General features: G+C 36.8%; 8 protein-coding genes, 1 long non-coding RNA gene and 1 pseudogene across 11 annotated transcripts in view; 7 read left to right on the top strand and 3 right to left on the bottom strand.

Moving 5' to 3' along the window:
* LOC139198211 (uncharacterized) overlaps positions 1–7,667 on the top strand; it is an 8,984-nt gene extending 1,317 nt beyond the window's left edge. Inside the window, exons 4-6 of one of the 2 annotated variants that reach the window (XR_011583493.1) lie at positions 1–51; positions 6,479–6,537; positions 7,478–7,667. The exon at positions 1–51 is cut by the window's left edge and continues 8 nt beyond it. This is a non-coding gene — a long non-coding RNA (uncharacterized lncRNA). Of the gene's footprint in view, positions 52–989; positions 2,532–6,478; positions 6,538–7,477 lie in introns of those variants that run through there. The other variant, XR_011583492.1, reaches the window with a different exon arrangement.
* A 5,967-nt stretch (positions 7,668–13,634) lies between these two features.
* Positions 13,635–14,862, top strand: LOC139198117 (uncharacterized). Its single transcript, XM_070826381.1, has 2 exons — positions 13,635–13,734; positions 14,429–14,862. The coding sequence occupies exons 1-2, from the start codon at positions 13,635–13,637 to the stop codon at positions 14,860–14,862; spliced, it is 534 nt and encodes a 177-aa protein (XP_070682482.1).
* A 3,914-nt stretch (positions 14,863–18,776) lies between these two features.
* On the top strand, positions 18,777–21,649 carry LOC103441652 (uncharacterized). Its single transcript, XM_070826499.1, has 5 exons — positions 18,777–19,087; positions 19,188–19,265; positions 19,388–19,463; positions 21,014–21,087; positions 21,193–21,649. Exons 1-5 carry the CDS (start codon positions 18,965–18,967, stop codon positions 21,262–21,264), a joined length of 423 nt encoding a protein of 140 aa, XP_070682600.1. The 5' UTR covers positions 18,777–18,964; the 3' UTR covers positions 21,265–21,649.
* An 840-nt stretch (positions 21,650–22,489) lies between these two features.
* LOC139198210 (malate dehydrogenase, chloroplastic-like) lies at positions 22,490–26,806 on the top strand. The gene is made up of 2 exons (XM_070826498.1): positions 22,490–22,613; positions 25,769–26,806. The coding sequence occupies exon 2, from the start codon at positions 25,769–25,771 to the stop codon at positions 26,612–26,614; it is 846 nt and encodes a 281-aa protein (XP_070682599.1). The 5' UTR covers positions 22,490–22,613; the 3' UTR covers positions 26,615–26,806.
* A 163-nt stretch (positions 26,807–26,969) lies between these two features.
* LOC103441651 (phosphoribosylformylglycinamidine cyclo-ligase, chloroplastic/mitochondrial-like) lies at positions 26,970–29,439 on the bottom strand. Its single transcript, XM_008380338.4, has 7 exons — positions 28,821–29,439; positions 28,615–28,712; positions 28,411–28,512; positions 28,248–28,313; positions 27,898–28,070; positions 27,594–27,699; positions 26,970–27,428 (listed from the first exon to the last, which is right to left on the bottom strand). The coding sequence occupies exons 1-7, from the start codon at positions 29,146–29,148 to the stop codon at positions 27,090–27,092; spliced, it is 1,212 nt and encodes a 403-aa protein (XP_008378560.1). The 5' UTR covers positions 29,149–29,439; the 3' UTR covers positions 26,970–27,089.
* Positions 29,440–30,642: 1,203 nt separating this feature from the next.
* LOC103441650 (pentatricopeptide repeat-containing protein At5g18475) lies at positions 30,643–34,109 on the bottom strand. 2 transcript variants are annotated; one of them, XM_008380336.4, is made up of 2 exons: positions 33,863–34,109; positions 30,643–32,735 (listed from the first exon to the last, which is right to left on the bottom strand). In XM_008380336.4, exon 2 carries the CDS (start codon positions 32,699–32,701, stop codon positions 31,148–31,150), a length of 1,554 nt encoding a protein of 517 aa, XP_008378558.1. In that variant the 5' UTR covers positions 32,702–32,735; positions 33,863–34,109; the 3' UTR covers positions 30,643–31,147. The 2 variants fall into 2 exon arrangements, with proteins under 2 accessions (XP_008378558.1, XP_008378559.1); XM_008380337.4 differs by having other exon boundaries at positions 30,643–32,728.
* A 3,154-nt stretch (positions 34,110–37,263) lies between these two features.
* Positions 37,264–39,916, top strand: LOC103410939 (14-3-3-like protein B). The gene is made up of 4 exons (XM_029107196.2): positions 37,264–37,954; positions 38,196–38,318; positions 39,454–39,570; positions 39,656–39,916. The coding sequence occupies exons 1-4, from the start codon at positions 37,457–37,459 to the stop codon at positions 39,674–39,676; spliced, it is 759 nt and encodes a 252-aa protein (XP_028963029.2). The 5' UTR covers positions 37,264–37,456; the 3' UTR covers positions 39,677–39,916.
* Positions 39,917–40,332: 416 nt separating this feature from the next.
* Positions 40,333–43,371, bottom strand: LOC103421302 (protein CutA, chloroplastic-like). The gene is made up of 6 exons (XM_008359330.4): positions 43,127–43,371; positions 42,918–43,030; positions 42,110–42,172; positions 41,154–41,185; positions 40,896–40,990; positions 40,333–40,640 (listed from the first exon to the last, which is right to left on the bottom strand). The coding sequence occupies exons 1-6, from the start codon at positions 43,318–43,320 to the stop codon at positions 40,559–40,561; spliced, it is 579 nt and encodes a 192-aa protein (XP_008357552.3). The 5' UTR covers positions 43,321–43,371; the 3' UTR covers positions 40,333–40,558.
* A 794-nt stretch (positions 43,372–44,165) lies between these two features.
* On the top strand, positions 44,166–47,463 carry LOC103408970 (FBD-associated F-box protein At4g10400-like; annotated as a pseudogene).
* A 15,334-nt stretch (positions 47,464–62,797) lies between these two features.
* Positions 62,798–65,966, top strand: LOC103441649 (cyclin-D2-1-like). Its single transcript, XM_008380335.4, has 6 exons — positions 62,798–63,668; positions 64,123–64,209; positions 64,328–64,426; positions 64,577–64,778; positions 64,872–65,002; positions 65,338–65,966. The coding sequence occupies exons 1-6, from the start codon at positions 63,369–63,371 to the stop codon at positions 65,575–65,577; spliced, it is 1,059 nt and encodes a 352-aa protein (XP_008378557.1). The 5' UTR covers positions 62,798–63,368; the 3' UTR covers positions 65,578–65,966.
* The last annotated feature ends 4,210 nt before the right edge of the window (positions 65,967–70,176 follow it).

The raw sequence follows: 70,176 nt of genomic DNA, 5'->3' as shown, positions 1-70,176 counted from the left end.
CGTCATGACGCCTTGGCGTATTGTGCTAGGGAGTTGTAGGGCGAACTCCAGGTGAGTGGGCAGTTTTGTTTTCCGTATATATATATATATACTTAACGTTTTCCCAGAATTGAAAATGCATGAAATTATGTTTAAAATGAAATGCATATGAGTTATGTGGAAAAACGGGAAGTGAAATACCATGCATAGAATTGATATGAAAAGTATATAGAAATGTGAGTTGAAATGCCATGCATGAATTAATATATGATGCATATGTATGAATTGGTGCGGTGGACGCACAGGTAAGAATTGATTTATGATGCATATGTATGAAATGGTGCGGTGGACGCACAGATGAGTATTTAATTACTGTTATGATGATGATGATATATATTGAGCTCAAATCCTGCACCATGGTTTAGTGCTTATAGTATTCACCGCATCGCACGCTCGCCTTGGATCCAAGTAGATGCTAGTCGTACAGTCCACGCGGAGTGGGTACGACAGACCAGTCGCGAGAGTGTTAGTGAGATTCCGACTGGTGGGTGATCTTAGATTATGTGCACAGATGATTTATGAGAAGCACTAGAGCGTAACTTGCGTGCAGAAGGCCGGACGGGTCACAGAGGTGACTCCGGTAGAGTGATAATGATAGATTTTGAGCTCTAGGTTCAACCGTACAGGGCTATTAGAGGGCCTACGGTTGATTACTTTCTTGCACCTGATATGATTATGTTGATGCATTCATACCTTATTAATGTTGAGATGATGTGGCATGGCATAATTAATATGAGAAATGTTGAGATGATGTGGCATGGCATAACTGATATGAAAAATGTTGAAAAAGTGAAATGAAGTATTGAGAATATATATGTATATTTATATTTTACATTTCTGGGAAAGTATACAGGTTTTACGGAGAGGGGTTACAACGTTTTGAGAAATGTTTGGATTTGGAAAAGAATTGTTTTACTGACCCACTCAATTTTGGTTTTGCGCCCCTCCAGGTTCAGGAATCACAAAGGTGTGGTGACTACGAGGAATACAGCGGGGTTCTGACAGATTGGACAAAATTAGGACTCACCTTCGGGTGTATCAACTTATAAATTGTATAATTAAAGCTTCCGTACTGTGCAAATGGTTACGTCACTCTCACGTGACGGCCAGCATGCCCTCCTTCGGGACGGGGTGTGTCAGTTGGTATCAGAGCATGGTTGCAATCTTGGACATTTTGAGAAGTTCTAGTGAATTCTGTCAGAACTACACCGCCTCGTAGCAAGCCACTTAGTTAGAGGAATTTAGTCTCCCTAATATAACGGTTTAGGGGAAACTATTATTAGGGTGATTCAGTCTATTATAAAAAGGGACATTTTAAGATGGGTTATGAGTTGAATTTGAATCACTTAAGAGAAATGATGAACCTGAGGGAGCGAAGTAACGGTTTAACCATTTGGAAAAGATGTTTCGGATTATGCAAGTCAAAGGAATCTTCCTTCTGACAAGGGGTCGAGATGACTACCTGGTTTGAGTTATGAACGTGTATCCTGATGGAAGCAGGAGTATTAATTGTTGTCACCGGAGGAACAGCCGATTTAAAATTGTTTAAGGACTTGTTTAAGGAAAAGTTTATCCCTCCGGCATTTATCGATGGTAGTAAACAAGAGTTTACAAATATGAGACAAGGAAGGTGATGATCGAGGGATATTATAGAAAGTTTTCAGACTTGCCTTGTTCCATCCAGATATTGTTGTTATTGGTGGAGGTGTTATGTTGTTTTAAGCTGGGTGGCAAAAAGGGAAGTGGTATTTTGGGTGACCACTATCCATTATACTTCTTACCAGGAATATACGAGATGCTGTTGAGTCTTGAGGACTCTGAGAACATGATCAACGAGAATAAAGAAGAATAAGAAATGAATGGGAATTAAAAGAAGACGATAAAGTTAATGATTCGTCATATCAAGGAGATAGAAAGATTCAGAGCTTCGAAAGAAGTGAAGCTAGAGTTAATTCTTCCAGCTGAGGTTTTAATGTCGCTGGTCAGAGTAAAAGTGATGGATATACTGGTAATCCCAGATATTTGAGACAAGGTGTCTCGAGTAAAGGAAATGTACTTTGTGCAGCAGGTACAAAATTAACACTTTGGGAAGTGTGAAATTAATGAATGTGTTTATGTGAACAGAGGGGACACAGAATTGTGAATCGTCCCTAGAATCAGTTGTACCCAACAGTTTTCTATGACATCATAGTGTTGATTCAGCAGAGTTATGGATTTAGTAGTTTGGTCGGATTGACCGTGAGTACAGAGAGATTTGATGAGTTATATGTTCAGCCGTACAGACCATGAGAAGTGGATTCGATTGACACATGAGAAATTGGTGAGTTATAGGCTCGGCCGTACCGACCACGCGGAGTGGATCCGGCCGACGTATTATTGAGATAAGAGTTGAATCAGCCGTATTGGTCATTCTAGTTGACTTCGGCTGATATATTTCTTATTATGTATGTTATTACCTAGAGAGTAGTAAATAAATGTAGTTGAGACGAGTGTATGTATTTTGCATTGAGTAACAAAATAGTAATGTTATATCTTTGAGAGTGGTTGCCTACTTATCGAGACAACGATGATTTATCAGTATTGCGGGCTGCAGACCGTAATATTAATAACTCATTCGTGGATTCGTTAAGCAAGCAACCCGGTAGATTATTTTATGTTAGTATTGTACTTATTTGGAATGCTTAATAATAATAAAATATATATTGTATCAGTTAATTCTGTTCCATTAGATTGGTTGGTTATAATTGTGACAAGACGAAATGTTATGGGAAACCAGTACTTTCCATCGATCTGGATGACCAGAGATTACTTTTGTAAGTATGCAAAGTGGATTGAGTCAGGCCGTTATTTATGCTGTGAGAGCAAAGAGATTGTTTTCGAAAGGCTGTCAAAAATATTAGCTCGTGTGGTGCTAAATGATGTTGTTTGGAGTAGTGTGAATAATGTCAAAAAGGGGTTAGACTTTTCTTGATGTCTTCCTTGAAAGTATACCTGGATTGCCTTCAGGCAGAGATATGAGGTTCATTATTGATTTGTTGCCAGGTATAAATTTATATTGGAGATTGGTTCAGGATGAGTTAAGGGAATTGGAAATTCAGTTGAAAGAATTGGTTGATAAAAGTTTCATTCAACCTAGTACAACACTTTTGAGGAGCCCCAGTTTGTTGGTGAGGAAGAAAATGGATCTTGAGACTGTTCATTGATTATAGACAATGGAGTCGGGTAACGATTGAGAACCGTTATCCATGGTGATGTACTGATGTTTATTTAACCAGCTCAGAAGTAAGTGCGAAGATTCAAAGATTGAATTGAGGTCTGGTTATTACCAATTAAAGATTATGAGCGACGTTGTTCTTAAGATTGTTTTATGAACTATGGTGATGCTATATGGATACTCATGCTGTTTTATGAGTTATTGGATGAAGTATTCCAATAATGCCTTGATAAATAGATATCATTTTCATTGAAGATATTCTGGCATATTCTGAGCCAGAGCAGAGCATGTAAACGTATTAAGTCGGTGGAATAAAGATTGGAAGAATGTCGGTTGTATGCTAAGTAGCAAATGCTAAAGTTAGATGAATCAGGTGGCATTCCGAGATTTGTTATATATTCTTAAGGTATTCAAGTGAATCCTTAAAAGATAGCAGAAATTGAGGAATTGGAACAACCACGAACTGTAATTGAGATTCGGAATTTCTTAGCTTACCAGGCTATCTTGGATGGTTGTGAAAGATTTTTCAGTCATTGCTTTGTCATTGACGAGACTGTTGAGAAAGAGGTTATGTATGAGTGGGAAGGAAATTGTGAGCAAAGGATTCAACAACTGAAGTATTTCCTCACTCATGCACGTATTTTGGTATTCCCAGAGAATAGTGGTAATCATAAATTTTTAGTGATGTTTCTTGAATGGTATTGGAGGCATGTTGATGCAAATGTTAGGGTGATTGTATATGTTTCACGACAAATGGAACCTCATGAGATGAATTACCCTACTGGTGATTTGGAAGTCACGATTATCATCCTTGCTGTGAAGTTATGGAGACATTATATGTTGATAAGAATGCAAGATTTTTTTTTACGAATCCAAAAAGTCTTCAATATCCATTACTTGGAAGGATTTTGATATGAGGCAACAAGGGTGGATTGAATTACTTAGTGATTATGATTGTACGATCAGGGCGATCGTGAATTGTTGTAACTGAAGCACTTGATAAGAAGACTGCAGTAAGAATTAATATCTGGTACGCTTGCCATGGTTATCTTCTTGTGGATTGGAAACCAACTAAAGTAAAGTTAAGAATGAGTACATGATTCGTGAATCAAATGGTATGTGGATACAAGAAAACAAAAAGTATGTGCCTAATGCTGAGGATTTGAAGCAAGCAAATATTGGACGAAGTTCACTGTTCAACTTCTGCAATATTCCAAAAGTAATAAGATTTATCATACCATTCGACAGTTTTATTTGGTCAGCAGATTGAGGCAGAAAGAGATAAACCTTTGGATTGAGATAACTATTTTCTGTTTCGCAATGGAAATGGAAAGATATTACTTTGGATTATGTGTACAAGTTTCCTTGTACATAGGATGGTTATGATCGAATTTGAAGTGATAGTTGATCAATGTACCAAGTTAGTACAATTACTCCAGTGCTGAGTAATAACTTTTTCCCAGACAGGGTAACGGTACTTAATGTATTTTGTGTTCGATGCGTTGTCACTAAGTGACAGAGTCGTCTCATGGAATTATGGTGCAACTATTGAGAATTAAATTGGATTCGACTTGATAAGGAACCAAGGACGACTTTGGATTGGAAAAAGAAGGTCCTGAGAATTAAGACAGAGTAAGTAGTAAAAGCTTTGTGAAGGAAATCATTCAGTCGAAAAGTATGTGGGAGAAAGAGAATCGGATGAGAAAGATTTACCCGAAGCTATTGTTGGAGTATGGTTGATTTAGTTGGTTGCTGGAATTTCGGGGACGAAATTCTATAAGGAGGGAAGATTGTGACAGCCCGTCCCGGAATTTTAATTCCGAGGACATGAAAAGATGAAAATGCCCTTAAACGGGACTAAGGGGCGAAAATTTAACAATTTGGATTGAGTTGGACACGTGGGATCCCCACATCCCTCAAAACCTTCCCCAATTCCCGTACCTTGTCTCTCTATCTCTCTTCCCTCACGACTCTCTCTCACTCCCAGTTCTCTCTCTTCCTCTCCGACGCTCAACCTCACCCAAAACCACCTAAAACATAAACAAACGTCCAAGATAAGACCACATTTGGACTCCTGGAACTTCCACGATCACGTAGACATCAATTTCAGGTAAGTTTTGCTTCGAAAAACCCTAGTTTCAAAGTTCCCGTGAAATGGTATTGTTCATGATCTTCTAAATGACTACGTTTTAGGCTAAAACAAGATCACAGCGGGCTTAGTGAGGTCCCAAGGAAGCTCGGAGTGCTTCGTTGGAAGTTTTTGGACGTAAGAACACGGAGATTGACAAGTTCAAAGTTTGGCCGGAGCTTTCGAGGAATTTTCCGGCGAATCCCCGGCGAGTTAGGAGTCGAGGTAGGTATCAATCTCTTCGTCTCGTCAAGTACTACAACTTTCCTTTTTGTTTCACTCAATTTCGTTGAGTATTGAAGAAGTTATACTCATTTGAAAAATACCCAGTTTCCGGCGACCTCCGAGGCTTTCGAGGCAGTTTCCGGCCAAACCACGGCTAACTAGGTGTTGTGCAAGGTACCATTCTCTTTGTCTCTTCAAGGGCTACAACTTTCGTTTTTGAATCACTTGATTTCGTTGAGAAATGACAAAGTTATGGCAATTTGAAAAACTGCCCAGAAAACGGCCGCCGGAAAAACCAGTCCGGCGACCCAAGGAAGAAGAAGGTGCTACAGTAAAAATAAAAAATAAAAAAAAAATTATTTTAAAAATATGTCGACGTCCATGACGTCGAGTAGATCACTGTGGTATATTCATATACCTAAATTGAACACCGTATGAGAAAGTTATTGAAGATTGTTGGTTAGGTGTTCAAATAACGTTTTATAGTTTTCACATTTAGGTGAAAATGTGAATTGATGATCCGACCGTTGGATCGTCACCAAACTTTGATACGTTGTAATACGTAATATTTGAGGATTATTGGAACTTACGGATTGGGAATCCGAGTTACGGATCTTCCGGAATTGGAATTGTAAGTCCATAATATAAAATGTTAACCGTCACTTAGTTTTGGAAATTGACGGAGATCCGACCGTTGGATGGTAATGAAATTTTAGGTTGTTGTCCTAGAGGTATAATGTGGACCTCTGGAAGTTATGGATTTAAAATCTGAGGGGTGGATCTTCCGGATCAATCTACGTAGTGACGTATTTTATATAAGTTATATATTCTATCGATATGAATTCTGAGGTTGGAATTGATTATTGTTTTAGGCGCCGATCGTCATGACGCCTTGGCGTATTGTGCTAGGGAGTTGTAGGGCGAACTCCAGGTGAGTGGGCAGTTTTGTTTTCCGTATATATATATATATATACTTAACGTTTTCCCAGAATTGAAAATGCATGAAATTATGTTTAAAATGAAATGCATATGAGTTATGTGGAAAAACGGGAAGTGAAATACCATGCATAGAATTGATATGAAAAGTATATAGAAATGTGAGTTGAAATGTCATGCATGAATTAATATATGATGCATATGTATGAATTGGTGCGGTGGACGCACAGGTAAGAATTGATTTATGATGCATATGTATGAAATGGTGCGGTGGACGCACAGATGAGTATTTAATTACTGTTATGATGATGATGATATATATTGAGCTCAAATCCTGCACCATGGTTTAGTGCTTATAGTATTCACCGCATCGCACGCTCGCCTTGGATCCAAGTAGATGCTAGTCGTACAGTCCACGCGGAGTGGGTACGACAGACCAGTCGCGAGAGTGTTAGTGAGATTCCGACTGGTGGGTGACCTTAGATTATGTGCACAGATGATTTATGAGAAGCACTAGAGCGTAACTTGCGTGCAGAAGGCCGGACGGGTCACAGAGGTGACTCCGGTAGAGTGATAATGATAGATTTTGAGCTCTAGGTTCAACCGTACAGGGCTATTAGAGGGCCTACGGTTGATTACTTTCTTGCACCTGATATGATTATGTTGATGCATTCATACCTTATTAATGTTGAGATGATGTGGCATGGCATAATTAATATGAGAAATGTTGAGATGATGTGGCATGGCATAACTGATATGAAAAATGTTGAAAAAGTGAAATGAAGTATTGAGAATATATATGTATATTTATATTTTACATTTCTGGGAAAGTATACAGGTTTTACGGAGAGGGGTTACAACGTTTTGAGAAATGTTTGGATTTGGAAAAGAATTGTTTTACTGACCCACTCAATTTTGGTTTTGCGCCCCTCCAGGTTCAGGAATCACAAAGGTGTGGTGACTACGAGGAATACAGCGGGGTTCTGACAGATTGGACAAAATTAGGACTCACCTTCGGGTGTATCAACTTATAAATTGTATAATTAAAGCTTCCGTACTGTGCAAATGGTTACGTCACTCTCACGTGACGGCCAGCATGCCCTCCTTCGGGACGGGGTGTGTCAATTATTATTCATCACCATGTTTTATATTAGGATTATTTTTTTATCAAATTGGATTATTATTCATTAAATTGGATTTTTATGAAATTGGATTATTATTCATTAAATTGGATTATTATTCATCACCATGTTTTATATTAGGATTATTTTTTTATCAAATTGGATTATTATTCATCACCATGTTTTATATTAGGATTATTTTTTATCAAATTGGATTATTATTCATTAATATTAGGTTTTATTATTCCATATTATTTTTTTAATTACTTAAATTTTTACAATCATTTTCTTTATTTCGTATTTAATTCTTCTGTAGAATAACTTCATTATTTAGGTTCTCTTATATAACCGTCATCACTACTATATTTTTTGGCCAAAAAATATTTGTCTAATTTTCATGAAAAATAAATGTAGGTACGTTTACGATGTCCAATGGAGCTACTAAACGTGATCCAGCTTGGGAACATGGAGACCCAATAGACGAAAACAGACATGGCACAATTTGCAAATATTGTGGTCGGGTAATGAAGAGTGGCGGAGTGACACGATTTAAGTACCATCTTAGTGGATGAGATCCATAAAAAAATGTCCAACGATGCGATAATGTCCCCCCAGAAGTGAAGGCATTCATCAGCACATTATTAAAAAATAAAAAACAGCAGATGGAAAAGATAACACAGGGAATGGAAAATATTCGAGCTGGGCTACGGGGAGAAGTCTATGGCCAAGCGGTTGACAGTGATGATGATGACGATGAGGACGAATGTGATGATGACATGGGACCTGAAGAACGACGCAGTTTGAAACAAGCATTACGTGCCTCCAAACAGTCAGCATGGGAAAGAGAACACCTTCATAAAATTCCTAATAGAGCACAAGGTTCCGGGACAAGTGGTGGTGCACAAATGAGACGGGGAAGCAGTCTTAGAGAATCACAACCAACACCACCAATAGCCCCAAGTTTATATAAGTCATCCAAAGCACGTCAAAAGAGTGTTTGGAGTTATTTCACCGGAGGTAATGTGAAGGAGGGAATGGGGCGTCTAATTAGCAAGTTCTTTATCTATGAAAATGTCCCTGTTGCAAAGGCATCATCACATCATTTCAAAAATATGGTAGTGGGATGTCAACAGGCCGGTGTTGGAGTACAACCTCCCACTCCCTATGAGATAAGAAACAAATATTTGGATATGGAGTATAAAGACATTGGCGAGTATGTTAACAAGTTGAGGTCAAAGTGGGAAACTAATGGTTGCACAATCATGTGTGACGGATGGACCGGCCCGACTAGATTGTCTATCATAAACTTCATGGTATACTCCAAGGGAAAGACAATTTTTTTTAAGTCCGTTGATGCTTCAGACCATATAAAGAACTACAAGTATATTTACAAATTATTGAGGGATGTAATCATGGAGGTGGGAGAGCATAATGTTGTCCAAGTCGTGACCGACAACGGTTCTGCATTTGTCAAAGTTGGAAAAAAGTTAATGAAGCATCATAATGTGTTTTGGACATCATGTGCAGCACATTGTATTGATCTCATGTTTGAGGCAATGGGGAAGAGAGAGAATGTTGCTACTGTGGTCAAAAGAGCTAGAACGATCACAAATTATATTTACAATCACGGTTGGTTGTTGGCAAAGATGCGTGAATTTTGCAAAGGAGAAATTATTCGTCCAGCTACCACTCGATTCGCCACCAACTATATTGCATTAGACAGCCTACTCAAGAAGAAAGCAGGGTTGAAGCAACTATTCACTAGTGACGATTGAGCCAACCACAATTTGAGCCGCTCAAATACAGGTCGTATGGTGGAAAGTATAGTGCTTGATCATGCTTTTTGGACTCAATCAGAACATGTGTGCCAAGTGTTTGAACCTCTTTACAAAGTTTTACGGATCGTTGACACAGAAGTGTATCCTACTATGGGGGCAGTATATGAGTTGATGCGTGTAGTGAATGATGAATTGGAAAGAAAACATGGTGCAAGGTGGGTCATAAAGATAATTGAAGACCGATGGTATAAAACATTAAACCACAATTTGCATGCAGCAGGTATAAATTATGTCATAATTTGCAATTCATTTCCTTAGTTGCATAAGTATTATTTCTCTTATTAGAGTATGTGTTTCTTTGAACAGCATATTATTTGAATCCCCGATACCAATACAGACCCGGTGTTGGAGATGATGGTAACCTTATACGTGCTGTACATAATGTATACTCTAAATTAGACCCTGCATCACCAGCAGTTGGCCAATTTGGAAATGAGGTACACAATTACTTAAATTATAATAATTACTTTGTTGGATTAAACTAACACGATTTATTGAATTCAGCTAACATGGTTTAAAGATGCAAGAAGAAGTTTTGGAGAACCAACATCAGTTGCTGCTCGAACAAATATGTCTCCTAGTGAGTATAAACATATTTCACTATAAGTTTATAATAGAATTTGTTGGAGTTATTAGGTTTATCAACATTGTTTTTCATTGTAGCTGAATGGTGGATCATGTATGGGACCGATGCACCAACTGTGAGAAAGTTAGCAATCAAAGTATTATCACAAACAGCTTCCTCATCTGCTTGTGAAAGAAATTGGAGCACATTTGCACTCATACACATAAAGCAAAGAAATAAGTTGGCTCATAGTAGCTTGGAAAAATTAGTTTATTGCTACTACAACATGAAGCTTCAAATTCGAGATAAGGAAGCAGAAATAGATCATGTCGACCATGGTGACCCACTAGATGTGTTTGATATTGTTGGTGAAGATGATGATACAGAGGGTAACCAACTTTTTCAATGGATTAGACCTCTTCATTTAGATGATGATGAAGGCAACCCAGCTCCCAGAGTTGCTGAAGAAGCACGTAATGAAGGGATAAATGTAGAAAGAGTATTAGAGGATGAGGTGGGATCTAGCAGCGCTGACTCTTTGGAAGAACTTTTGCGCCCAAGACCAAGAAACACTGGAATTCCACCTTCTTCCAATCCTACACAACCACAACATCGTGCTGATACTAATGATAGCTCTAGTACAAGATCATGAGACTCACCTACCACCGGAGGTGGGAATGATGAAGGACATAGTGGAGCTGAAGGTAGTGGAGCTGGAAGTAGTGGTGGTGGATATGGAAACTATTATAGACCACCTCCCGGATTTATGAGCCCCTTCACTGGTGAGGCAAACTTCACGCATGCAACACAGGATGATGACTATGGCAGTAGGCGGGCAGGACCAGGAATTTGTGCCATAGGGAAGGACTATACTCGTAGAGAAAGAGGCAAGGGGATTTTGTCAAGTCAAGAAGATGACTCGTTATCTAGAACTTCGGACTCTGTTAGAGTGGGAAGTAGTTACTATGGTAATACTCATAACCAACCATTTCCCTACCCTTCATATCTCATTCCTGTTGGGATGGAATCGAGCGACTCATGGAAACAATCCGAGACTCAATCTTCAAATGATTTTGCTTATGGACAATGTCAACCAATCTCTGATCCATATGGGTGGCATGTTAACAATTACATGCAAAACTATTTTGGGGATTTATCATTTGATAACTACTCTTCACAATACACTCACTTTACATATAGAGATGATGAAGATAGTGAAAATTTTGAACCTCATAGGAACTCTATGTGGTACTAAGTCACTCATGTATCTTACCATGCAATGTATAAAGTGTAAAATATTGTACTAATTCATTATATATAACTGATTATGGTGTGTTTAGACTTCTTTCATTAATTACTACATATTTTCTACACTCACAATGTTTGTCAGCTCGCTATATAATCAACTTGATAATGTTAAATCCATCATGCAATGCATTTCTTTCCAATTTTTTTTGATAAACTAATAGATAATTGACTAAATAAACATCCTACAAAGTTTCAATAAAAAATTCCAAGTTTTTCTTACAATTTCCGTGGTTTCCATGTAATTTTTATCGATATCGATATTATCCCGATATTTCCATCGATATTTCCGTGTTTTCGAACTACCGATATTTCCGATATTACCGATATTTTCTTCCTTGATCAAGACAAAGGAAAAGGAAAAAACAGATGGCATGGACTTCAAAGAATGAGCGAATGATAGAAGTTCAACCTGACCCAATGGATAACGGAAGGATGTAGGCCTCTGTTGAACCATCGCTTTGGTATGGGTTTTGAGCTTGTGTAGATGCACAGTAAGCAAGGAAGAAATCTGACGATCACGATTGAGGAAATTCAGGAAGAGATCTATACCCAAACCAAGGGAGTAATTATTATGCCTTAGACTCAAACACAGACTCCATAGATAAAACGGGGGACATAAACAAACATGGAAATGATCTTTAGAGAGAGTGGTCATGCTCTTTAGGAAGATGCGAGTGGTAGCAGTACTAAGCGAGAACTGCGCATCAAGAGCAAAAAGATGATGCACTCCCCCACATAAGAAAGCTAAAACAGATAAAAAGAGCAAAATGATAAAGGAGAGAAAAAAGAAGGCTGTAGAAAAACTAAGAAAAATGACCATAAGAGAGAGATGTCTGATGATGGAGAGAACGATCTACGTGGAGGAAGAACTGCAGAAAGCGCAGATAAATTATTAGGATATGTGGAATACATGGAGGAGATCTTTGCAGGTGAGAAAAAATGCACTGTTGGCAAAGAAAACGGGAAACTTATCTCAAGGTGGTGGTGGCTAGCCTTCAACGGCCGCACGATCACCATGATACATCTTTTTTGGAACTACCGTGGTCTTAGGTCGGACACAGTAGTTCAGGCCATACATGGGCAAATTAGGAAACATAGACCCTCTATGATCTTTCTCTTGGAAACTAAAATAAGAGATCATAGAATATAAGGGGTTAAGCGGCGTATGGATTACTCTAATGGTTTCAATACCGCTCCGATAAGGAGAGTTGGTGGTTTGAGCTTCTGGTGGAATGATTTGGTGAATGTGGAAATTATGGAGTACTCCAAACACTTTATTGATGCTAGATGAAACTATGTTGACTCGTATTGTGTATTCCGATTCATGAAAGTCTATAGAACCTCTTATCGGGCGGAGAAGGCTAACTTTTGAAGGGGAATGATTCGTATTGGTGGTGATTTTAATGAATTCTTTTGAAGGGGAATGACTCGTATTGGTGGTGATTTTAATGAATTCTTGTGGGAGCATGAGAAGTCGGGAGGTGCCTGGAAGATTATGTGCAATATGGAGGTTATGGATTTGGAGTTTAATAGTCCCAAATTTACTTGGAGATGAACTAAAAATGGGCAGTTGGTGGAGGCTCGGCTCGATCAGGGGTTAGTTAATGGGTGTTGGCAGATGTTATGGCCTAACACTACAGTCACCCACGACATTGTTTTGGGGTCTGACCATTGCCCAGTTTTAGTTCAATTTGAACTGAATGCTAAGAAAGGAAAAAAACTTTTTCATTTTGAGGCATTCTAGGTGAAAAAAAAAACAGATTAACGAGAGATTGTGAAAAAAGTATGGGTAAATCTCATAAGGGAAACACCTTGGAGCGATGGAATATGAAGATAAATGAATGTCGAGCCAGATTAATTAGTTGGAGCAGAGACAAATTCAAGTAGCGAGGTTGGCAAATCTAGGAGATGATGAACCAATTGGGGAGTCTTCAAAATGATTAGAGAGGTAACTTTCAGAAATTAAAGCTTTGGAAAAAAAATGGACCACCTGTGGAGTCAAGAGGGAAGTTTTTTATAGCAAAGATTAAGATGGCTTAAGGAAGGGGATGCCAATACTACGTTTTCCCATCAATCTACTTTGCATAGGTGAATGAGGAACAAAGTGGTATCGTTGAAGAATGGCAGTGGGGATTGGGTGGAAAATCCAAGTCAGGTAAGGCGCATAATCGACAATCACTTCATTGATCGGTTTACTTCGACAGGGCACCAGGATTAGGGAGCCATCCTAAGTTATATCACCTCAAGGGTTACTGATGAAATGAACGTAGCCCCTACAAGCCCAATTTCAGTTAAAGAGATAAAGACGGCGGCAATGCAAATGAGGGGTTTAAAGGCCCTGGGTCCAGATGGTTTTCAAGGTATATTCTACCACTCATATTGGGACACCATAGTTATGGATGTGAATCCACTAATTGTGGACTTAATGAATGGCACTCAGAATCCTAATTGGATAAATGCTACTGACGTAGTGTTGATTCCAAAAGTGCAAAATCCCAAATTTGTTTCATAGTTTCATCCTATTAGTTTATGTAATTACTCATACAAGGTCCTCTCGAAGGTTATGGAAAACTGTCTCAAACCTCTTTTATCAGACTTGATCTCCCCTACCCAAAATGCATTTGTGGCTGGAAGACAAATACAAGATAACATCAACATCACACATGAGATCTTCCACTTCCTCAAAATGAGAAAGACAAAATGTAAATTCGAGTTGGGAATCAAATTGGATATGCACAAGGCTTATGATAGGATGGAGTGGGATTTCTTTTTGGTGGTGATGGAAAAGATAGGTTTTGACAAAAGATGGAGAAATCTTATAAAGAGATGTATTCATCGGTGAACTTTGCCATCCTTCTTAATGGATAGCCCGGCTTAAAATTTGCTCCATCACGTGGTCTTCGTCAGGGGGATCCATTATCCTCATATTCATTCATCTTGGTTAGTGAAGTATTTTCACTAATTATTCAACAGGCCAGTGATCGGAAGTGGATTAAGGGGGTGTAGATGAACCCAACCGGTCCAACTATTTCTCACATCATTTTTTTTGTGTAGATGACACCGTTATCTTCCTGAAGGCAGAAAAGGAAAATTGCAGACACTTAATCCAGTTAATTGATGCCTATTGTTCGGCATCGAGACAACAAGTTAACAAGCTGAAATCAAGTGTCTTTTTCGAGGGAAACTTCACAGTGGTTTTATCAGAAGAACTGGCCGGCATTCTTGGCATGAACATGGTTGGGGACTCGGGTTTGTACTTGGGAGTCCCGACCATCTGGGGCCGATCGAAGAAATGTGGGTTGGCTTATGTTAAAGGAATCTTAATGAGAAATATTCAAGGGTGGAAGCAATCCACTTTATCACAAGTTGGGCGTGAGGTTCTGATAAAGACAGTGGCACAAGCTATCCCTGCATACCCGATGAATCTATTTAAATTCCCCACGTCACTATGCAATGAGTTAGATGTAATGATCTCAAAATTTTGGTAAGGGCAAATATGAGGTGAGAATCATATTCACTAGGTATTAAAGGAAAATTTGGGTAGATCGAAAACTGATGAAGGCTTAGGTTTGAGGAATTTTGTGGATTTCAATGATGCCCTCCTAGCTAAGCAATGTTGGAGATTGATAATGGAACCGAACTCCCTATGGGCGTTGGTTCTTAAAGCTCGTTACTTTCCTAATTGATCTTTCCTCGATGCAAAACGGGGTAGGAGAGCTTCCTAGGCTTGGTCCAGCCTACTTGTCGGAAGAGATATCCTGCTTGGGGGATCACATTGACAAATTATGAATGGTAAAGAGGTTTGGGTGCGGGTTGATAGATGGTCCCCGTCCATTTCCTTGGGTAGGCCTTCTCTTTTGGCCACGGTGCAAGACACGCGGAATATGAGGGTTGAATCTCTGATATGCCCGGATACTAGGAAATGGGACATAAACATTTTGAAACCATTTGTGTCAAATGAAAAGTTTGATGCGATCTTAGAGACTCATATTTGGGACTCGATGCTCCAAGATAGGTTTTTTTGGCCTTTTGAGAAAAATGGGACATGCTCGGCCAAATCCATATCCCATTGGGCCCATGCAAGGAACCGACCCCGAAGGAATCTGAGGTCTTCCACATTTACTTCCATCCCAAATTCACTATGGAAAACGATGTTGAATCTGGAAACCACACCAAAAATCAGGTGCTTTGTATGGAAATATCTTCATGCGGCTATTGCTATTATGGCGAGCTTATTTAAAAGACGATCATCTCTATCACCTCTATGCCCCATATGCAATTCTCATGAGGAATCGATTGAGCACCATTTCCTTCTATGTATGTGGGTGGAATTGGTTTGGTTTGGTTTGGTGGAGCTTTGAACCTTAGGATAAATCGAGAGGAAGTTACGACATGGGCAAATTGGCTTCTTGCCATTTCTGTTTCTACCAACAGTTCAAAGCGTGTGTTGAGAAATTTGGTGTCCAATGTTGCCTTTGCGTGCTGGCAAATTTAGAAATCAAGATGCAATTTTCTTTTCAACCAGCAACCAATAAACCCAAGATAGGTAATTGCGACAATATCCATCTCGATTGGAGTTTTCACCAAGGCTCTGGGCTTGTCGATCTCTCGTCTTTTGCCCTGCACTCCTGTCACAGATACTACTATTGAATAATGGATCCCACTGTGCCCGGGGTTCATAAGAATTAATGTGGATGCTTGTTGGGTAGAGAGTACAGGTTCGGGGTTTGTAAGTATGGTGGCGTAGGATTCAGAAGGAAATTTCTTGGCTGCTTGCAGATATTGCTTGAAGGCCTCAAGTGTAGCTATGACGGAGCCACTGGAAATCCTGCATGGATGCAAGTTGGGTATCCATATGGGCTGGAATTCGATTATTATTGAATCTGACTCATCGGAATCAATTTCTTGCCTCAAAGATACGCCAACAAAGGGCAGTTGGGGAGCTTTTCCTGCTCTAGTGAAAAGCAAAAGAAGAGGGAGTCTTTCCAAGACTGTCGTTGGTCTTTGACTCCAAGATTAGCCAACACTGTTGCGGACCTAGGTCATACCTATTTCATACCACCTTCTTCATACCTATTTCATACCTATTCATACCTATTTTATGCCACCTACTTCATACCTATTCATCTGGGTCAATAGACCTCCATCTTCCCTAGTGCATATTTTATGTAATGATGGTCTTCCTTGCCCCCCTAGGTCTTCATCTGGTAGTGTGAGGGGTGAGGCTTTTAGCATTAGATGCAGTGTAGGGGTGGGTTCGGTTCAAATCGGTTCGGTTCAATTTTTTTTCGGTTTTTTTCAGTTCGGTTTTTTTTCGGTTCGATTTTTTCCGGTTCGGTTTCGGTATTTTTTTCAAAAAATGAAAAAAATCTTAAATCTTAAATTTTAACATATCTAACACAATCATAACATAAATATTCCGACTAGACTTAAAGATAATGAAAATAAACATTTAAAGTTCAACTAGAATTATTACATAAAGGTTTTTTTTAAAAATATTTTGGGTTTAAAGTTTAACTGTAAATATATTTCTTTTTAGACGATGATGATAGAGTACGACCTTATTCATTCCTCTCTTTCTCTCAATCTCTCTCTCTCTCTCTCCCTCTCTCTCTCTCTCTCTCTCTCTCTCTCTATATATATATATATATATATATATATATACATGTATTCTTCACTAGCAATAAGATAAACATTCTATAATATACTATTTATTTTGATTATTGTCTAGGTAACAATTTTTGATATTTTCTTTATCTTTATGGTCCGAATTTTTTTTATCCATATATGTGGTTACATAATATAATTTCTACATTCTGTGTTCAGCTTCTACCACCAGCAAATTTTGAAGAGGTCTTCATCAATATTTTTGAATATATTGATATACTTTTCAAAATTGTTAGGCCACAGAAGCTACTATACTTGGCCATAGGTGAGAAAGTTTGAATTTTGTTTTTGATCTTGTAGTGTTTAATAAACTCATGAGACTTTTATACGCTATTTGCTTTCCCTAATCAACTGCAGTGCAGTTGAGATATGTGTTCTTATATATGTGTTGCACTTAAAGATATAAACTAGAAATATTGCATGTAATGGTATAAGTTCTAATTTTTGTTGTAGATGGAGAAGCTGAGAAGACAATTTGAATTGGAAAGCAAATAAGTCCTACCAAAGTAGCGGTCTGAAGTATCATATTCTAATATAATAAAATCAAATAATTAAATAAATAAAATTTAAAAAATATTAATTTAATTATTTCGGTTCGGTTCGGTTCGGTTTGATTCGGTTTATAGACCACCAAAACCGAACCGAACCAAAAGAGTTCGGTTCGGTTCGATTTTTTCGTTCGGTTCGGTTTTTTCGGTTTCGGTTCGGTTTGGTTTTCGGTTTTTTGAACCCACCCCTACATTGTAGTGTTGTGGAATCATGTATCTCCTTGCACTACTTGGTCTGTTACGCCTTATTTGGCTGCTTGCCTCCGTGTAGGCCTCCTGTGTATCATTTTGGCATCTTTGCCCGGATATTACAGTATCCTGTTCACCAAAAAAAAAAAAAACAAAAACAAAAACAAAAGGGGTTATTCAAGGGATACAGAACTTTATAGGAGGGTGGTTTTATAAATTCATAGAGTTTGATGGAGTTTAATTGATTTTTTGAGATTCTATGTAAAAATTTGAGTAAATTCCTTCAAAATCTTAATGGAAGAGTTGAGATTTATGATGCTTATAATAAACTACCAGTTTTTTTTCAAATCCCTCGAAATCCTTCATTTTTTTAAATCATCTAAAATTAATTTCTAATTTGATACACTTGAATTTTTATAAACTCCTAAAAAATCTTAATTTCATACCTTGAATTTGTATAAAGAATTATAACACCCCCTATTCTAAAGGACTATAAGGAATTTTGGTGTTACTCTCTAGTAAAATTTTGCCTAATTTAAAATAAAATTAGATATTTTATTTTCCATCTTTGTGGAATGAGTGTTTTCCTCCAAATATTTCTGGTTCTAAATTTGACAAGAAAAGTGGTTAAACAAAGGAAAATAGTTATGTCAAAAATATATATACTACTTCAAAGATATTTCTCAATTAGTACCAAAAAATCCACATTTAGCTTTTCCTGGTTCTAAAATTAGAAATTTACAACCCAACAAAAAAAATCAATTTATCATTCAATTAGATATTATGAACACCCAAAATAGTGTTCAAGGTTTTTTGATCGAATGAAGTCAAAGTAAGGATCCTAGTAGTTGTAACTCGATTCTCATTTTTGTGTTTGGTCAAATACTGGCGGAAAACAATTGCGTACATGGATGATGGTGTGTGTTCAATTTCCATCGATTGTTTAATCACTAACGTTATCGTTTGTTAAAAAAATATTTTTACAATTTTGTATGTTTTTGGTTTTCACATATAAAATTAAAAAAAAGAAAAAGGAAAAGGATGAGGCAGAGGAAAAGCAATCGCAGCCCCACAGAATTCCTACCATTCTTCTCCACCATTCCTCCCGTCTCCCAAAATCCCAACCCAAATCTCTCTCTGCTTTCTCTGTGATATTTCTCATTTCACCGACGCCGACAACACCAGCATGATGTGGGACGAGTGGGACGACACCATTTTCTCCGACACCGACCAACAACAACAGCAACAACAATCCGATCAGGATTCCCACCTCAATTTCGATTTCTTCTCCGACCTCTCCAAGCCCAAGGTCTTGTTCTTTCGCCGGCACAATTAGGGTTTTTTAATCATTTGTTTTCCATCTTTTTAGCTGTTAGTTTACTGAATTACATGGGTATTGCTGTGTTTAGGATTACTACAAGATATTGGAAGTGGATTATGATGCCAACGACGATGCTATTCGCTCCAACTACATCCGCCTCGCCTTGGTTTGTAATTTTCGATTTTTTTACACATTTTTTAGTTTTTTTTTTAATATTTTAATTTTTGGGTTCGTTTGTTGCTTACTGAAATGCTTTAAATTTTGCTTCTTTGTGATTTGTGGGTGCAGAAATGGCATCCGGATAAGCACAAGGACCAGGACAGTGCCACCTCTAGGTTTCAAGAGATAAACGAGGCCTATCAAGGTTCCTTTTTACATTCTTGCCCAATATGCATTTTGCTTATACTTTCGAGCTAGCGTTGGTTGCTTAGAGTTTTCGGACTTCCAGGAACAATGGGTTTGTTGCAAGAATTTGAGCTATTACTAAGAGCACCCAATTTGATGTGGGTAATTTGTGTGTAATTTAGGACCATGTGTGCCCAGTGGCACTCTAGTTTTGATAATCAGACACTTCGTTCTTAGATATGGCGATGTGGGGTTAAATAGTTTTTGGGCTAGGAAGTGTGGGCAGTGTTCTTGGTTTAGTATTTTTAAAGGACTGTGTTGGCGAAGAGGTTTGTGGAGTATAAGAATCTCTTGTCGCTGAATTGCTACAGCTACCTAACAATCGAACATTTAGGTAGCTGTTACTGGCCTATTCTTAATTTCTTATATCCGTTTAGTCGAAGACATTGGTGTGTCATCAATCATCCATGGCTCACCAAACCGACAGAGGCTGTATGAAAGTAGTTTTTGAGCCCTTTAGTGATGTAGTTCAAAACATGTAACAGGGAGCACTTTTTTGGGAAAATAATGACTTGATGCATGATTGTTTTATGACCAAATACATGAGTATAGCTAGAGTTTTTAGAAAGGTGAAGGAGTATGAAATTGGTATTGGGCATTGAAATTACTGGCTCCTTAGATTACTTCAAAATTAGAAATGACTTCGGAATGGCAAAACATCAAGCTCAATATGAGGGAAAACCTGGAAAGGCTTGCGATGTAATATGGCAGGGACAGCAAATTTTTGCAAAAGCGATTTTTCCAACTTGTTCGTCTTTGTTAATGGGAATCATTTTATAAGTGATGTGTCGCTCATGGTCAATAATGTTCATCTGTTTAGTTTCCCAACATGACGAAAAGGTATCTGCAAAATACTTTATAGATATAAGTTTTCTGTTAGCTATAGGTTTGCTAACCTTCGGGAGGCATGCTTCACAAAGGTAACATATAGACTATGCTGCTTGATTATAGGCTATATGTGTTTCCTTAAGTCTTCTGATTTGTATTGACATATTCAGATTTTAGCTACTTATTTCGATTTTTTGTTGGTTTCCTAAAAGATTAGATGGGACTTGGGAGGATTCATATAGGTTGGCTTTCTGCACCCAAAATTTGTGCCTGTCATACTTTAACTAAGCCTGAATTCAGAACAAGCATGATTGAGGCAGTAGTCATCTGGATTAGTTCCCTGGATTTGTTCCTCCTACTTAAATGCTGCCTTGGAGAATTATTTCCGACAAAACAACACTCTATAGGTGCATGCGTTATGTATGTCATTGGCCTTAGAAAACTTTAGACATATATCCATTTTGATAGTCCAGTTTAAATGGTAACCCAATAATTTGAATGTTGTTGCTTTATTCTAACTAATGCATGAAGTGTGAGTGCTTAGAAAAGCCAAAAGGTGTCTCTGTAGCTGGCACTTAGAAGACTTCTGTTAATTAGCTGATTTTCTTCTAGGCATGACTGAGGACTGTATTTCGGTTTCATTTTTGAATCTAAGGAAGGTGTTTCGATTTCATTGAACAGTTTTGAGTGATCCAGTGAAGAGAGTAGAATATGACAAGAAAGGGATGCTTTACGTCTACGACTATAATATAACTGTAAGAATTCCCTCGTCTGTACCATCAAGATACGTTTCTTTTTCCTGCATCTACATTTTCCTTCCGTGGTTTTCTTCCTTCTAACGTATAGTTTGTTGACCGCAGGAGTATCTAAACCGCTACAAAGGTCTTATATTGACGTGCAGTGGCCTGGGGATGAGGACTTCAATTTGGTAAGACAAAACAACCTGCACATAAATCCTTTTCGTTAAAGACGGGAAAATCTTTACAACGTGCACGGCACATATTTGCTGACACTGCAAGTGGCATAGTAAGGGAAAACAATGACCTGTGTCCTTGGTTGTATTTGGAGGTTACTATCATCATGTGCACATGCATAAAATAGAGAAACAAAGGATATCACTTTCTGTTGTGATGTCTTTTGCCTACCTGCCCATGTTAGATGTCACCTCTTTCTTGTAGAGTTGTATTTGTATAATATTCTACCTGCCCCCAATGCTTATCCAATAATTATGGAATCATTCGATGCTCGACCCGAGACAAACCTTTTTGTTTGTTTGTTTTGGGTGCTGATAATGTACGTGGGTGACATTTGAGAGCACATGGAAGCTTGTTACTGCTTTTTTTTATGGCTCTTGTGGTTTTGCTTTTTGATCTGTTAGAATTCTTATTCCGTTGGAAATCTGTGTTCTAGTTTTGGTGGATGCCGTGCTAGGACAGTCGCTCCAACTCATGCTTGAGCGGCCTTTTTTTTTGGTGAATAAGCGGCCTTTAATCCTTATGCGTTTTGGTGGGTTCTACTTGCATCAACGGTTGATAGTCTTTCATGCACGTGTGGGAATGTTAGGACCCAATTGCCCCATGTTGAAATTAAAATAGCATGTCTTGGCGTGGTTTGTGAGATCCTGGGGTGCTCTATCCGTATAAGCTGGTTTCTCGTGACAAGTTCTCAGTAATATCATTACAGTTGATATCAAAGCCTGATTACCACGTAACTAGGCCTAGTCTTGAAGAGATACTCTCATGCAACTACTGACGTCGCATGAAAAACTTTTATTGGATAGTTTGGGTAATATTTAAACCCGTGACAAATATTTAATGGATAAGTAACGCCATTGAGACTATGCATTGATTGCAAGAGACAATCTCTCATAATCTTTGCAAAGCTGTTTCGAAGGAAAGATAGAATGAACCAACAAGGATGCAGTATGGAAGCGTGATGGTATGTTAGAATCCAACAGTCGCAGAACGAAAAACTAAGCGCCTGTTTGGTATTGGATTTAAGTTCAAAGTTTTTAACTTAAAAACAATTTTTAAGTTGTAAGGTTAAAAAACCTGTTTGGTAAGCCCATTTTGCAAAACTGGACTCAAAAAATTTTAAAAACAGCCCATTATAATTTGAAAACAACAAAAGTGTGGTTTTAGGGTTTTCTTTTCACAATTCAGATCGGGATGAAGGTCTCTCAGGTCTGAGTGACCTGCGCGCCTCACCAACGACGAACGACGAAGAGACTCCGGTAACTCTCCGCCCTCCTCCGCCCTACTCTGCATTTGATTCTTCACCGGTAACTCTCTCTCTCTCTGATTTTCCAATCTTCTATTTGGTTTCCGAGAAAATCGAAAAGAAAAAGTTTATGATTTGGGTTCAATGGAGTGGGTGTTGTGTTTCTAGGTTCTGAGATTTTCCCATCTCTCGTAAGTTGACAATGTTAGTTCCTATTTCGTGTTTTCGATTCTTTTATGCTGCTTTTAATGAGAAATTAGAATAGCCCATGAGAATTGATTTGTGAACTGAATTTGTTTTGATGTTTAGAGAGGCTAAGGATTGATGTTTAGAATAGCATATTAGCAAGTTAATTTGGTTCCTATATTTCTATTAAAGTTGGTTCTGTGGAGCTATTAGAGCTTGCATATTAAGTGTTTGTGAAAATTCCCCATTGAGTTAGAAACAAGAATATGATGCAAATCTGGGCGTTCTGTGTTTTGGTACGTGTGTATGTAGAATGTAGATGGTTATATATGGTTATATTGGTATGTGTGTATGTAGTACAATACTTGAAGTGATAATGATAGGCTAAATAGGGTTGAACTTTTGGCTGCATGATTTTTTCGTGATCCTTTTGCCTTAGTACAATACTTGCACTGCTTATATAGAATGTAGATGGTTTACTTTGACAATTCAGTTCTACTTTCTATTATACCAATACATGCATGACTTGGTAGCAATGAAAAATATACGCTAAAATGTCTTTTATTTACTAAGCTCTCTTGATGATAGTTATGTTGCAGAGCTAGGGTTCCTTGTCGTTGGCAAATTTCCATCATAAGTACATTTTAGGACATCTGGCTTCCTCACTATCCGGGGACCAACAGGAACCTTGTTTTCTTTTGGGCGAATATCCTGTGCATTTAGAGAAAATTTAAACATATCAATAGTCTTCTATGATAAACCATTTCTGTTTATAAATAATTTCTTGTGAGCTTTGTCATAGGAAAGCACATTGCCTCCTTATGGTTCTAGCCTTGCGTTAGTTACCTTTGTGTACTGTACACAAGAAAAAGTTTAATCAATTACGACTTCTGTCGATAGCTTAGACCTTTTTGAGCATTAGGAGTCCTCTTATCAATATGGATGGAGGGATCATCCTAGTTAAAGTAGAATATAAGTGTACTGTGTAATTGAGTTCTTATATTTTGGGATTACTTTGGATTTGTCTAGAAGAGCTCATTTTTGCTTCTTATTTATCATCTAGGACGTGAATGTAGCATTAACATTATGCTTTAGCATTAATATTTATAAGTGAATGTAGCTTTTAGTTTTGTATTAATTTCAATGTTTCTGTTTACATTGTTCTAGTACGTGTCTGAGAGATGTCAAACAAGGACTTTGAAAATGACCTTGATGATAAAGCTAATTGGCCAAAACCTATTGAAGACTACTTTATTAGTCTGTTGTATGAAGAGACAAAAAAAAGCTTGCAAACCAACACTCTAGAAAAGAATCAGTGGGATGCCATTGACATGAAGCTGTTTGACAAATATGGTAAGAGATACACTCGTGACAAATATGGTAGAATTGCTTCGGCGCTATTGATGGAACACATATCAGTGCATGGGCTCCTTCATCAAAACAAATTTCATACCGAGGTAGAAAAGTTAGTGTGACACAAAATATTATGTTGGCATGTTCATTTAACATGATGTTCACATATGTCTATACCGGATGGGAAGGAACGGCTAATGACTCGAGAGTGTTGATGGATGCAATAACAAGAGAAGATAATATGTTTCCAATGCCTAAAGAAGGTACGAAGTCATTGAAACATATCAAATTACTTGTATTTTTTTTTTCTTATTGTATTTGGCTCAAGTGAAATACTTATATGCATTGTTCTTGGAATAGGAAAATATTATGTTGTTGATTCCGGCTATGCCAACATGAGTGGGTTTCTTGCACCATATCGCAAAATGCGTTATCACTTGCGTGATTTTAGAGGAAGAGGTAGACGTCCAAGAGAAGCAATGGAATTGTTCAACTTTAGGCACTCATCACTACGTAATGTTGTTGAACGATGCATTGGAGTGCTTAAGAATTGTTTTCCTATTCTAAAGTTGATGCCAAATTATCCAATTAGGAAGCAAAGACGCATTCCCATTGCATGTTGTGCCGTGCACAATTTCATTAGAATGCAATCAAGGAATGATACTTTGTTTCAACAATTTGAAGACAATGATGTTGATGTGATAGATGAAGAAAGCTCGGGGACGAATCAAGAAGGGGAAAACATGCATTTGAATGACGACAATGTTATGAATGATGTTAGAGATCACATAGCCGGATTAATGTGGCTTGATTACGTCAATAACAATTAGTCTCAAAGTTTATTGGTTTTTTAGAATGTTTTAATGTAATATTTATTGTCTAAGACTTGAAGTTTAATTTGATTATCAAGCATATATGTGTTGTATGAGCACATGAATATCAAAATAGTATGTTTAATGTTTAATTTCATATGTTTTGTATATCTTAAAACAAATACATAATTGAAAAAAAAAATTGTTTTTAAGAGTTAAACCAAACAAGTTTTCAAATTTTTAGATTCAAAAATAGTTTTTAAGTTCAATGCCAAACACGTTTTTGAAACCTAAAAAAAAACTGTTTCCAAGAAATGTTCTTAAAATTTAGTTTTAAGAACAATTCAAGTTTTTGAGTAAGATACCAAACAGGTCCTTAATTTTCTAGCTGTAATGCTTAGTGCTGGAGTTTGTGATTTTTTTCATACATATATATAAGAACAAAAATATCGTATAAATTTAGTTGTCAAATAATAATAAAATAATAATAATAATAATGCATATCGTTAACACTACCTTTTAAACTCAGACTCTTGCATCCTTATCTGACAATTGTATGACTTGTAGTTGATTTGAGACATTTGGAATATATAGACTTGTATCTGTATGATTGAAGTTTATGGGTTTGATTTGTTTCGTTGTGTGTTAGATGGGTTTGCTGCATTTTGTGTAGATTGTCTTGCAAAAATGTCAGTGATTAAGTGGATAGGTTTCTGATATTTGCATCCCTAAACTCCATCGACTTACTACCCATTATAGTATATCAGTTACCTGTGTTGGATGGCTGAGTTACCAAATTTATTGTAAATGTAGACACCAAAATGAATGAATTGTGTTTTAGTTGGTTTTTCAATTGTTTGTTCAGATGGCTGCTAAAATGATGTCTGCGGTCGGACTCAAAGGGATTCGTTCTGGTATTGGGCACAATGGCAGGGTGGCACTGCCAAAGCAAGTCAATGTTCCAATAAAAGTGACAATTCAGCAGTCACTTCGGTCTCAGTTGGTCGTCAAGAAGCACAATTTGGAGGTGAAAGCCACCCATAACATTGGCACACAGACAAATGAGGAAAATCCAGATGTTACCATCACATACAAGGTAGCTGTTTTGGGGGATCTCTCAAGAGTTGTGGGCGGATCATTGATTGATAGTGTTAGCTTTAAGGGCGCTAACATATCAATCTGTAAAGATGACTTCAAGGAGGCTGAGCTTGGTGGCAATGTGGAGGAGTTAAAGAGGTGTTTACAAGATGCCGATATGGTGATAGTGGCAGCGGGCATTTCCAGAAACCCTATGAAGTTCACTTATGATCAGATGCTAGCCTTCAATTCTCCCATTATCGATCGTGCGATCGATGCCATCGCCCTTCATTGTGCTGATGCTTTCATATGCTTCCTGACCCAACCAATAGAGCATGCAATGAGGTCCACGGCAAAAGCCTTGAAGTCAAATATAGGATTTGATCCATTGAAGCTCCATGGTTTCTGCGTTACCGATCTGGCCCAGTTTAGTTTTAAGATGGAGGAGTATTACTATAAGTCCAAGACAAATATTCAAGTGCCAGTAGGTATGGCGGGTTATACGTTGGCGTGCATAGAGCAAAGCCGGATCAGCAAGTTTGGTCGTGGAATGGCAACGCTTTGGCTGGAAATTTATGTTGCGAAATATATCAATGATTGCATCCGGAAGCTGATGCTTGATAACAAGCCCTGATAAGGGAGAAGGTTTCATTTGGTCGATGGAAAGGTCTTCGGCTTTTGCTTCTGCTGGACTTCTTAAGTTGTAATGCTTTCATTCTGTTATGTTCTAGGTTGTACGGTGGCAATTATGTCCTTTGACACGTCGGTTTTAGGGGATGTTTAGTACCACTCTCCTTGATAATATTAGCAAAATCTTACGTAACTAGTCTAATGGCAACCATCGCAAGTGCCTCACATAACCTAAGAAGAACGAACGAACGAACAAAACAAACGAGACCAATAGTTGCACTGCATCTGATTCCTTATTCTAAAACCAGCAGCTCGAATTAAACGTCATGGGATTGACTTCTGTCTAGGAAACAACAATATTCGTTAATAGAATCCATAAATTCTCTGCTTAAATTTGTGCAGGGGTTCGTCAATCGCAAGATAGAGTCACAAAGTTAACATTCATGATACGGTCACAAGTTAAATTGACCTAAAATCAACTATACATAAATCACTCCTTCATGACTGCTTACAACCTCACCGATGCGGTATACTTTATAAGCAGCTCCATTCCCATCCTCTTCAAGTATCCTGTGGGATGCCTCCGGACTCACAACAAGAACCATGCCAATTCCCATGTTAAAAGTCCGTCTCATCTCAGCCTCTTCTACTCTTCCGGCCTTCTGGATCCATTTGAAAACTGGTGGGACTTCCCATGAGTCTTTATAAATGACCGCTCCTAGGCCTTTCGGGAACACTCGGGGTATATTTTCTGTGAAACCACCCCCTGTGATATGAGCTACTCCGTTGACACCTCCCTTGCTTATTAAGTCAAGGACCTGCATGTTTCAGTGCAAGGCAATAATAAGTTAACAAAAAGCTCAATGACGGGAGCATTTGCATTTTGTTTTTCAGTAGCTAGTTATTTAGGTCCTACAGAAATATGCATCTGCAGAGCATAATAGTGGGAAGCGGAAGTAGGGTTTGATCGACGTCGACCCTACCTGATTAACATATATCACAGTCGGGACCATCAAAGCTTCGCCAAATGTAACACCTTCTCCACCAGGCAGTTGGTCCTTGAGAGAAACCCCAGTATCAGCAAGAACCCTGTAAAGACATGGATGCAACAGTAGTAAGGTAGGGATATTTTTCCATGAGTAGTTGAGTCAACCAACCGGCCGGTGGGACATAAAATTTAATCGCATACTACAAGCTACTTGCTGTAGACTACATACTATCGTATGAAAACAGCTAACGAAAACTGAACGTTAATTTTTTAAATATGTAAGAAGCTGAATCGCCAACCTTCTCACAAGAGAAAAACCATTGGAATGAACCCCACTGGACGGCAGGCCAATGATGACATCTCCGGGAGCAATGTTTTTCCCATCAATGATCGAATCCTTTTTCACAGCTCCAACAGCAGAGCCGCCCAGGTCATACTCGCCGTCTTTGTAAAAATCTGGCATCTCTGCAGTCTAAAATCATACGCAATTATCAGCAACACGTGTATACCTTACAAAAAAAGTTTGTATAAATTGAGGATTGCAAACATTAAGATTTATTCCCCATGTTGGGAAAGATTTATTCTCCAGGTTACAGAGTCACAGGGCAATTAATGGCACAATTCAAAATAACTAGTTAGCCGCGAATACCTCTCCGCCTGAAAGTTTACAGCTGCAGCCAGATTGTTGGCAACCATCGCGAATACCTTGTATAACCTAAGAAGAAGAAGAAGAAGAAGAGTGCAGTTATTGGGCATGATAATGTACTAGTGCAATCCAAAAAGCTTAGGCATTGTGCGTGCGTGAAGTCTACCTTGACAGCGATATCAACATCAAGGCGGCTTGTAGAAAAGTAATCCTGGAAAGATAATGGCTTCGCCCCACAAGTAACGATATCATTGACATTCATGGCAACCTGAGAGTTGAACGAACGATAGAACGAATATAGTCGGGGCATTGGAAAAGCAATTATCAATAGAAAATAATATGTATACAAGAAGCGGAGGTGGTAGATTACCAAATCAATACCAATGGTGTCATGAATTCCAGTCTCAAAAGCAAGCTTAAGTTTAGTTCCAACGCCATCCGTCCCGTGAACAAGGCATACGTCTTTTTCTGTTGAGGAATCATCACCATACAATTACAATTGCAAACGGTGTACAACAAAATTCAAACGTTAATTAATTAATTAATTGATTATATACGTAAATTAATCATACGTACCGCGGAGTATCTCATCATGGACAATACCCCCAAAGGATCCAATTTCAGGAGCCATGGCTTTAATTTTATCAACAAGCGCCGTTCCAGCATCTATATCTACACCAGCATCCTTGTACGTCAGACCTCCTCCTCCGGCGGCCTCCTGCTCCGAAGACAACACGCGCCGGCTCTGCGAAATTTTACCAGCTGATGATGCTGGTGAAGACAGAGAGAGAAACCCAACTGATGATGATGATGATGATGGCGGCAGTCTGCATAGATGGGCTCCGGAGTAAGAGGATCTTAGGCAAGACGCTTGGAAGGCGGTGATCATGCCGTAGGCAGCCATTGTAAATTTGCAACGGGGAGGCCGACGGTTGTCTGCGACGGAGGGAGCTGGCGCGGAGGGAGCGCTCACCTGATATCACACGAATGATAAACCCTAACCCTAACACACACCCCCTAAGTTGAGTTCGACTAGAAAGCGATTTCCGAAGTCCCCAAATCAGACCAGTCCCATTCGTAGGGTCCCCGACACGATACAAACTAGCTTTTCGACTTTTGGGAAATGGGCCGAATTCAATTTCTTTTGCAGGAATCCGGATTCTCGCCGGATTTTTTTAAGAGGATTTTTGGAATAAGTGAATCATTTGTTATATTATGTGATTAGAAATTATTTTAAATATTTTTATTTAAAATTAAATTCGAACTGTATTTAACAAAAACTAACCTTACGATTTACAATAAATTAATACAATTTACAAATCTCTAAGATCCTCACCAAAAGATCCGGAGAGGATTATGTTGACTTTTGCAGTGCTTTATACACATTAGAAAACAACAATCTATACAAATAGACAAAAACAAGGGAGTTTTAACGAAAAGAACTTGTCACTATTCATTCTTAATCAAAATGACATTTTGTGTATGAAAAGTCCATAATGGATCAAACTCTTTTCTTTATTTACTCTTATGCCATTAAAAGCGGTCCACATTAATGTTGACATTTCTGTCTGAAAATACATTATTTTACATGATGTTATTCAGCTTATGCTAATTTACATGATGCTAATTTGCTGCCAAAAGAGAGAGTGGCGGGAATAAAACGCGAGCTGAAGCAATGGCTAGGGTTGTTGGTTCGTAAATTTATCTCTCATCTAAAAAACAAAAAAGACGCTTTTGATATGGCTTTAATTATCTTTTTGCCCCTTGCAACTATTTTGGAATTGGATTTTGTCCAATACATAAGCCATATTTTCAATAAACTTAACAAGGGAAAGGAAATGTCACTAAGTACTACAATCTGACAGTATTCATCTTTATTTATAAGTGAGAGATTTTAGGTTCAAATTAGTTTACCCATTGCGTGGTTTAGCCAAACTTCCTCTTTTTTTTAATGTAAAATATATAGTTGTACTAAAAAAACAAAAGAAAGGAAAGGGATTCACCCAAAGTACAAGAATCCCACGATACCTAGTGACTTGGACGGCCTTGATTACATTCGGGACTATGGCTTTGCCTCCATTCACCAACATAGGACCATCCACTTCTACAAAATCATGCAAGTTGTACCTACAGGCCCTAAATTTTTGAGTAGGATACCAAACAGGCCCTAAATTTCTTGGACAGTTCCGTATCTTTTTGTTTACAAGCCGAAGCCGGTTTTTACAGGCAAGTTGTACCTACAGGTTCGATTGGGCATAGCTGCACAGACCTTGGTCAATTGGTGCTTGAAACCAGAAGATGACCGGAAGCTCTCGAAACCCTAGCATGCCTTTTGCCTTCCAGATTCTATTTTTCATACATAAACAGCGAAAGGACTTGAACTACGTACACCAAGGAATAATGCAATAGAAATGGCTAATGATTCAACTGTATAGAAAACAATGTGCCATAACTGAGATGCTTCCTTGCAAGTAGAGGCGCCCTTAGAACAAGAGCAGCTGTGCACGGTACTGCAAAAATTTTCAATTCTCCTCTTCGTTTAAATACTACAACATCAAGCTACATCGTACCTTACTAACCTGGTTTCAAACCTTATGATTTATGAGCTTTCCTCCCATATAATGTTAATGAAGTTCATCAGCATTGCAGAAAAAAGACCCGGTGCCACTATCGTTCAAATTCCATTTTCATGTTAAGGATTGAATTTTCCCTGCCTCACGAGTATCATGAAAGATGATCCATTTCCTCTTACCAGAAAGAAGACGTAGATTGCAACTGCAAATCAGATCAGAATGTTTTCTTAATCCCATTACTTTATGTTGAATTGCCAGCATCTTCATCACCTAGGGGTTTTCAAGCCTAGGATGTAACTTTTCTCTTGCATCTGAAATCTGTCTCAGGGCTTAATCCTGCTCTACAACCACCAACTCATCGAGAAGTTCAAATGCAGACAGAAGCTTTCTTTCTCTGCAGATTGATTCAACCAAAACAGCCCAGGAATCAGGCAGTGGCTTAAACCCCATCTCCATTAATCCAAACAAAGCCATGCACGCCTCTTCTGCCATTCCGGCCTCAGAAATGCGAACCAGCAGCTCATTTGAAGTTGCATAATGTGGTATGAACCCCCTACCCATCATTAACCCCAACAACGCAGTTGCCTTCTTCAATTCACCTTTTTGACACAAGAGATTCAACACAATCCTGTAGCTTGCCTTGTTGAGATAGACACCCTCGTAAGGAAGTTTCTCCAGCATCTCAAGAGCATCCTCAATTCTGCCTTCTCTGCACAACCCTCCGAGTATCACATTGAAAGTCACGGTATCAGCTTTGCACTCTCTCTCTTTCATCTCTTTGAGCAACTCTATAGCTTCATTCACTTTCCCAGTCCTACAGCAGCAATTAATCAAACCAGTGTAACCAACTGTATCAGGCTTTATACCGAAGCTCATCATTTCATGGAAAACTTCCCTGGCCTCCTTCAATCTCTTCTCTTTACATAAACCGTTCATCAGAGCGGTATAATTGAATACATTTGGATTGCATCCATTGCTCTTCATAAACTCCAATATCTTCCTAGCCCTGTTGACTTTGCCACCATGGCAAAACCCATTAATCAAAATGTTGTAAGTTAGGGCATCGGGCAAGATTTGGTCCTTTGAGATCATTTCTTCGAACAACTCCATTGCTTCTGCGAGTCTTCCACTTTCACAGAGACCACCCAAGAGAGTTGAATACGTAATCAAATTAGGGTAAGAAATTTTGGACCTTTTCATTTCCTTCAGAACCTCAAAAGCAGAATCAAGATCCCCATTCTTGCAATGGTGCTTAACCAAGATGTTGACAATGCATGTGTTTGGCTTGAAGTTAAAATTCTTTTTCAAATGTGTGAGAAATTGTTGGGCCAAATCAACCTGATTTGCTTCAATCAGTAGATTGAGACAAGTACTGATGGATTTGAGAGAGGGTTTTTCTCGAACTATTGGCTGGATAGCATAGAACATTTCAAGCACTCTTTCATGCATAGAGGATTTTGAAAAATGCCTCATGAGATTAAGGAATATACCCTCATGAAATTTGCAGGTCTCATAGGTCATTTGATGAAGAATTGCATCGATAGCCTTGAACTTCTTCGACTGAGCAAGCTTCTGGAGGATAGTTCCATAGGTGGCATTGTTGTGATTAAAACCCTTTTGTTCAGATACCATGTTAAATATTTCCAAGGCATGCTGTGGATCTCTCCCACGTTTGATTAAGTTGATGGCAGATTCGTGAGAAATATATTTGCCTTTCCTCCTCGTTTGTGTCTGGGTGCCTGTGGTTTCGGGTGGGGGGTCTGGTTTGTGAAGTTTGACTCTTGAAAAGTGAAGAGGAGAGATCCATGGAAGTGACGATGAGAGTGTCGAAGGAGAGGATGAAAACCCACGGCACTGACTTTTATTCACTCTCATAGCATTCATGAGAACGGCTGCTGTCTTGTTAGGGCCCTGTCATCTGAAGAATATGAGGATCTTAAATACTTATGTATGTCAGCTGTTTTAAAGAAAAAGTGTAAATCCATTGCTAAAAACTGAAAACAACTTGGTGCAGGAAGTGGCAACGTTAACAATAATGTGCGACAAAACTATATAAACAGAGGATTCATCAAAAGGAATTGCAAATTGAGCAAAAAAAACGAGATTATGTTTTTGTAAAACATGCATAAAATTCCATTCTAAATTTCTAATCGAACTTAATTTCAAACAGTAATATAAACAGACGCACGGCACATATAACGAGCTGATGAGGAGACTCTTTGGAATCATATTGGCTAATCTAGGTAGGATGCCTTTAGACACAGAAGGCATCAACCAAAAGAGAACAGAAAGCAAGCGGATTCAGAAATCAAGCATCTTTCTGCCTTGATATCCAACGTAAATGAACTTACTCTTGTTCCTGTAACACCCTAGCTCTCTAGACAATAACTATTTCACTTGAATCATCCACAAACCCACAAAAACAGTTCATTAACATCATCTCGGAAACAACTGAATGCCAAATAACAAACTGGAAGGAAAAACAAGTTCTTGAACAGATTGCACGAGAATTAGGCGTTACAGGCTCTCAATCCTCAATCAGTAACACGAATTATGCCGCAAGCCAGTGCATCTACTGAATTGGGTTTTTAGCAATCAAGTAGGTGCATCTGCTTGTGATATGTATTAAATTTCTATATAATTCCTCTAACAAATTGAGGATTGAGAGGCCGTAACGCCTAATTATCACGCAATCTTCTCAAGAAACTTGTTTTTCCATCCAGTTTGTCATTCGACATTCAATTATTTCACAAATGATGAAAAAGTGAAGGGTTTTTGTGGGTTTGGGAAACCTTAAAACTGAACTTGAATCCACTAACCTACTCTCTGAAAAATCAACCAACCACATTCCCCATAAATTCAAATTTCAAAAACTCAAATGGACTGATTAATGGGCAGAAAATGTTCCAAATTTCAATTCCGTTGTCTTTAATATTTTATTTTTCCTTCAAAATTCCTTGCAAATCAACGGAAATTCGTACAAACAAATAAAAAAAAAAGGATTAAAAACACAATTGCAAATTTGCAATGCCTGGAAAGAATTACCTGGAGGATTAATGTGAAAAACCAACACTTTCTGTAACCAAAATCTAGCTGTTAACTTGAGTTGCAGGGCGGAGGTGAAAGGCTGCTTCCGCTCTCATGGAAGAAGGCGCACCAAATCAAAAACGCCACGTCGTGTCTGTGGGGTTTCTGTTTCTTCGTTTATGTGTGTGTTTTCTGCCCAAGAAAAAGCGCAAACTTGCATACGGCCATCTTTCTTTCTTGTTTTCAAGGAAAACTCATCCAATCCAATGCCCTTTGAGCCCTTTGGTGATTTAAAATGTGTCAATTTGTTATTTAGTACTAGTGATAATTTTCTTTATTTGTAAGTGAGATATCTCATATTCGATACTCGTCAAATACGAGTTTGAACAACATTGAGCTCGTTTGGATGTACTTTTAAAATGACTGAAAGTGTGAAAATGTTTTTAGAACCAATCTTTAGTAAAAATGTAAGTGAACCCTGGAAAAGCACTTAAAGTGCTTTTGGGACCTAAAACAATTTTTTCTAAAAACACTTTCAATTATTTTAAAACCACATCAAAATGAACCCATTATTGTTAACCTATTATGAATCTAAGTTCATCAACTTCCTTTAGTGTATATAATATCATTTGTTAAAAAAATTGTTTTGGGACCTAAAACAATTTTTTCTAAAAGCACTTTTAATTATTTTAAAACCACATCCAAATGAGCCCATTATTGTTAACCTATTATGAAGTTAAGTTTATCTACTTCATTTAGTGTATATAATATCATTTGTTAAAAAAAAAAAAAAAAAAAAGTGTGAACTTGCCTTAGACCGTCTATCTCTTAATATTTCCGTCAAATTAAGGGTAATCTTTGATTCTTTCAAGTGAAAAGCAACCTAATGAAAAAAGTGTCAAATTTGATGGAAAAATTAACAGGCTGACAGTTTAAAGTAAATTGACATATTTAAAAAAAAAAAACTCATAACTAACTGCACAAAACTCATAAATAAAAAATGAAAATCGAAAGTATTGATAAGTCTCTCTCATTTAGAAACTCTACACACAAACATTTGATCCGCCACCTAACATGAAAATAAAATCTTAAATTTTCCATTCTTTATATCATTGAGTGCACTGACTAAAGGATAAACTAAAATAATTTGTTTATGAAAATAGCCATGATAGAGATGGAGACATCATGCTTTCATCTAAAAGTTTTGCCATATTAGATAGACATCTACGAGATTCAAACTGAATACCTTTTATTTTTTTAACAAACGATATTATTTATACTAAGATAAAATGGTTCAGATTTGCTTTCGATAAAAATCGAATTTAAAATCTTTCACTTACAAGTAAATAAGAATATTACTAAATTAGTGACCGTCCATCTTTCAAGATTAATTGTAAGCTATTGATGTGTACAGTAGTCCCAATTTTTTCTTGGAGAACTAGTCTTAACTATGAAGAACAAATTTATTTGGATTGACCAAAATGTTCTAATAAAAAATTAGAAAACAATAAATTTAAAATGAATCATTTGAAATTGTTTTCGTTCTTTTATTCTTATCCAATTCTTGGAATAATAGACAACTTTGCCTTATAAACGTCATCTAAATTCCTAGATTCGGGAATCCAAATACTACTATGTTATTCAGCTCAAGTGTTTGTGATACTCGTATTATTAGTAACAAATTATAGTTCTTTAAAATTTATTTTGAGAAGTTTCGCATAAATTTAACATGGACTGTTACGTATAAATATATCCGAATAAACGTTTTTAACGATTTACCACGCACCCAATTTTCACTTTTGATGTGAATGGACCACTTTTATCTCTATCTTAAAAATTTAGCCTATACAACATCAAGCGAATCCTTGTCTAAGGGCAATTTTCGGCACAATATTAACAACAAAATTGCAGGGGCTCTATTTAGCTTAAGTTGCATGAGTTAGGGTAAACGGTAAACCCAATTTTTACCCCCAAGTTATTTAGAGCATTTCCATCCATCCAAAAAAGGCAAGGGCTAGGGCAAGGGCGTGTGCATTTTTGCACATCACCATTTAGTATGTTGTATGTTCACTATCTTATTTATCATTGTTAAATGAGTTTGAATTTTATGATTTGTTTCTATTTATTACACGAATTTTAAAATTCAAACTCATCTAACGATAATAAATAGAATGATGAGTATACATTACATTAAATTATGGTGAGAAAAAAAAATACTTCCATTGTATTGCCCAAAATCCACCAAAGTGGCCCCAGCGGCTCAAAATATGGCAGGCAATTGCTGGGCTCTACCAAGCCCGTTAGAATCCCTGGCCTTCAATTGTCAGGACTTGCGCCAGCAAGTAGACGACGTCAGCGTGATGTCAAACGTGAGTTGACAGGTCCTGCGACCAAAAGTTGAGACAGAGTCAAACGACTTCCTACGGTGCAGCGCTAAAATTGTTGGATTTCCAACGGATTGAGGATCTGGACTGTTGATTTTCAACGGTAAAAAAAATTGAAATTTGATCATTGTGCCATTATGGTATAATTTGGTGCGTTTAATTTCCAATGAGTACGGAAATCAATGAGCATGATTAATAACCGGTGGTATTGCTCTTACCAATCTTGAAAATGAAATTGAACTTGACGAAATATATAACGCAAATTCATCATTGTAGTACAACTTAAAAAAATACAAAAATAAAATGGTGTTGGATGATAGGTTGTCAAAAATCTTCTTGGGGTGGTATTTGTATTATTTGGTGTAAACTATGTTTTCATCATTCAATTTTTTCTTATAAAATGTCTATGTTCTAACCTTAAACTAGGTTTCAATCTTTTGTTTTCCATTTCTCTTAAAATCGAACTAATCACTAACTTTATGTGGTTATTATCAATTGGACCGTTTGAACACGTATTAATCATATATCACAAGGATAATACTCTTAAATTTTTTCTTTTGAACTACCAATAAAATTACTAGAACGCTATATTAGTTGCAAGAGAATTTCTCGCACCGGCCAAACCCTATAAACTTTGTTATCTTTTGTTTTGTTATGCCACCCACTTCATACCTATTTAGTCTCAAGCCAATAAAGTCCCAACAAATGTCCAACAAATTTCTAAAGCGTGACAAAGCAGATAGTTAGGCATTGACGGCATACAGAAAGAGGCAAAAAGACATTGTTCCCAACGAAAAGTAAAATTATAAAAATTTAAAAAAAGTTAATTTAGGAAAGTGAAAAAATTAAAAAAAATTGGTAAAAACGCGAACTACAGCTCTTCAATAAACAAAAAAAATGTAGTATCGTGTTCGGTGTTTTGAGCTGGTAAGTCTGCTTGAGATTAAGTGAAATTATAGCATTTCCAGACTTAGGAGGAATGAATATCCGTGACTTGCTCTACCTTTAAAAAAAATTAAAAAAAAATTGAAAAATGATGACTGGCATTTCCATTTCCGCAATAACCACCTTGAGCTTATCTGTAACTTTGTGACACCACCAACTCTGGAATCCCTTTGGGCCCCTTTCGGCTTCTTTTAATCCCGCCTTCTCCCCCTCTCTTTCTCACAGACATTTTCACAAACACCTAACGCGCAATCGCCGAGCTCGTCTTCCAACACCCATTCCGATGGCTTCCGTCGTCCCCGATAACCTCACCAGGGAGCAGTACGTGTACCTGGCGAAGCTCTCCGAGCAAGCGGAGCGCTACGAGGAGATGGTCCAGTTCATGGAGAAGCTGGTCGTTGGTTCCACTCCGGCCGCCGAGCTGACCGTTGAGGAGCGCAATCTTCTCTCCGTTGCGTACAAGAACGTGATCGGCTCGCTCCGTGCCGCCTGGCGCATCGTGTCGTCGATCGAGCAGAAGGAGGAGGGCCGGAAGAACGAGGAACACGTGGCGCTCGTCAAGGAGTACAGATCCAAGGTCGAGTCCGAGCTCTCTGATGTCTGCGCTAACATATTGAAGCTCTTGGACTCCAATCTCGTGCCGTCGGCGTCGGCCAGTGAGTCCAAGGTCTTCTATCTGAAGATGAAGGGCGACTACCACCGCTACATGGCGGAGTTCAAATCCGCCGAGGAGAGAAAGACTGCTGCTGAGGACACTATGCTTGCTTACAAGGCTGCCCAGGTAACGGCGTCGTCTCGATTCTCATAAAGTTTTGACCTTTTGAACATCTGGGTTTTTACAATTTGAGGGTTTTGAGGCTGTCAGTCAGCGTTAACATTTTTAATTATTTACGTAATTGTTTAATTTCTGGGTTTGCTACTGAAATTAAGGAGAAAAAAAAAACCCAAAATTTGAATTATGTTAATTGGAATTGATTAGATTTTGGAAGATAAAATTTTGAGGTTTAATTTGGTGTGTGAAGGACATAGCGCTTGCGGATCTGTCACCAACTCATCCAATAAGATTGGGTCTGGCACTGAATTTCTCAGTGTTCTACTATGAGATTCTCAATCAGTCTGATAAAGCTTGCAGCATGGCCAAACAGGTAACTTTCCTATCTCACTATAATCTTGTTAGAATCTTGGCAGTGCTTCTGGGAAAGCCATAATCACTTCTGAGGTATGTGCTTCTCTCTTAAACCATAATTGAGTTATGTAGAAGCACGTTGGAGGTGTTTCTCCATCTCTTGAATGATTTGGTAAGTGATTTTATGGGTGTGTTTCTCCTCGAAAAGTGATTCTGGCCTTCCCAGAACCACTCCCAAACGGGCCCATTACGATTTTGCAATGTTACTTTTCTTTCTTTCTTTGTACTATTTTAGTGAATTTCGTTAGGATGTGTTACAGTGTTGTCTTGCTGCGGAAGTGTTTTATATGGTATCAACTTTCTTATTTAATATTTACTTAAGCAAAACCCGCATGAATTGGTTTCTGTATGTTCTATTGATAGGCACCAAATCTGAATAATTCACGATATGAAATGGGTTTAGGTTGTTTACTTTGTGGGGAGAGGACTTTAAAATCTCTCATAAAAGTTTTGGTGATACTTAACATAGTTGCTCTTTGACATTTTGTGTGTGCTAGTTGTTATTTCCATGCTTGCTGTACTGAAAGTTAGATGAATTATTGAGGTGATCATTGTTTATTATTAAAAGAAATTATCCCCATGTGTTTGGCAGTGGGCAGTGTCTTGAAAATCTTGTTGGATTGGTGCTTTTTTATACGTGTCTGTCGAGTTGTTTTGTCAAATTGCAAAATTGTTATATCCTTTGATGGTTGAAACTTGAATGGTTTGCTTCATATTAGTTTTTATTTTTTTGGTAATCCATTGGGGAATCAAACTTGGGACCTCTTCCAACGTTGGGAAGAGAGGTACAACTAAACCAAGAGCTAGTTGGTAGATTACTTAAATTTTATATTGTATCGGCTGCATACCGATCCTTTTCATTACCCAACTTTCAGCAGATGATGAAATGAAACATATTCTGTGAGACATGCCACAGTAAGTCACGATGGAAAATACTTGCTTGCTTCCTGACATTCATGCATTTAAAAAGCTTGAAGATTAAAACTTCGTCTTGTCAAGTTTTTGTTTACTTGAGATGTGTGGTTGTAGCTGTGTGCCTTCCTTTTGAAATGGTCTATTTATCTTCTAAGTTGCTTTGTATTGTGAATAATTAGGCATTTGAGGAAGCTATTGCTGAGCTAGACACTCTGGGAGAAGAATCATACAAGGACAGCACTCTAATCATGCAACTTCTAAGGGACAACCTCACTCTTTGGACTTCTGATGCTTCGGTTAGCCTCGCCTTCACTCCTCTCTCTCTCTCTAGATTGATGATGATCTGTTTTATATGTTATTTTTTATGTTGTGTTTATGCAGGACCAGTTGGACGAGGCATAGAGGGCAGCGAAAGGCGGAAAGGCCACGTTGATCCTCTGGAGGAGCCTCGGTGGGCATTGAATGCCGTTTTCCTGTGCTGATTGGAAGAAAGTGTGTTAATTTGTACATTGTTCCGCAACGTTGATACTGAACTTGTTTTCAAATTTGTCTTTTTAAGTGATTTGTGATGGATAGAATTTGATGGTAACAGCAACCAGCTTTTTTTTAATCTATATTTGGATTACGGGTGGGGTGAGATAATCAAGGATGACAAGATAGAAAATTTTATTTTCATTGGATTAATCGATATTTTGATAGACCATCGGATACCTCGATGCCTCGTTACATGGATTAGTGACTTTTCTTGCATTAAGAAAAGTAACGTGGGCGGTGTTATAACCGTTTCGTTTTAAGTTTTCACTAAGATCTTGTTTGGTAAGTTGGTAACTGATTTCAATTTCTGATTTTCAGAGAGATGAAACTGTTTTCAAAATCAATTTCAGTTTTCACTATCGCTTTCGTTTTCGTTTTCAGTCCCTTTTTATCATTCACCAATTCCATGTCACAAAACAGGCATCGCACCCATCTCAGGCCGCCCGACTCTTGTTGGTTCTTTCCAAAAAAGACGATGAGGAAACGCACAATGCCATGGAGGGGTAGATTTAACTAAGTACAGCTTTTACTGATATAAAGTCCGTATATTATCTTAGAAAAACCAACGGGAAACCCGCCAGCGATAAGTAATTCCCAGTTTCAACTGTAACACTAAGAAAATATCATGCAGCTTGTTTTATTTGCACACATACTTACACATAGACAAACACCATTCGAACCATCTGCTTGCCTACTTCAAGAAACACTCCAAAGGTTCAATGTACTTGATCCGTTATAAGAAGCTTTGAGTCAGTCCCTTGTGCTGTTTTTGATCCATTCTAGGTACGGGAGACTGCCTGCGTTGATAGGCAAGGCAATAACTTCCGGAACACTGATAAAAGAGAATACAAGAAAAGAGAGAGAGGTCAGTCTTAGCAGAGGGGATTACTGGGTGCAGAACCATTCTGAATCTACAAGGTAGGATTTGTGGCAACAGTTCTGGCTGAAGGGACTAGGCATAGGATCTGGTCTATAAGTTACGTAGAGCATTGTGGCTACCACAATCTTCCAATTATTTGGAATTTTCAGCTTGCAACTAAGTTATAACAATTATATGAAATTTATTCTGCAGAAGCTTTGAGCTTACTCGTATGGATGGTTTGCCTTGACATGCGCAGTCAAAGCTTCAAAAAGGGATTGCCTCGTCTTGATTATAAGAAGTTCTTCAGAATCTGTCTGGACCTATCCACCAATAAGAAAAGGTGAATTAAGTGTACACATATTTTCCATATCTCGTGCTTGCTTATGAAAATATACAAATTTCAATGCAACAAAATAGCATGTGAACAATCCAAATTGGAAGGGTTATTAAGGGTATCTCTGCACCCTTCTCTAAGATCTGTACCTCTCCTTTCCACTCATAGACGGACTCAATGCCTGCATTCACAATATTCAACATGAATCAAACAAGAAATACAGGCTTGATGCAAGTTGTATGCAAGAATGTTAATGAGGAAATTCATAAAGTTCAGTTGTCAATTCAAAGATTAAAATGCAGTATCAATATCAATAGAAGGGAGGACACGAGAATCTTATTTTAAAGGACACAAATAACAGTTCAAGTAGATAGCACGCATGTTAACAAGTACATAGCTTGGCCAATCCCAGCAAACATCGATGTTCCTTCTATACTAAGCAATTAACCAAGGCAATCAAAACTTAAGTAGTCCACACATTGTAATCATGATCTAGCAGTAACAAAAAAACATAGGCGAGAAACAAAAAAGGGTTCCCCGGGGGAGGGGGGGGGGGGGTTGATAAATAAGGTACACGATCTAAGTACGAACTATGTTCCACAACCATGTTTTAGCAGATGGTACAAGAAATAAGATGTTTGGCACTTTGGCTTACTCCAAGTCAGATGGTTGGTGTTGACCCGAAAATTATGTTTATTCAGACATATAAAGGTTGTACCCAGTGCACAAGGCTCCCGCTTTACGCAGGGTCTGGGAGAGGTGAATGTCGGCTAGCCTTACCCCCATTTATGGAGAGGCTGCTCCCAAGTCTCGAACCCGAGACCTACCGCTGATGGGCGAAGGCACTTACCATCGCACCAAGTGCGACCTCTATGTTTATTCAGACATATAAAAAAACTAAATTATCAACTTGCAAAATTTGTGTTCAGTCTTTCCATCATTATTCCCAGAAAAAGAGGTCAGTAATATCATCGGAACAAGCAAATGTAAACTTAACAGCCCATGCTCTTTGGAATATATACAGATGACATGAATTGGTCTGCAACAAAAGCAGTAGGCAAAACAATATACAAGCATAATGTAAGGATTAATATGAAGCGCATACCTGGCACTAGGTTAACACAGGCTGCAAGTTTTTCTCTGACTAAGCTTTCAGCCAACTTCTTTCCTGCAGAAAGATAGCATGTCATAAAAGATAAAATAAGTAAAGTAGCTTTAGCTTCAGTCTTCCAAACCTTAAACGAAAGCTTGGTAGTTGTGAAATTTCGAAGCTATGAGAAAAGCATGCAACACATAAAATTGTGTAGAGGGCTAACCAAACCTACTGTATGTCTCAAGGAAAAAAAATAAGACTGAAGGTGTAACCCATGTGCATTGTTTATTATTGGAGTGTCAACTAAATATATCACAATACTTGGAAGACAAATCAGAATGCTTTCTTCATAAATCCAATTACTGAACTCTCAACCAGAAAGCAAAATCTAAGTACTTGTTGCTTGTAAGCATTATAACACGTCCAAGTTAAATTCTAGTGACCTAATATTCGCACATCGCAAAGTTAGCAGGATGGTTCAAAACACTGAATCACATTGGTGCATCCAATTTTTATGTGCTTTCCTGTGGAAGATACTGCCATATTTTCCCCAAACTTGCAGATATCCATTCACTACAAATGCCACGAAAATCGCCTATTCGCCAAAGGATGCTCATAGACAAAGTAGACATGCAGACTACAGTCAACTCATCATAATTTCACACACAAAGTCAACCATATATCCATCTTGTGTCTCAATAATCAAGCACCCAATGACGAAAAATCATAATCTTCTCGAAAACAAAACAAAACCCAAATCAAAAAATGCAAAAAAAAAGAAAAGAAAACCCATTAATCATTTTGATCAATAAATACTAACCTAGTTCTCTGCTGGGCACAGTAACATAAACAACAATGCTTGGAACAGTAGTATCGCTACTCCCTTCCATTCTCACAGAACCAACGCCTGCTGATTGGCTGCCAAACTTTGATCTATAAACCCACAACACAGTAAACAATGAAATTAAATAAAAACCCTTTCGGAATCAGAGACCGAAGGAGAAGAAGGTGGTGGTGGCGGTGGCGTACCTCAAGAAAGGGGCAAAAGGGAGAGACTGAGCGGTGCCCGTTCTGAAGGCGGAGAAGGAGAGAGTGGGAAGGAGGTTGGAGATGCCCAATGTGAATACGCAGAATGCTCCCACCAGGGGTAGACGGCGTCGAATTGTGGCGGAGGAGGAGATGGTTCGAAGGGCGTCGGCTCTGCAGCAGAGTGTAGAAGCCATTTGTGAAGGAGCAGTGGGTGGGTATGTATAATTTTGTTAGGCGTCATCATTCAGCCTGTTTGGGATTCGTTACTTGATGCTCTAACGCGGGATAACATAATCCCAGCAGCCAAGCAATTCTATTTTTCCTTTGGGAGAGGCGGTTCTCCTTCTTAGATTTGGGCCATTGGGCCAAATTGTATTTCAACCGAGCCGGAAACAGATTACCATTTGGGCGTAACATATTTTTTTTTTTTTTAAAACTAATGAAAATAGTTTAAAAACTTTGAATTTCACCGATGATGACAAAATAAATGATAAAATGAATAGTATTATGATTGAATTTTTAGTGTAAAAATGTGATTTTTCATTAAAATGAACAATACCAGAAGTTTTTAATTAAAGTTCCCTATATTTTTTTGTGGATTGGGCCTAGCATGTTGAAATTAGGTTTTTTTTTTCATTTGATATTATCTACATTAAAGGGAAGAGTGAGCTTAGTCTCATAATGGATTAGTAATAATGAGATTTGAATTTGGCTTTGACAAGAATTGAATTTAAGACTTCAAATTTACAAGTCAAGAGGAATACCACTAGATCGCTAAATTTTTATTTTTATTTTTTTTAACAAATGATAATATTAACTAAAGGGGTAAGAGAGTGAGCTAATCCTTATAATGAGCTTACCATAATAATATGGTTCAATTTGGCCTTTAACGAGAATCGAATATAAGATCCCTCACTTACAAATGAAAGAAATATCACTAACCGTAATATTATGTGACACTAGACAGTAGTATTAGACGACATAAATTCGTTTATTTTCTCTCTTCTTGAAATTATACACAAGGACAAAAAGGAGAAAAGCGTGGGAAAGGTTCAGACTTCGGTTTTCCATTTGAGAGTTGCAGCTGCGCCGTTTGGGGAATGCTCTTTATCCTTCTACCCATTTCATACCATTTTCCCTCCGTTTCTCGGCAACCAATCAGGTCTTACAACTATTCACTGGTTACACTAGCATCTTTCTGGTCACCTCAGAAGCTCATATCAGTTTCCAGGTACTTCTTTCCACCTTTGAAACCCTTACCATCTGTTTGGTTACCAAGAAAACTGTCAGAGGCAAAAATATAGATAGAAAATTTGAGCTTTATCTTTGTCTAGGTCTGCAGCAAGTAATAATTTCTGTAAACTTCTCTTCATTATGAACAGGGGTTTCAAGAATTTTATTGATAAAGGGGAAAAATAATACTGTTGGCAATTCCTTGGAAAATTATGAATTGAAGTATTTGGAGAATACATTTGGATTTCGTATATTGACCTTAATTTTCTCTGTAACCAAACAGAGCCTAGGAGTTTTTGTTTACCATTTAGTTTTCGATTCAAATGTAGTGAGACTTATATTTTGCTATGCTTTTGTTTCATGTAACTAATACAGAAAACATATGAAATTTTAGGTAGAGAAGCGTCTGAAGATATCAAAATTATAAATGGGTTCGAAGTCCAAGCGTGCTTCAAGACTTAAAGATAGGATCAGTGACTTACCGGTTTCAGTTCTTTGTCACATACTTTCCTTTCTTCCAACAAAATATTCTGTGAGGACTAATGTTTTGTCTACAAGATGGAAGAACATGTGGGCCGCTGTTCCCAGTATAGATTTGGACAATGAGGATTTTCCCAACTATCATGGTTCTACGATGTTTGTTGATCGTGTACTTCTCTTCCGTGGCTCATCCGACATTGAAAATTTTCGTCTTGATTGTCACTGTATGGGGGATTTCCCTCGTATTGATGCTTGGATTCGCACAGCCATTATGCGTAATGTTGCTGAACTTGATCTTTGTGTTGAACCACATGAGCAGAATATTTTTGAGTTGCCTAAAAGCCTTTTCATGTGCAAAACACTCAGGGTTTTGAAGTTGATGTCAAGTTTTGTTACCAATACGCCTACGTCATGGTGCTTACCAAGTCTCAAAAGCCTTTCTGTTGCAGTTAGGTATCCTGATAACGAATTGATAGAAATTTTTTTGTCTCGCTGCCGTGCAGTTGAAGATTTAACTATACATGGAGTTGTTGGAGAACATGAAGTTTGGAATTTCAATATCTCTGCACTTGGACCGAAGATCTTAAGAATGGATTTGGAAACTGCCCCTGATTTAGGAGATGTTTGTGATTTGGCTATGAATAACGAGTGAAATTTTTTCATTGATGCACCAAAGCTTGAAAACTTTGATTACGAGCAGATTTTCTTGTCAAATTGTGTATTGGAGAATGCAAAATCCCTGGTCAAAGCCACTATTCATTTCGATGAACATTTTGCTTGTGAATGTCCTGTCCATGCTAGCCGCGTAACTACTCTTCTGCTACAAATTTGTAACGTTAAATGTTTGTCTCTTGCGGCGCATTGTTTGGAGGTAAGTGTGCTCTTGTTTCTTACAATATGTTTGGTAGAGAGGATTATATTTGAGAAGGAAAGAAGAGGGTGGTTGACAAAGGGGCAAGAAAATATAGATGCTGCATATTTTCTGCAAAGAAGGAAGGGCCTATGACTTTCATTTCCTTCAAATTGGATAGGTTGAATTTAAACAGTTTTGTAATTGTGAATATTATTGTCTTTTTTACCCTTTTTCACTCAAGACCCAATGAGGAAAAGTTTTTGCATCTTTTCTTCCATAATATCCTAAACTACACAAGGGATTGACACATCATAGCATCCTTTCATCGTCCATTCTACTTGCCCTATTGATAATTCTTATCATTTTTCACCAGCCATGGTGTTTGTTACTTGCAGCCCTCTACTTTGTTTATTTATAGTTGGAAATTGTGAGGGCGAACTTTGGCGCAACAAAAAGGTTGCTCCTTTGTGACCGAAATGTCACGGGTTCGAGTCATGGAAACAGTCTCTTTGCAAAGCAAGGGTAAGGCTACATACGAGACGTTCCCTCCGACCCTCACAAAGTGGGGAGCCTTGTTGGCTTGGGGTCGCCCTTATAGTTAGAAATTGTATAAGATGCATTAGTAAATGTTTTAACTACTACTCTACTTTCTAATACTCTATTTTTTACGAAGGTCTGTCAGCTGCCTGCTTTTGCTAATTTGAGCCAACTGAAGCTAGTTCTTAATACTTGCGATTCTTGGTGGGTAGAGTTCCTCCAGAGATCACCTGTTCTGGAATATCTTGTCTTAGACTTTGATGTAAGACATATATAGATTTATGCTACGTAACACCAACTTGCAGCTCTTAGGCTGAGTTTTTGGACGAGGGTTTTCCTAGTTCCAAGGGATTGATGTCAAGTTATTAAAGAAGGGACCACAAAATGCAACATAGAAGGGATTAGAAAAACGCTCCATGATCATTACGTAGGCATATGAGAGGGATTTGCTAATCCCTACTTGGGAGGTGTCATCTACAAACCCCTCACATGCCCTTGTAATGCTCATGGAAGGCTTTTCTAATCCCCTCCGAATAACATTTTATGATCCACTACGTCATAAGTTGACATCAATCTGTTGGGACTTGGAAAACTCTTATCCAAACATCACCTTAAGGATTCTCATTTCATTCATTCTTTTAAATCACTGTCAGGTCTTCAGTAGTTGTGGTTTTGAATCTGAACTGGTACGAGAATACCCACATTTTCAATTCAAGTTGCCAAAGGTTCGATGGAATCCGCCAGATTTTGTGCCTAGTTGTTTGCTGACGCACCTCAAGACTATCTGTATAACAAGATTAATGGGAAGGCCGCATGAGATGGAAGTGGCAAAGTTTTTGCTAGAAAATGGAAGGGTTTTGAAAAGAATGACAATACATACCTGTCGTGGTCTTTTGTGTACAAGGAAGGAATTATACAAGAAGTTTTTGATGTTTCATCAGGGTTCGAACACATGCGAGGTTGAATTTCCCTAAGATGTAGAATTTTATCATTCACAAGGATCTATCTTTGAAGTTCGAGTGGTTTAGAATGATACTGTAATCAAAGTTGTAAATGCACTAGTTTTGTTGATCTTTTGATTAATCTATTTGTAGTACAACTTTCTTCCACACTACATTGTGATCGACAGTCTCACGACGTCGGTTTCCGATCCTATTAGTTTACAACGTCCATCAGATATGAGATGTATGAAGCCAATTTGTTCAATAGGATGAATTAAGCATATTTTGGATCATGCCTGAGATTTCATGTTTCTTCTCAACAAGTCTGCTTTACCTTCTGTAAGAAACAGGTACAGGTACAGCTTTCTATTGGGCTGTGGAGGGTTCCACCAGCCCCCTGCGTTGGGTTTATTTTCATTACATTTATATGAGAGTGATGCATGCAGGTAAGAATAGTATGACCATTTAGCATATGTTTTTGCTTGAAAGCATAATGATTCTATTAGTAAAATTTGTTTTTAATACGAGTGACATTCGTACTCTAAATTACATTAAGGAGGGGCAGTTTGAACACATAATATAATGGAGGAAGACACTAATCACCGTAGCAATCCACCACTTGCAGTAATTGTAAATCCTTTTATTTGAGGTATTGGGAGAAACTAACAGTGGCGAAGCCACGTGAGGGCGAGGAGTGGCGGTTGCCCCTCCCCTCGCCGGAAAAACACTCCTGGAGCGCGGTCCAGCCCCTCCCCTCGCCGGAAAACCCGACTGATTCTGTTGTTGCTGTTGTCCGGTTCTGTTTCTACTGCTGCTGCTGTCTCTCTTCCAGAATCTTCTGGTTGACTAAAACTGACGAGATTGACGCCACCAAGGCACCCACTGACGACCATGATACCTGATCTAAGGAGGCTAGGTCATGGCGATGTGGGGTGGTTGCCGCTGATGGGTTGGATTGGGGCTAAGGAGGTCGTGGTATTGGAGGGGAGGAAGAAAGTCTTGACTCTCCAGTTGGTGGTGGGGTTTTATTTTATTGTTGATGTTTTTATTTTATTTTTATATATTAAATTTAACAGTGTTAAATTCTGGCTAAGTTGATGGATGTAATTAGAGATGAGACATGTACTTAGGGGACAGCAGATCCACGGCCCTCTCTGTGACCTTTTGCTTTTCAACCTCCAGTCAGAGCAAAGGTGCAATGCATCCCTAAGTAAAACAGTTAAAAAAAAAACCTGCAAAAATAAACAACTTATTATTATTTAAGCATTATTGCGCTAAATTTTTCTTTTTATTCCTCTCTCCTTTTTGTTTCTTTTAATTTGGACTTTTTTATTAATCAGTTCTTATAATGAAATTCATGAATTTATGATCTTAAACCATATAAGATTTGGGAGCACTCTGGTGTTTAAAAGAACTATATATAGGACTAATACATATAGAATTTGGTTTGTAAAACAAACTGTACAAGGAATTCAAATAAGTGAATGAGCAAGTATAACAAGTGCTTCTCTTTATAAACTGGAACTAAAAAACAAAAGGCGTAGTAGCTTTCTCCTGATCATTCTTGAAATGTGCAATAGAGAGTTAATGATTATCAAATATGACAACATTTTATCATTTTGCTCTTCCCAAAAGTCACAACTCAACCTATATTTATTCAAGACACCATCACCAGGGCCATTTTAGTCATTTGATAGGTACGGATTATAACAAACATTAATATTGTCCACTATTTGGTTGTCTAAATTTTTTAGAACCTTTTACCCTTTGAAATCCCGCCCCTCCCCTCGAAAATTTCTAGCTTCGCCACTGGAAACTAATTGTAGGCGATAGTGTTGTTTGATGCAAAAACATTGATCACCAATTCCTATTTCAAGCCTACCTTGAATATAAGATTGAAGATACTGATCCTAATCCTATTTGCATCGCTTTCGTTGGAGTTCTATAGTGCTTATTTCACAAGCTCGCAATCGATTCTCTCCATAAAAGTCAAACTCTTCAACCCTTGGTAAAATCATTTCCAAATTACTTGTTGATTAGCAAAGTAATGGCAGTTAGTTCTGACATAGCGTATTGTTAAGTTGTGTTTTACATGCATCATCCAATTCCCTTAGGTTTAATTACTCATCGAGCCACTCCTAACATGATAATTTGAAATGAAAATACACAATCTAACTAATAAACAACTAGCAAAGTCATATTAAAAATATTATATATAAAACCGATTAAAAAACGAAAATATGTGATTACAAACCAAGCAAAGACATGACTGAATAAACAAGAGTGAATACTACAAATTGCGATTAAACGGGTCCTAGCTAGGAGCATCAATTAGAAGTACCAGTTCATGTGAAGTGCAACATTTTGTTGCATGCAGTGACATTTTGTTAATTGGTTTTTGGCATCTCCAAATTTTGGCAGTGAGAGTGCACTTGATTTACCTATAACACAAATCATGGACTGGGATTCTCAATATTTAACAAATTTCCCCATTCCCAAACATATGGCTGGAAAACAAAATTCCAAATGGATATATAAGGCTATCACTAACCGATCCGGCCAGAGAGTTATATGGCTAAAAATAGTCCGAAATGACATGAAAACCGTCTCCAACCGATGACTAGGCCAAAGGGCTCATGGACCTCACCGGGCCAAAAACACCAAATCAGGCCAACCGACTGGCCCAAATGAGCCAGCTAGCTAGCCCCAGGCCGACCCAAATAATTCAAATCCAACGGCTACCGTCATCATGTTGACGCCAATAGCCGCTAGATTTAAAAAAAAATTCCTCATAATTTTTTTTTTAAAAGTAATAAAAAATTATAAATTTTTTCCTATAAATACCTAAGTCATTCCTATACCATTTCTCACATAAATTTAAGTTGTAGTATTTAAATTTAAGTTGTTGTAGCATTTAAATTGAAATAATAAATTATGTTTGGCATATGGTCCTTTGGCCCCTTGGTTTGAGATGATATGAAATATGATTTGACATTGTTCATTAAAATATAATTCTTGGAGGGCTATAGGGCTAGAGTAAGTCTTTTGGCCCTCCTTCGGTTGAAGATGGCCTAACAAGCATGTTAGAAAAACTCATGTAAAATGATCCAATGCAGCTTATGAAAATGTTGAAGCAACCGTACGGCCTCCAGAAATACTGTTCAAAATGAGGTTTCAATATTTTTAAGCATCAGTTTATGGAAACTCAACGATGCTTCGAAAATTTGAGTTGTGAACTACATCCAAATTTTCAGACCTATTAAGAAAACCATGTATATCTCTCAAATGCGTATTCAACGCGATATTTGTGCATGTATCAACCATTGCATTGTGTGATAAGTTAATCAGGTGAATAATGTAATTGCTTTTAAGTATTTACCCAAAGTTCAAAGCCAATATGAGTTTTCTAATATTTGAGAATTAAGTATGATAAAGATAGAGTGGGCCTTGCATGCCATCTCAATCTAGTTTAGAAAATAATTTATTATTGCTAATAGCAGGAGACCAAATGAGATTTTCTAGAGATGATATGAAATTGGGATTAGGATCCTCTCCTGAGCGTAGGAGACTGAGCCTTATGAGAAAATCGCATGGGTTGTTAGATCAAAATCCAATGGTTATAAATAGGAGATCCCTCTAAAAGTAATAATTGTAGCCGTTGGATTTTGGTCCAACAGACCGTGTGATTTGCTTAGAAGCTCAAGAAAGGATCTTGATTCATTGCACAAGAGGCACGAAAAGGAGCCTCCTAAGCTCAGGAGAGGATCCTGATTCATTGCACGATAGGCACGAAAAAGGGATTTGGATCCTCTCCGAGGCAACTGGTCGGGATATGTTGGAAATTTTGAGTAGAATTTCATAATCCCACATTGCTCACCACCACAAGGTTCCCTCACTTTATAAGGCTTTGTCTTTTATAAAAAATGATTTGAGTGATGGACCTTGGAGAATAAAGTTTGGCTCATCCTTAAGGTTAGGCTTTGGGGTGTACTAATTAATATATAATTAATTATTAAAATATGGGCCTTGGGGCTCGAGCTCTAATAATTAAATACTTTAATTAATTATTTTCTGATTTAATTAATTATTTTTAATTAATTTCGAATTTAATTAATTAATTATTTTATTATTATTTTATCAACAGACTCATCCTTTCAGATGAAGTCTGAAGTACGAAAGAACGCAAAAAGAAAACACCCATCTGAGAAGATGTCTCCGAAAAGATGCATCCCTTCCTCATACCTGTTGTGAACATGCATAATCATATTATATATACATCCATCTGCATGACATTTATAACACAGAAAATCAACATTCTTCTTCTACAATCACAAATATCCTTACTGAGAAAACCACACAAAAATTCGTCAGAAGCCAAGTTTTCCGGTGCTGGAATTCTGACTTGATCGTTGAATCCTGGTGAAGCAAACGTCGATAAAACTACAAACACTGAGTAGGGGCGAAATTTCTGTTTCAAGGACATTACGGTATGCAAGCCTCGATCTTCAATATTTCTGTTAAATATTATTTCATTGTTCATACACTGTTTGCATTTTATTATTTATTAGCATATACAAATTTATCACAGATTGTTGACATATCTCCAACAGGATCCTCCTAACCATTGTTCGTGGACAGTTGAATTTTTATCCAACAGCTACAATTATTATAACTTTTAGAGGGCTTTCTTGTTTGTAGCCGTTGGATTTTTATCCAACAGTCCATAAACACTGGTAAGGAAGATCATGACCAGTTGCCTCAAAAAGGATCCAAATCCACGAAAAGGGTGGACTGGACCCCGATCTTGTGCCACGTGGAATTCTTATTTTTGATCGATGGCTGTGGGCTTTTAGTGGATCCAAATCCGACTTTTATTCTTTTTGTTTGAAAAAAACATTAATGAAGCAATAAATTGTGGCATATTCAGTAGAAGGAAAATATTGACAATATATCAAATTGCCAAATCAATCATCAAATTGAAATTTATTATTTGAATTTAACATCTCCTTTAAAGATACTCTAACATTTTAATTAACAGTTTTCAGCTTACTTTCTCACTTAGGTCTTGTTAGAAAACTCTTTCCAGTTGGTTTTGTCAGTCAAAGGATGTTACTTATAAGTTAAATTATTTAATGAAATGGTGAATCTCAAGGTCTTTAGTTTTCAACGTCTAGCACCTCTTCACACATTCATTTTAACTTTTCTCATACATTCTGTCAATTTATTCGATTCAATACAATTGCCACAAATTAAGAGAAGTGTATGGAAGGTAACAAATAACGTGTGGATAGAACCATTCCTAGTAAATGCAATTTTAAGCCGAGTTTTATAGAAGACTACTATTATTTTCGATTGTAAATTGTATATCTATTTGTGTCTATCTTCACGCAAGAAATAAATAGATACACAACTTGTTTACAAGGCTGATTATCACGAGATCAAGCTAATTAGTAATCGGAGTATTATTAAAGATTCGTAATTATCTCCTGATTATCTCTTGTCGCATAAGATACAAAATAATATACAAGCAGATTCTCAAGGGTTTGTGATTTTCACACACCCTTAACTATTTTTCTCACACCCCTTCCTATTTTTTAGTACTTAATTGGTATCCTACTATTTAATCTTCCATATATATCCCTTCCTATTTAATCTTTCATTAATTACCATAAAAAAAGTAGAAAGGGTATATATGAAAGATTATTTACAACTACTCAATTAGTCAATAATAATGCAAGCGTGATTCAAATTAATTAAGACGGAACATGAATTCTATTGATTATAAACAATGACTCGATCTCCATCACTTCCCATGAACTTCTAGCAGTGAAAAAGAATAACAATATATACCGAATGGATGAGTTAAAAAATACAGTGGGTGTGAGTGACACTCTGTATAGCTCGGATCTCAAACAAGAAGAAGATTGTATAGCTCGGATCTCAAACAAGAAGAAGGCTCTCTCTCTCTCTCTCTCTCTCTCTTATAGTCGGAACAAGAAGAAGGCTCTCTCTCTCTCTCTTATAGTCGGATCTCAAACAAGAAGGCTCTCTCTCTCTCTCTCTCTCTCTCTCTCTCTCTCTCTCTCTCTCTCTCTCTCTCTAAGATTCAGAAGTGCCAAAATAAAGTCTTAGGAGGAAGGGTGTGGCACACAAAATGTGACAAGGATTGACTGCCCTCCCATTTCCGGTGCCCTCATGTTCGTGTGGTCACGGTTAAGTCACGTCAACATTTTATATTACTATTTATTTTTGTCTTATTATCTCTATAAAAAAACAATATAAAATGTTGACGTGGCTTAACCGTGAGCACACAAAACATGAGGGCACGGGATGGCACCAGAAGTGGGAGGGCAAACAATCAGTGTCCCACAAAATGGGGCCATGGGTGAGACCACCGGATAAGGTGGGTTATGAGCGTGGTGTGAGGGTGGTGAATCCAGTGTTTGAAATTTCTTTGATACGGTCGTTATTTTTATGAAAATATCCAAAAATTTAGAGAAAGATATAGAAATAGAGGGTAGAAACGCTTAAGATTAAGCTAAAATCGACAAGTTTCATTGATATTTTCTGACATATCGGTTAAATATAAAAGAAATTCTTATATTTTGTCCAAACCAATGTTTGACAATCCCTAAAGTTTAATTTTGAATTTCCATTATTTCTATCGAAAGCAACCAATATCGACATGCAATATATCCATTGATATTTTCAAACAATGGGTGAAACACAAAAGATAAAATTGTAGCAATGTCCCTCAACTAAAAATCCATGATCATTGATCCTTATAGCATCTCCAATGAAAGTCCCTATTTAGAGACTCTCACCACCACTTTTAAGTACTCATTTAGCAACTTAAAGGGAATCTTTGTGTTCCTAAATAATATTGCCTCTAATAGTAGAGTCCTTTAGTAGAATCCCTAAATTTGAAATTTTTATGATTTTATGTGATAATTTGATTTGGTGCACATTTTGTGTTTATGTTAACTTTTTTTTAATTAATCAAAAACATTAAAATTAAAAGCTTAAAATCTTCAATTAAGATTGTGACCCTGTCTTCCACTCAATGTGCACATTTTTTTTGTTTATGTTAACCATTTTTAATTAATTAAAAGCATTAAAACATTAAAAGCTTCGATCAAGATTGTGGGCTCCGTTTTCCACTCAAGGTTATCCTTATATAGTCCTTATATGTGATAACATACACTATGTGGTGAGTCCCTATACTTTAAGGACTCACTTTCCGACCCATTGGAGATTCATGTTGTCCCTATATTTGTTTTAGGGACTCTACGAGAGATGCTCTTAACTCATCAAAACGTGTAGCCATAGTCATTTTCATCAACTTCGTTAAAACTTCCATCAAAATGAGCAACATGCCACACATGTGAGGTCAGAATCAAGGGGAAAATATGGAAAACTAAATATAAAAATTGTAGAAATTGTCCATCAACTTTAACCCAATTGGAATAATGGTCCCTCAACTGTAACTCAATTGTAGCAATGATTCTTCCAACACGACTCGTTTTGACAGAAATTCTGATAGAGTTGACAAAAAAGACCATACTTGCACATTTTGAGGAGTTAAAGGACCATTGGTCATAAATTTTTAATTAAGAGATTATTGCTCTAATTAAGTTAAAATTGCAAAATCATTACTACAATTTTCTCGACACAAAATGAGACCGAGTAACCTGACAATATCAAGAGAGTGGAGTAAAAGATAATTTTTGTGTGTAGACCATAAGCCACTTGATCCCATCTCCGAATATTAGACTCTCTTCCTCTCTCCTCACTCCTCACTCACTTGGAACTCAGTCCTCATGTCTTATTTATATCAAGACAGATAGTCTTTGAAAGTAGCAAAAGATCTGACATGGAACAAGTGTTTAATATTAGGGCTCAATAAAAAAACAGAACGAAAAAAAATTGAGTGTGAAGCTGTGAAAGAGGAAAAGGTGAATTCCAAGGAATATAAAAAGGAGCATTTCAAAGAAGGCAGAAGGGAGAAAAGGGTTAGAAATTTGTGTCCCAAAAGTCTCTTTTGGATGTATAGTATATATAAGCATGCGTTAATATTGAATCCAAGGAATAAGTATCCAAGGTTAAAACACATATTTAGTTACCCTAATCAGTGGTCCAAAACCCTAATTAGAATTTTACCGATGTGTTTTGAATTCGATGGTCATGGTCAAATTAATCAAACAAATGGGAACCCATTTAAGTATTAATTTTTCAAGTCGTGAAATGATAGTTTATGGACTTGCATCGCATCGCATCACATAAGATTTGTCACAATTAAGTGTCTTGGCCTTGTCCTTTGGAATCAAATGGTTGAAAAAAATTCAACCAATTAAGTTCAAAAATTTATGCGATGCACTGACAAAGTACATAACAAATAGTTTGACTGAAAGCTATAATTTCTTAAGCATAATTTGTACCACCACGTACTATCAATTTAACGAGAAAATTTTAATGGATGGTATAATTTACAGCCTATGCACATACAAAAATATATATATATATATATTAGTAGAACAATAGTTATAGTGAATTAAATAGTTAATTGTTAGGAAGAACAGTCAGTAGGCATCAAACTCGCATCAAGGTGCATAAACATGATTATTTTCCGTCACTATAATAAAGTGTCGTCTGCATTAATTATAGCGTATATAATTACTCTACTCTAAATAAATCTATCATCCACCAAAGTGATAGCATGTGATTAGTAATATCATATGACAATACGTATATCACTCAAAACTTTATCAATTCAATAACTTGTAATAGATAATGGAAAATAATTTCCGCACACTATTTTTTCTCCGCGTACAAATTATGACTCTTGATTCTTTTGACTTCTTCAATGCGGATGTCAAAAATAAATGTAAGTGTATAGGAGGAGAGAAATTAGCGTAGAAATCACTTCCCTAGACAGTACTTTGAATTCTACCCGAAGAAACTGAAAGGTTGAATTTCAAGTTTCAACCATGCTGCAGTAACTAAAACCATGCATTCTGCACAAATTCAATATCAAGACCTAGTCGAGAAGCATCTGAGTGAAGGACCATAAAAAATGGACCAGCTTTTTAACCCTAAAGTTGTAAATTTTCATGATTCATGTCCCCCAAGTTTTAATCCAAGTAAGTAAATCAACAGCATTATCAAGGAGAAAGATATAATGTTCCATTGACTGAGGGGTTAACAGCATATTTGATAACTTCGTATAGCCTCATTGACTCAATCGAATCTAAATTCCGTTATCTAAATTTGTAAGTATGCATGCACTCATTGGATTACATGGTAATTTTCCTAATTAAGTGTCCTAATCTTGCAGGATTAGCAGTCGTTGTTGCTGAATGTTATGGAAAATTTGTACTTATAGATAATCCACACTTTTGACACATTCCAAAAAGTAAATAACGCTCCTAGAAGTGGGGAAAAAAGCAAAAGCACATCTCCTTTGGGGATTTTTTTTGGTCACTAAAAAGACAACCTTTATTTTTTATTTTTTCCAACATAGCTTTTGGTGCTTACAGTAACGATGGGGCATGATTTGCATGCAAGTAAAAGAAGGAATAGGAAACACGTATGTATTCTTTGCTGGTTTACATTACGGTTTAGGCTGAATAAGTTGGCTACTAATGGTGAATATACATGCAAATTCTCTTGTTGGTTAGAAATGATTTCGTAGCATTGTCATGTAATGTTATTAATTTATATATATTTTAGTACATATTTTATTTATTAATAATATGCCTTTAAACGTAAATTTGTTATTCACTTCTATATATGATGTTGATACGTAAATTATGGAATTACGATCACAACACAATAAGAAAATTCTATGCTTTGTAAGATTTAACCCTAACACTTGTTTTTCATCCGTTTATTCTCACTTTGGCCAAAGCATAGTCTCCCTAACATTATTCATAATTATATAATTAATCTTGTTTTTATGTATTTTTGGTTAGGATATGTAAGGTTCGTAGCAATGTGTTTCTACCAAAAAAAGGGTTTGGCAGTTCTCAGTGGGCACCATATATTAAATTTGAGATGTGATATTCTATTTTATTCTAGTGGTAGTGCCAAGGTTTATATCAATTAGAAACTTTGAACTTCATAGTTAATGATCATTACATAAAATATTAAGAACCTTCGAGACAGTCTTCCATCATTTAAAAGAGAAAATAGGGAGGAAACTTAGTGAAATCATATACTGGTCGACGTACATACCACATGGTAGGAGAGAAAAAAAAGCTCTTCCATAATGTACCATTACTTTTCAAATGATAACAAATGGTTTGATTTATTTCAATCAAACTATTCTTTATAACCATCTTGAAGTGGTTCAGTGGTTATGGAAGAAATTCAGGTCTGTATTTTATAAGGCACATCCTGAGTTCGATTTTTGGTGCTGATGAGTCACATGATGGTGGAGAGAGGGAGATTTAAATGCCTCTCCTCGAAAGAGCGTCTTGGCAAAGCTACCAGCTAGTCCGCTTTTCTTGAAAAAAAAAAAAAACTATTCTACGTAAGAAAACGATTTGAAGTAAGTCAAGAGGATGGCCACACTACCCTGTTCAAAGGTGGGGTTTGGCGACAATATGTTTTTCTCTATAGCAGCCTGGTTTTACTTAGGGTTTTGGGAGATTAAATGATAAGAGTAACTTGGCTAGCTAGCATTGCCAAAAAATTATTGTTATTTTAGTTTCTTTTTTATTTGAAAAATGAAGCCAATAAATATAGTAAGTTCAGTCATATATAGTTCTTGTCATTCACCAATGGTAAAATCATGTAGAAATTATAACACGACATAAACATGTAGAAAGAATTTTTAGATTTTGGTTAATTTTTTAGTACGTTTGGCACGAGAACTAACGTTTCAGTATAACTCTGGTAAAAGCTCAATCAGAAACACCTCAGTGACACAAAAGAGGCTGATGTTTCTGAAGCATATTAGAGATAAAGCTCCTTACCTCGGCGGCCAGCCTCGTTTTTTTCAGACAAACATGCACGTAAAATCAATAAACACAACACTATTTTAGATATCTGAATAAATTTAAACTTAAATATTTAGATAGGTTGAAGAACTGGATTTACATATAAAGTAATCTTATATAGCAGGAGAATAATAAGATGGTAAAATACAATACTACATCTATTATCGTTAATAAGTTACGCCAAATAATGATGAACCTTCTGATAAATATTTTTGGCCTAAAATGGTTTATCACCAACATTACCGATATTAATTGTACAATTTAAGCACTTATTGTTAGGTAATAGATTTTATCACAAAAGACATCGGTGTTATTAAGTGTGGAATCTCTCGTATATTAATTGTATATTATTTTTTCATATGCTCGATATGAGATCTTATTCTCCAACACACCCCTCATGAGTGGCCCCACATTGGGTCACATGGGAAACCAATTCCCACATTGGGAACGGGTCAACTCTTTATCCCGGAGCTAATGCCAATCTTTCAAGAACATGGTCGGTCAGTATTCAGTCAAATGGAGCCAACGCCAATCTTTTCAAAGGTCCCGTAAGTATTCAGCCATTGGAGCCAACACCTATATTTTCGAAGCCCTAATCATTCAATATATTAAGTTGGACCTCAGGCACCTTTCTTTTCGAAAGTCCAACTTAAGGAAGTAGATTCAAGTCTAGTAACTCAAGCCTAGGATGTGACGATAGAATAGTCTGCTTTGATACTATTATAAACTTTTTAGCACCAGCATGGTCCACCACCACCAACATCGATATAGTCCCAACTTAGCCACCTCTTGTGCAATGAAATTTACTGCTTGAGTTTAATCCCAATGGGATAAGCATGAACAACCAATTAGTTAAGAACTTTTATCAAAATAGAAAAAGAAAAAGAAGAATATTAATCTATACCTATCAAGATCCATTATGCACCCTATCCTCAAATTTGTACGTATTATTTCTTCTTAATAAATATCGTACTTTTGACTTGATAGAGCACTAAAATCTAATTAAACTCTTCCGATAATGTATATTTTGTCTCCAAATTGAGTCCCACCTGCGTTCGTTTGTTCTTCTTAATCTCTATAACCGTACTCTTTTAGATCATCTTTAGACCTAGATATACAGCTTTGCATCATAAGAGTGTTGAGCGTGAAAGACATCTAGCATTGAGAGTTAGACTAGAGATTTATTTGAGCGAAACACTTTAGTTTTTATCATATCATATTCATTTACTGTGTGATTAATTTATCAAACGCTTTTACACTTTCTTACTCACAACATTTTTAAAATGAGAAATTAGGTTTTCATCCCTCTTTTTGCTACTTCATTGATTAAAATCTTATTCCTTTTCAATTTTTGATCAAGGTCCTTAGGTATTAATAACATCATTAATTATTTCTATAATACAATATTTTTAAATATATTCCTTTAGTGTTAAAAATGTTACAATTAGTATATTTATATTTATGGCTAAATTTTTTATCATATATTTTTATTTTTAGTTTGTACCCATTTTTAATTTGCAAACCTTTTTTTAATTTGTACCAATTTTCATTTTCAGTTTGAATTTATACCCATATATTAATTTCTTTTTTCCCTTTTTTTTTTTTTGTATTTGTGCCCATGTGTTTATCGTCACGTGACATTGTATAATTAATCAATTATAGAAAAAGTACATATAGTATATTTATGTTTTATGGCTAAACTTTGTATCATATATTTATATTTTTAGTTTGTAGTTGTGTACCCACTTTTAATTTGCAACTTTTTTTTTTAAATTTGTAGTATTTTCTTTTTAGTTTTAATTTATACCCATGTATTAATTTCTTTTTGAGCCCATATTTTTAAAAATTTCATTTGTACTCATAATTTTTTAATCTTTTATTTGTACCCTAATTTATTTGTAATGTACCCATTATTCTTTATTAATGTACCACTTTGTTATATGTCAAATGTACCAATTGTTTAAACACTATGGATACATTCTTTTGCCATTTATTATTTCTTATTGTTACATAGTTTTTATCCATTTATTCAATCAAAATGTTTGAATTTTTTTTATTGTAGCCGTTTCTAATAGTATTATAATGAGGGATTTTAAATTTATACGATTATAAATCTCAAAATATCAAACAATTAATGGAAAAACTATAAAAATATAAATATTAATAGTAATATAACGAGATGTACAAAGTTAAGGGACTTTGATCAAACTTTGAATACCATTAAGGTTTTAGTCAAAGAGTGTTAGGAGATAGGAACCGCATCGAAAGTATCACTTTTTAAAAATACAAACTTTCAAAAATTTAACTACTTTATTTTACAGCTAATTATCTTTAAAGCACATCAAGAACATTTATAAAAAAAAACGCAACAATCCCACTGACCCTAGACAGCAAAAAGCTTATAAATTAGAAGCTAATTTCTCTACAACCATACGGTAAAAGGAGATAAAATAAGTCAAACATTTACAATATACATGCCTATTTTATTCCCTGATTGTAAGATATTATGATTTCTTTCCAACATACAGTCGTGTTTAAAAGAGAATATTTTTGCAGTTTCCAAAAAAAAAAAAATATTTTTGCTCATCTCTTAAGTGATTTTGATAATCATTATCCTACTTATTATAATCGGATGAATTTAAATGTTGAGTTTTGTATCTATTCATTATACAAATCTTGAAATTTTAATTCATTTAACGGTGATAATTAGAGTGGTGAGCATCATTATCACTTGAGAATGATGAACAAAAATACCCATTTTAGAATGAGAAATGCTAAAGAGTGCCTCAAAAGTAAGACTCTCGTTGGACTCTCTGTCATCTCATATTTTTTGTAAAATGTTTTATAATATTAACACGAGAATTAACGGTAAACTGTGAGTTGTCATAGAGTTTGTGGAGAGTCTCACTTTGAGAATAGATTTTTTTATTTGTGACCGGAACACACATGACACACCACCTGTTATCATATAAGCGGAGAAAATTTTTATTTTTTAAGTACTTAATTTTTTAACCCAATTATTTCACAAATTCTATAATAACACGTGATTTATCATTCTGTACTCAGTGCACATTAAAAATCTCTCCACTTTGAGAATACGTAGCATTTCTCTTTTTTTATTTGGTCTAACTAATCCGTAGCATTTATCTTTTAAAAATGCTTTTTCATTACAGGTCATCAGTCAGCTGCTTGCACAAGAGTACACGCGTCAGCATGAGAGCAAAAAGACATCCCCCATGGCCCATTGTTCCCCTCTCCAGTCTCCGTCCATCATACACAATTACATTTTTATCCTTCTTGTTTAAGCCATATTACTAGCACAAATACGTCTTTTTAATTGTCTTTTGGCGAATTTCCTAAGTTAATTGATCCACAGATATTTATGTTCAATGAATCAATAATCCCAGAGGCTTTCAACCGCTGCTTCACCTCCCAAAAAGCAAGATGCCTTTTTTCTTTACAAGAAAAAAAATAATTTTGTAAACGAAAAATAACCAAACTGGCATAACTCGTGCATTGTCAACAGTCTAACAGTATAACATGGTATGTTGTCAGGTTGTGTACATTGACCATTAATTAAATTGCTTTTTACCTAAATATTTGGTCTAAGTTTATAGTGTAACCACACGAGTATCTCGTACTGCAACGATGCCTCATATTAGAACGTTACCTACCAAACAAATATTAGAAAATACGTAAACAATTGGTGCAATGTAAATAAGAAGTATAAAAAGAAATTTGGAAAATCTACATGATTTAGATTTTTTTTTCAATTTGAAAACATAAAATAAGAAAAACAATATTTTGGTACAATGTGTTTAAAAAATTCTTCTTTTACAAGAAAATAAAGAAAAATAAATACATGAAGTACAATTGGAAGCACCAAAGGATTAAAAGGAGTTGTAATGCCCCACGAATAACATTATAGGCAAGGTTCTCTTGTCACTATTTTGTCTTGGCTCTAGGGTTTGATTGCTTGATTGTTTCCATGAAGAAATTTTTTAGTGTACCGATATTACAGCCCTGTGCATCAAATGTCATTATACAAGTGGTTGAATTCTTCTCAGGATTTAACTATGGCTTAAATTATTTTGAACCCACAAAATTGTCGTATTTCAAACCTTTTTTTTGTTTGTTACTTATAATCTAACGACTACGATCAAAATAGATCAAATCTAATGTAAAAAAAAAAAAAGATTTGACGGCCCAAAGTTAAATTTAACGTCTAAAATAATTTAAGAAAATTAATTAAATCAAATTTAACTTAAAACTTTATATATGATTTTTAATTATTTATCGGAATTTAAATATTTTTAGATTAAAATATTTATAAAAATAAATTAGGATAATCTACATATAATTTATTTTAAAAAAAAGTTACCGAAAAAAAAATTAGATTAAAATCATTATTTTAATAATTTCTAACTAAAATTTTAAGCAATAAGGGTTTGAGGAGAAAAACAGGGTTATAGTTTAAAATTTTATGACTTAAATTTTTAAGCTTGATTTCCAAAAGTTGAAGATAATCTTAAGAAAAATGGAATGATCTGAAGAAAAAAAAAATTGACATGGAAATAAAAATGAGTAGGTAGCCATGGCATATGGTGGTTAAGCGAATTTACTAATCGATTTCTCATTGACATGGAAAATATCCAAAATTAAAATTCTAGTAAATGTTCTTGCCATGCACATTGCACGCCCTTCACATAATTTTCACCCTCTCTCTCTCTCCCCTACACAAAATCTGGCAATTACCCTTCTGGTCTCCAGCTGTGTATTTTTTCTCAATTTCGTTTTCTTCTGATTCCCTATTGGTGCCCTCTCTCTCTCTCTCTCTCTCTCTCTCTCTCTACCCTAGAAAGCTCCCCTCATTCCTTCATAAGCTCCCCTCAAGCGTCAGTCTTTTCAGCCAACCTTTGAGGGAGAGGGAGAGAGAGACTTCACTCCAAATACACTATTCGTTTTATTTTCTTTCATCATATATATTCTTCTTCTGTTCTTCATCTTCTGTTCTTTGATTTCTAATCTCAATCTTCTTCGTCCCCAATATATCTGGAAAAAAAAACTTAGATAAATAAAATACACGCACTAAATATATAAAACCAAAAACCCAAGTTCCAGTCTTTATTCATTTTGTTTCTTAGTTGATGAAATTTGGGTATCCCTAGTGAGAGAAAGTGAGGGGAGAGAGAGAGAGCATGGCACCCAGTTTTGACTGTGCGGTTTCAAGCCTGCTATGCGCAGAAGAAAACATTTTTGATATTGACGATTTTGGGTCTGAGGAGGCTCACAGAAATCATCGAAACAACAGTCGGAAGGGAGGGTTTTGTGATGATGGGGAAGAAGGGCTGCCATTGCAGAGTCAGAGTGATGAGTATTTGGGTTCAATGGTAGAAAAGGAATTTCACCACTTGCCTGCTTCTGATTACTTGATGAGGTTGCAAAGTGGGGACTTGGACCTTGCTGCTAGACAACAGGCTGTTGATTGGATTGGAAAGGTCATTTGTTTACTCTCTGTCCTCTTTTTTTTTTCTTTTTTTTTCTTTTTTTTTTTCAGTTTTTCTTTGTTTAGGGGTTCTTTTTAATTTGATGGTTGTTGCATTTCCCCAATCAGAAAGAGCTATTCTTTTCATTTGGTTAATGGATTCAGACACAAATTTTATGTTTGGGGAGTTTGATAAAAAATAGGTTTGGGGTTGTCTCCGGTTTGGTTTGATTTGGTTTGATTCGGTTTGGTTTGGGGGAGAATATTTCCTGGTTTGCTATTTGGGAAACAGAAATTGGATTTATGTTTCTTCACTTTCCCCTGTTCTAAGCTGAAAATGCCAAAGAGACCAACCCAGAAATTGGATTTATATTTTCTCTGATTAATTAAGTTCTTAATGATTATTGCTAACATTGTGTTTTTTTTTTTTTTGGAAAACACTAACATTGTGTTTTTTGGCTAATCAGGCAAATGCACATTTCAGTTTTGGACCTCTATGTCAATACCTATCCATAAACTACTTGGATCGATTCCTTTCTGCGTATGAATTACCTGTAAGTCTTGATCAATAAATCGAAATGAAATTGAAATCGAAAACAGGACTTACAGATTGTGTGTTTAATTGCAATCCAAGTCCATTGCTGATTTTACCTATCCATAAACCATCTGCAGAATGGCAAAGCTTGGACTATGCAATTGTTGGCTGTGGCATGCTTGTCCCTTGCTGCAAAAATGGAGGAGATCGATGTCCCAATCTCTCATGATTTACAGGTTAGGATCAAACCACTTACACCCTCTATACTCTTTTAAGTTTTTTTAATTTGATCATTCTTGAATTTTCTGTGACGGGAATTCGAACTTGGGTGCAAGAGGGCAGACACACATATAGATTGTCCTAAAGATGTGAGCTTTTTGATACAGGTGGTAGAGTCAAAATTTGTGTTTGAGGCAAGAACAATTCAAAGGATGGAGCTTTTGGTGTTGAGCGCATTAAGATGGAGAATGCAAGCAGTTACCCCCTTCACATTCATAGATTCTTTCCTTCTCATGATCAATGATGATCAAACCAATCTCAAAACTTCAATCTTGAGATCATCCCACCTGATTGTGACCACTGCTAAGGGTACTAATCTAGTGCTACAAGTCATAATTTGTGTCTCAAATTGTACCAATCATGGTGAAAAAGCAGCTGATGTTTGGTGGAAATTGAATGCAGGAATTGACTCGTTGGAATACAGGCCTTCAGAGGTGGCAGCAGCGGTAGCAATTTCTGTGGCAGGAGAGGCCAAAACATTAGACAATGAGAAAGCAATCTCTATGCTCATTCAACATGTACACTTAGTAAAGGTATATCATAATTTAGTTTCTTTGGTGGTCCAAGTCCCAAAAGAGAGACATAAATGATGATGATGATTTTTTGCTTTTGCTCTTATCATTTTGAGTTGATTGTAAATTAGTAAATTATAATTGCGAGACGCGATTAGCACTTCAAAAATGTCATCATGCATTCCGAAAATATAAGAGAGAAAATAAACGACGGACGAACTTTTTTAAAATGTCAATAGAAACTCCTGTTACTATTCTACATGCAATACAATACAATACAAATGTATAAGATTAAGTAGACATGTTATTAATTTTATTGACTTTTGTTTATGGTTTGGTTTGGTTTGGTTATGCAGGAGAGAGTGGCAAAATGTGTAAATTTGATTCATGATATGACATTAATGAGTGGGACCCCCATGAAGGAAGCTAGTGGGTCAGCCCAGAGTGGGACCCAGAGTCCAATAGGAGTGTTGGATGCTGGATGCTTCAGCTACAAAAGTGAGGAAACCACAGTTGGGTCATGTGTAAATTCCTTCCACAGTAGCTCAGATTCTAAAAGAAGGAAGCTGAACAGACCCTGTGAGGTGGGGTTGTAGAGACCCAAATGTGTCATTTTGTTACATAAGTAGGATTTTGGTGTGTTTTCTGAAGTTATTCAAAGAAAAAAAACAGGGTGGAAAAATGAGGACAAAGAATGGGAGAGGGATGGGAGTGGGATGATAAGTTAGGTCATGGACTCAATATGCATCATGCTTTTGGCATGAGGAAAAGAGAAACCTCTCCAGCTGTTAAATATTAGACTTCTTAGCAGCCAGAGCCTCCCAAGCAGAGAAACTGAGAATAGGGTAGCGACTTTCGCACTCTGTCCCGTGTTCGGTTTTGTGAGATACAGTTTGTGTTAGGGTTTGGAGTTTTGTTTATTTATTGGTTACAAAAAAGAACAGAAAATTGAGAAGTAATATATGATTGCAGGAATTTTTATATATGTTCATATGTTTCTCTGGCAGTCTTAATTAGTTATGATTATTATGTACTGTTTTTAAAAAGCGGTCTTGGTTTTTGTTTGTTGTCCGACTATCTTCTAATGTTTTTAGAACCTTGATTATATGTTAGATTAGTCTAATAATTTGTCAGGGGTACTGGGGTAACTTTATCTAGTGACCTGTTTGTGTTTGACTGTTTTTCGAATTGGACCGTGGGGGTGATGGGGGTGTCTGCAGGTTTGCTTTGATGATATGGGGAGGGAACTTTGGGAAGACAATATTGAATATCTTAATTCTGCCCCCAACAACCTACCATGAAAAACTTAACACAAGAGACGGTGATATCTTTGTCAGAACAAACAGAAGCACCTAATTTTATTTCTCCACCCACACCACTTTTGTCCATCCACTTAAAGAGTCAACATGCTCCAAAAGCAACACTAACGTTTATTCAAGCCCTAAGTTGTAAATGCAAGAAAAATATGTCTTGGTTGTATGTTTTCTTAGTTTGTCTTTCTCGCCACGTAATTATGGAGATATGTAACCAGAAGTAACTAAGAATTTCTATGTAATTAGCCTCCGTAAGCTCTAAGCTGAAGTCTTTATTAGTTTGTTTCAATGTTAGCAGACAGAAATTGGGTGTTTGGGGAGAAAAATTAACATGTAACATGAATCTACGTCCACTGGTCATTCTTTTCGTATTTTGTATTTGGGGTTTAGTCGGCCAACTAAATATACCGGTAGATTTACAATGTATTTTACTTGCATCGACAGTTGATAGTCGTCTAAGTGTAGAGTGTATTCTACGCATTTGTATAGTGTAAAGATACATAAAGATGCCCTATATGTAAATGAGAGTAAGCTTGGCCACTTTAAGGAATAATCCTGTGACTCAAAAGCACTAGTCCTCAAAGGGAGGAATCAAAAGAGTAGGAATAAATAAGTATGTATACAAGAAAAGCCATCAACCTCTCATTTCTTTTAAAAATTATCTGAAATATGTAATTGATAATCAGTGTACAACCGAGGTTTTGTATCTACAACACTCATCACGTGATTTGCTAATGCAACAGATTTTCTCAACGACAATGAGACCTAGATGTGGGGAAATTTCTAATTTTTGACATACATGACAAGCGACAACTCCCAAAGAAATAGTTCATCACAACAACAGACCGCTTAATTAACAAGTGGTCAGCTTGTTTATTACAACAGTAACAAAAACTGCAGGAATAATGTCATGTGCATTCAGACTTTACAAAGTTAATTTTACTGAGAATCCGAAAGGCACATCAAATTTTACTAAGGAAATTGTAATGTGGAATATATTCTCCCTAGAGAATAAATTGTACATGGGCAGTCGGCTAGGGTTCCAAACTTCCAATTAAACGAGATGGGGGAAATCGAATCAATTAATTTCGATCAAATATGTAAGCAGAGACACTTTTTATCCACTAGTAATCTCAATTTTTTTTATTTATTCAGAGAATCTTTTACAACACTAATACCAGAGAATCCTGCAAAATGAAAATGTGTAAGGAAATAATAAATATATAAAACAAAGGACATGAGCCATGAAACTGTAAATGATCCGTCCCTCTAAACCAAACCCTAAAACCCTAAAAGCTGTAGTCAAAAGGCACACTCTAAACCAATGACCAATGCCAAACCGTTTGAATGAGGAAACCACAAAGGGCTTACATGATACAAGAAAGACTTACATGATACCGAGATGACAAGGTGATGGTGTTCCATACCAATCATGCAACACCATGTGAGTAGTTAATACATGTGACACGTGATAGGTCTGGAATGTCTCGATGGTGTACCGGAAGTGTAAGTAGGTCCTTCACATTGGGATGGGCCCGTGGCTTAGACAACTATTTGAGATGAAAAGACACTTCGAAGTGATGCAGAACAATAAAAATCTAATGTCAATTTTGTAACATTTCTGGGAGAAACTTCTTACTTAGAAGTAGGCATTGATTTAAAGAAAAAATGAGTTATCCTAAACATTGGCATTATTGCTTACCCTACCAACCAAAGTGGTAGGCTAGGCAAATGAGAAAATTAACCTAAGGTCCCAACCCAAGTGAGTGCAAAAACATTCTCATTTTCCCAGTGTCATGATGCTGCAACAGGCTGGTGAGTCGATGATTTGTCAAGAAAATGAAGGAGCTGGCTGAATTGTCACTTCCAATAAACTATCACATAAAAGAGCAGGCTGAGAAGGGTGATGGGGCTTCTAGTAGTGGGTGAAAAGGCATCCTATTAGGAAAGAAGATTGCCTATGATAAGTCATGGGAGCAAAGATATGGTCACGTGAGGAGAGACTGATAAGCGTTTAATTGGTCATTATTTTTACGATCTAATTATTCACAGTAGAGACATAGACAAAAAAAAAAAGGTATACGTCTAGTTACACGTGAAAAGAGAGGCAGAGAGAGGGGTGTAGACTCCAAGACATGAAAGTTCTTCTCCACTATTGGACCATCAAACCGGTTCAACTTGTGAATTCTTCTTAGAAGGAAAGGTTGTTGCTACTACAGTACAAATAAATAAATTGCTTATTCTCCTTTTATACATCTCACAAATCATGTTCCAAACAACCAAAGAGCTATAATCTAGGGAGAGAAAGGACATAGCACATGTGGACAATGGGTCACTGAATAGTTTTAAGTTGCTTGAAGTGACAAAAACTCAACTGTTTATAAATATTGACGATATAAGAAAAGTGTAGAGGATGAAATCATTAACCAGAAAAGTGAATTGGAACAAAGAATTATTTCTGATAATATATTTGCCAAAAAATTAAACCACTAGAGAGGAGAGCATGCCACTAACCCTAAATTAAACCAATTCTCTCTGATTTTGGTAGGCAAAACAACTGAACATTATGATTTATAGCAGATGAACAGTTTTTTTAGATCAATTTCGAAATAATCCAATTTGCTATCAACAATTTATACACTGTGAAAAAGGGAGTGGTGGGATTAGTAGTGATTGATCGTGTGAGTGATAAACAGTTAGGATGAACCTTAACGCTCGTGCACCTGATGCTAGCATATTCCTATTGTCAAAAATAGCTTGGGGTTCTTAACATCTTTCGGCCTACACTACACATATTATGTTTTGGGCCCAAAGAATAAACATATAGGACATCCCTTTACATGTAATCAAAAGATGGTTCACAAAAGAAAGATTATTTGCAAGAACAAAACATTAAAATTTGATTTTCCTATCACTTGAATTAAGTACCGAATCCGATGAACCTGAATACACATGTCATGCTCGCATCAATTTCGTTTTCCTGATTTGATTTTCCTGGAACGAAATGTTTCGATTAAATTGAAAATTGATTATCCATTAGTTTGATTCATATGGTAAATCAAATCCGATGAACTTAATCTGCATACTGACCTTCGTCGTCGATCAAAGAAGAAGCTCCCGGCGATCTCTCTCTCTCTCTCGCGGCGGGGCTCAAAGCTGGATGTGAGCTGGAAATGGCGGTGGAACTTAAATAGTAAGAAAAGGCGGGACTGGTTATGGTTTGATTTCAAGAGACCCTCTGAAGCTGATCTAGCTGCTTAAATTACTATTATGTCCCTGTTATTGGGTCCATAAATTTATAACTTGGTTACTTGGCCCAAGATTTAGTGTGGCACCACCATGGGGCCTAGTTTTGGGCTGAAGCCGATCATTCATATATACCTTGTCAAATCCAGTGACTCGAGCCCATTAGGTCCAAATTTGTTTTGGTACAATCTCACGACTGTTGTAGACCCCATTTCATAGACAACAGAATCGAGAGAAACGACAGAGAGGAGAGAGAGAGAGACGGGAATTGAGGAATTTTGTGATATGATTCTTCATGTTTTGTGTCTGTAGACTTACTTATTTACAAGTAATATAAAGTTTAGTAAGAAAGACGTAGTCGATGCATCAAATCTTCAAGCAAATATAGAAGCAGTTGATGAAATCGTCTTGTCTCGTCAGCACAATGGCAAACGCAAGTCTCTAATGATGAGAGCATGTAGAAGAAAGTCTCACCCAAACCTGGCTATAGTAAAACCCAATGGGGCAAACTCATAGACAAAGGAGAAAATGGTGAGTTAATGCAACATGTTGATACTTAACATCTTCAGGACGCAAGTAGTAGAAAATGCACACAAGGCTATGACCAACTCAGAATAAGTGCATTGTCAAAATCTC

The sequence above is a fragment of the Malus domestica genome, chromosome 08 (assembly GCF_042453785.1).
Source record: "Malus domestica chromosome 08, GDT2T_hap1".
NCBI lineage: Eukaryota > Viridiplantae > Streptophyta > Magnoliopsida > Rosales > Rosaceae > Malus > Malus domestica.
Note: the sequence above shows the minus strand (reverse complement) of the source record. Positions and strands in the feature narration are given on the sequence as shown.

Coding starts and splice junctions, on each gene's coding strand:
- LOC103421302 (XM_008359330.4), bottom strand. CDS start 43,320: ATGGCTTCTACACTCTGCTGCAGAGCCGACGCCCTTCGAACCATCTCC. Junction 43,031..43,126: donor CCTTTTGCCCCTTTCTTGAG/GTACGCCACCGC, acceptor GTGGGTTTATAG/ATCAAAGTTTGGCAGCCAAT. Junction 41,186..42,109: donor CTGTGTTAACCTAGTGCCAG/GTATGCGCTTCA, acceptor TTGTGAATGCAG/GCATTGAGTCCGTCTATGAG.
- LOC103410939 (XM_029107196.2), top strand. CDS start 37,457: ATGGCTTCCGTCGTCCCCGATAACCTCACCAGGGAGCAGTACGTGTAC. Junction 38,319..39,453: donor CTTGCAGCATGGCCAAACAG/GTAACTTTCCTA, acceptor GTGAATAATTAG/GCATTTGAGGAAGCTATTGC. Junction 39,571..39,655: donor TTTGGACTTCTGATGCTTCG/GTTAGCCTCGCC, acceptor GTGTTTATGCAG/GACCAGTTGGACGAGGCATA.
- LOC103441650 (XM_008380336.4), bottom strand. CDS start 32,701: ATGAATGCTATGAGAGTGAATAAAAGTCAGTGCCGTGGGTTTTCATCC.
- LOC139198117 (XM_070826381.1), top strand. CDS start 13,635: ATGAACGTAGCCCCTACAAGCCCAATTTCAGTTAAAGAGATAAAGACG. Junction 13,735..14,428: donor GGGTCCAGATGGTTTTCAAG/GTATATTCTACC, acceptor TTTTTTGTGTAG/ATGACACCGTTATCTTCCTG.
- LOC103441652 (XM_070826499.1), top strand. CDS start 18,965: ATGATGTGGGACGAGTGGGACGACACCATTTTCTCCGACACCGACCAA. Junction 19,464..21,013: donor GATAAACGAGGCCTATCAAG/GTTCCTTTTTAC, acceptor TTCATTGAACAG/TTTTGAGTGATCCAGTGAAG. Junction 21,088..21,192: donor TCTACGACTATAATATAACT/GTAAGAATTCCC, acceptor TGTTGACCGCAG/GAGTATCTAAACCGCTACAA.
- LOC103441651 (XM_008380338.4), bottom strand. CDS start 29,148: ATGGCTGCCTACGGCATGATCACCGCCTTCCAAGCGTCTTGCCTAAGA. Junction 28,071..28,247: donor GTAAACTTTCAGGCGGAGAG/GTATTCGCGGCT, acceptor GTATGATTTTAG/ACTGCAGAGATGCCAGATTT. Junction 27,429..27,593: donor CTGTGATATATGTTAATCAG/GTAGGGTCGACG, acceptor TGAAACATGCAG/GTCCTTGACTTAATAAGCAA.
- LOC139198210 (XM_070826498.1), top strand. CDS start 25,769: ATGGCTGCTAAAATGATGTCTGCGGTCGGACTCAAAGGGATTCGTTCT.
- LOC103441649 (XM_008380335.4), top strand. CDS start 63,369: ATGGCACCCAGTTTTGACTGTGCGGTTTCAAGCCTGCTATGCGCAGAA. Junction 64,779..64,871: donor GATTGTGACCACTGCTAAGG/GTACTAATCTAG, acceptor AATTGAATGCAG/GAATTGACTCGTTGGAATAC. Junction 65,003..65,337: donor AACATGTACACTTAGTAAAG/GTATATCATAAT, acceptor TTGGTTATGCAG/GAGAGAGTGGCAAAATGTGT.